The 72089-nt window shown below is 39.9% G+C and overlaps 1 protein-coding gene across 1 annotated transcript; it reads left to right on the top strand.

Moving 5' to 3' along the window:
* Positions 1 to 14308: 14308 nt before the first annotated feature.
* On the top strand, positions 14309 to 44298 carry LOC132823393 (prostate androgen-regulated mucin-like protein 1 homolog). The gene is made up of 4 exons (XM_060837170.1): positions 14309 to 14578; positions 15150 to 15815; positions 38397 to 38472; positions 40371 to 44298. The coding sequence occupies exons 1-4, from the start codon at positions 14527 to 14529 to the stop codon at positions 40453 to 40455; spliced, it is 879 nt and encodes a 292-aa protein (XP_060693153.1). The 5' UTR covers positions 14309 to 14526; the 3' UTR covers positions 40456 to 44298.
* Positions 44299 to 72089: the final 27791 nt, after the last annotated feature.

Below are 72089 nucleotides of genomic sequence, written 5' to 3'. Positions count from 1 at the left end.
TCCTAGCTTTGTATAGGAGTACTTCACTTTCTACCCCAATGAAAAGTTCAAATTTTCCAAAAGGACTTTTCACAACAAGATCATTAATAAATCTCTTCTCATTGCACAAACTAAATTCAGGAAAGTCTTTTCCCTAGTTCATTCCCCATTATATTGGTCTAAAAATCCTCTTTTCCACATTCCAGGAATTGCCCATGAGAAAATGGTGATGTTCTATTTAATATCTGCATTCCATCTGGTGTCAATACACCCACAATGCTGTTAGAATGGAAAGACCGGAATTTTGACCCAGTGACATTGGAGGAATGGCAAAGTGGTTCAAATTCAGGGCAATGTATCAATTAGAGGGGAACTTAAAGGTATAGGTGTTCACTTGCATTAATATGTGTTTCTAGTGGTGTATCTTATAGATAGTATACACTGCTGTAGCTGAAGCATATGCTTTATATAAGTTGATCAGATTTCTTTAAATAATATTAATAAAAGGTTCATCAGATCTATATGCAACTGAAGCAGCAATGCTATAATAGAGACTGCTGTTTATCTTAAAGGTAAGCTCAAAACCACACTGATCAGAATGTGGAACCAGGACGTGGAATCACCTTTCTCTTACCTGTGTTGCAATTCTACAGGCATCTGATAGATAAAAATAATTTTGCAACAGCTGTGATATAATGTAGCTTTGATAACTAAATACCACTTAACAACAATTCAAAGTTGAAATTGTTTGCTGAGCGGGTTTGCAAAGTAACCTTCTGCAGATATTTTCAAACAACTTGGCAAACAAATGGGATATGAATGCTGGAATCCCTTATTTATAGCTCTTCTGGAAAACATGTAAATGCTATTTTTAGCATGTCTGAACAGGAGAAACCTAAAGTGGTAACTGAAATATGATCAATCCACTTGTGCTATCAATCATGAACTTTGTTTTATTTTTAGATTGAACAGTGGAAGGATTTGACATATTTTCAGTATGCATTTATGAAGACCATTCTCTATTGAACTGGGGAAAAAGATTGAAAATTAATCTCAATTTTGGTATAACTGCACACCTAGGTCTGTGCATATTTGGATTTGGCTTTTAGCTGCATTTTGTTATTACTTAGGCTCAAGTTTAACTGATTTCCATGTACTAACTGATGTGCATTTGGCTCAGGCCCTTACTTTACACTCTACATGATCAGAAATGTGAACATAAGTCTATATTTTAAAAATCCTGATAAATTTTCTTCTTTTGGTTAAGTACCATTATTTTGTTTCTCCTCCTGTGCTTGATTATGCTGCTCAGCAACTGTTAAATTTGCTGTAATCTAAAACAATTACCTCAACAAAGGGGAAAAGGTATCACATGTAGTAGCTGCACCTAATTTCTTTTTAAGATAGCAACCATTTTGCAGCAATTCAACTGTCAAGAATTGGGAGGAATAATTGTCTTAAACATTCTGAAACTATCAACATAATGTGATTTGCACATTGTTAGCTAAATTATTAATTGTGCTTATTTGGAACAGAAATTAGCTTAGAAAAAACAGTGCTCTCTTGATAGGGTAGCCTGATAAGTAGAGACATTAAGGTTTTCTATTTTATGACTAGAAACAATCATTGCAGCAATGAAATACTGCACAGAAATTTCTCAGTCTGATTGTCAAACATAGATATTGGAATTAAAAACAAAATCTTCCATCCTCTGTAGAGAATGGAGAAGGAAAATAATTGAAATTCAATTGGCTGTTGATTGTCTTACTGGTCTTAGAGTAATAGGAATGTTATCTGAAAAAAGGCAGCAGTTCAGCAGCCACAATGACAATAGAAATAGTGTACAAAATGAGGGAAAAATGAAAACTGCTTAAATAATAGAAAAGACAAGAAAGATAACATGGAATAAAAGAAGTGTAGCAGAAGCATTGTATACTAATATTGAATATGTAGTGTTTACTTCTGTCAAATTATTTCCTCATTGTTCTGCTTCTGAGTCTGTTCAATTAACTATAGTGTTCCATAGCTTTGACATAATTGTGTTTGGTCTGAAGACTGAATAAGAATGAAAGGTGGCTTTGCAGTTAGTGTGAAAACATAGGAAACAGTCAGAATAAAACACAAAACAGCAGATACATTCTGAGGAAATACCTGAGGCCTATATGACCAAAACATGTTTTCTTTTTTCTCTTACAAAGGTTGTCATAAGATGACACACCTAAGCAACCTGACAGTTTGGTCTCCTCCTATATGTATTGAGGACGTGCAATTGATATATGCAGAATAAATACTATTTACATCAGTTTGCAACAGAGCAAACAGGTTTTCCTTGGGAAGCAAGGAATGAAATAATTTGTTTTTATACATCGCCATTCATGATATTTCAAAACATTTCACTGCCAATTAAAAGCTTTTGAATTATAATGTGGGGAAACATGCAACAAACATGCACACAAGGTCAAACAACCAGTAATTTACTCATACCTAGATGTTGATTGAAGAATTAATAATGGCTAAGGCACTTTTTTTTAATTGTACCATTGGACCTTTTGTATCCACATTAGAAGTCAGACAGGACTTTGAGTTAGCACCACCAACTGTGCAGTACTCTCTCATTTTAGTCTGAAGTATTGACAGAAGTTATATACTTATGTCGTTAGAGTAGAATTTGAACCCAAATCATTGAACTGCAAGATGAAAGGAGCCACCTGGGTTGATATACGAGCAAAACAAATTTCAGGTAATGAGGTGTGCATCAGTATTAAAGTTAGCTCCCCCTGAACATTGGCCGTTACATAGATTAGATTACTTACAGTGTGGAAACAGGCCCTTCGGTCCAATAAGTCCACACCGACCATCCGAAGCGTAACCCACCCAAACCCATTCTCCTACCTTTACCCCTTCACCTAACACTACGGGCAATTTAGCACGGCCAATTCACCTAACCTGCACATTTTTGGATTGTGGGAGGAAACCAGAGCACCCAGAGGAAACCCATGCAGACACGGGGAGAATGTGCAAACTCCACACAGAGAGTCGCCTGAGGAGGGAAATGAACCTGGGTCTCTTGGCGCTGCAAAGCAGCAGTGCTAACCACTGTGCCACCGTCCAGAATTTTAGAATATCGACAGTGAAATCTGAGAACATTCATTACTATCGTCACCCTGGTGTCAAGAAAGAAATGCAATCTGTTGAGGTCACAACATATAGTGATTAAATTTGATATTTATATGAATATTATATATAAAAAAGTATATATGAATACAATACTGAGATGATAAACTGTTCACATTGTATTGTAATAATATGATTATAACATCCACGTGCTTACCTTTTCTTTCTGGGTTGATTTTTCTACGGCAAATCAGCTAGCAGTGTCATTTCCATGTTTTTCGTTACAAGATTTGGTTATAAAATGATCAGATACTTCATTTCTTTTGACATTCTTTCCAGATTCTTGATTCTCTCAGGAATTTAGTAAGGAAGAATTTTAACATTTTGTGTTGTTAAAGACAATTCTTGCTTAGACTTTCAAAATATTTAAAAGGTTCCTATTGGGGATTATTGCCCCACACATACATCCCAACACAGAGTACGAAGCATACTCAGCTCACAAATGAAATGTCATAATGTGACAGATCTCTAATTGAACAGAGCTTAATCAACAGAGATTACCATTCAGAGTCCCCAAAAGTCAAATTTGTTAAGTAAATTCCTTCCTTTTACCCACACACATGATTCTTAAAAAGACTGGTATATTTGTGATTTCATCTCCTGTATTCTATCTACAACCTGGTGTCAAGAAAAAAATGCAATCTGTTGAGGTCACAGCATAGATTGCAGTAGATTATTTTTTAAAGAATAATAACTAATGCACCCAGGGATGAGAAAGCCACCTTTTAAAAGTTTACCATTTTGCCTACCCATTTATTTCCTTTACTGAAAATGTAACAGATGTTCTCGAATGGGCTACAGCAGAAGTGCACCTCTAGCTTAGGGTCTTGTTGGGGATAATCTGCTATCGGAGTACCTACATTGGGGCTAGGGAGCGGAGCACCACTATTAAAGCAGACACTGTCAGGTACCAGCTAAAACACAGCCATGTAAAGTAAACCCAGCCACTGCAGGCCACATTCCTTGGGGATTAGAACATGTCCGTCAGTTTCAGATCATCCTGTTACAATCTCATTGTTAATAAAGGAAACCGGTAACTATTGGATAGTGTAAATCGCACCGATACTACACTTGATTGATAAAGTACTTGCTAATGCCTCCGCTGACGTCAAACTCATTTGGGTCCTGTGTTAAATGATAATACCTGTATATTCAACTATGGAGAACTATTGTGAACGCCCAGACAGCCAGGCGCATAGCAATGAGGAAACCCTTCCAAACAATAAACTTTTAAATTACAAGATCGGAAACTGCTGAACCCAGGATGTCTACCCATTGTTCAGCACAGCAGGAGCTGGACAGGTATTTCGGGGCAGCCAATAGAGACATTAATCCCTTCACAGACAGGTGAACCGACCAATGAGAGAACCGAACGAGGGGAACCTGACCGGGAACTCGAGGAAGCGCGAAGTATAACTGCTCCAGGTCCGTAGAGGAAGACAGAACGCCTTCTCCAACGAATTGCATGCTCTTGAATTCGTTGTATAGCTTGCCAGTCTTGATTCTGTAATAAACGGTGTTTTTGCTCCAAACTCTAGCCGGTTTGATCTCTCCTTCCAAAGAACACGTGGAGACGAGACCCTACGGGTCCGTCCCAACAGTCTACGGGCAAACCTTTTTTTATTTAATGCAAATGTATTCATGATGAGATTGATTACTTTGATGTATATTGTCATTCCCAATTCTGAGTAATTCCATGATAATTTCATGGACAAGAGGGATAAGTGATTTTAATTATTTCATGGTGAGCCCTCTCTATCCACAGCAGAGTACTTTACAAATATAGGCTTTAATTCTTGTAGATCTGAGTCTAGTTACTCAATATCCAGTTAAGATTTTTGTAGTTGGCTGTTTTAGCAGAATTCCTATCAGAAGAATTTGGATACAAGTGGTGTGTTTGAAGGTGCATCAATATAATTCTTGTAAACTGGGAATTGATTTACTTTTTAGGAGAAAATACAGGATTCTTCCTGTAATCAAATTTCTAGAGAGGTCAAACGTAGAGACAGGTCTAATGTAAAAGAGCAGCCTCTGCAAAGATTTCAAGCTGCATATTTAAACCTATTGGAAACCAGCAGTTTTAGTCAGACGAATAGAATTTTTGATGACTTAACTCCATTAATGAGATAGTTTTGATATATTCAATCGATAAGCATTCTACACACTAGGAGATAACACTGGGGCCATCAGCATTATTTTGGACATAATGAGTTTTAACAGCCTCCCTTGGTTTGAAATTGTTCAGCTAAGTGTCTCGTTTGCTGAGTTTCTCTAGCCCTTTTGTTTTCATTTCAGATTATCTGCTTTTCTGTTGCTTTGGTTTAACTTGAATTTCTGAACGCTTTAAGAGCATGGAATTCCAGGAGGATGGACATTTCTGAAGTGCACATTTTCTTTTCTTTTGTGTATCAAAAGCTTTTGTGTAGTTTGGGCACAGAATAACATTTTTATTACAATATATACCACATATGTAGTTTCACACTGTAAAAACAAAGAACTGTGGACGCTGTAAATCTGAAATAAAGACAAAAGGTGCGGGAAATACCTGGTCTATATCTGTGGAGACAAACAGGGTAAACATTTCAGGTTAATGACCTTTTCATCAGAATAGATGGAAGGTCAACTTGACCTGAAATGTTAACTCTGTTTCTCTCCACAGACACTGCGTGACCTGTTGACTTGTAACAGTGTTTCTTGTTTTTATTTCAAATGGACTATGTTTATTACATGAAAGTTCCCATAAAAAAGGTGAGTTGTTGCTGTTGTGTATATTTCAATTAAAACTCATAAATAGAACTGGAGTTCTTGTTATTCCTGACACAAGATGTGGTACTTTAATATACTTTTCGATTTTAATGTTGTCATGCTGGTACAAACTAGTTTGCTTCCTTACATTAAGAGTTTATCATCTAGAGAACTATTACTCTTGACTGGAAGGGAAGTGACAAAGCAAACTTCATGTTAGGTCTTGAGAGAGAGTGCAGAACAATGCAGTTCTGCAAGTATCATCCCTGAGATATGGATTAAATTCTGGAGGAAGTTTATGACATTGCCCAACCTGCCACGGTGTAATTTACCTTTTGCTCTGTGTCATTCTGTGCATCAGATTTTACTGCAGCAAGCAATCATCCCCTCCACACTATTTTGAAGTCTCTCAATTGCTTCTCCTGCTATGATTACTGCAAACTGCAACTGCTGTCCTTTTCAGTACAATCAGTTTCAGGAGCTGTCATCAAAAGCAGACACTTGCTGCATTCTGCTTTCACTTATTATAAGACTTGAAAGATTTTCATTCTTCGACTGACTATTAAATATCACTTGACCACCACTTTCCTGCACATTACGACCTCTTCATTAAATACTTTAGTTGCTCTCTCAAGATGTCACAGACATATACACAACCCTTTTCTCTATCTAGACCCCCTTTACACTCCCCCCACTTTTTGGAGGACAACATGTTACCTAACTCAAGGGTCAGGACCATTGGAAGGTCATCTTCCCTTCAAGCCCTCTTCCCAATGACAAAAAACACTTGAATAATAGATCAGACATTACTAGATGTAAGGGAATGCAGAGACTGGATGTTTTTGTCTGAGTAACTGATTTTTTTTTCTGAAGTAGGAAATCCTACAAGGTGCTGCAAATCCTCTGACGACTTAACCTATCTGTATCTCTGCTTTCCAGCCTGTCCATTTCCTCTTTGCATTTGTTCCTCCTTTCTCGACACAGGTCTTCTGGGTCACACGGCCAGTAATGAGAAGATGCAGTAACTTTATCCCAATCAGTAATCAGGAGTCTTAGATTTAAGGTACTCGGTAGCAGTATTGGGAGGGAAGTTGAGAAATAATTTCTTCCAGAAGATGGTGGGATCGGAAATTCATTGCTTTTAATGGTTAACTAAGGAAGTTAAGGAAAGCATTAAACTCGAGAAAAAGAAGTGCAAATATGTTTGTGAGGTCAAATGATTGGACACAAAATAAAGGATACTGAAGCATGATTAAAAATTTAATCAGGAGAAAGAATTAGAGTATGAGGGGAAAATAGCTACAAATAAAAATACTGACACCAAAGGTTGCGACAGGTATTTATAAATTAAAATAGCAAGGGTTGTGTGGAGCCTCAGGAGATGGAGAAGATACAAAATGAGTATTTTGCATCAGTGTTTACTTAGGAAAAGGACATGGAAGATATAAAATGTAGGGAAATAGATGGTGGTGTCTTGAAAAATGTCCATATTACAGAGGAGCAAGTGCTGGATGTCTTGAAATGCATAAAAGTGGATAAATCCCCAGGACCTGATCAGATTTACCCTTGACCTCTGTGGGAAGCTAGGGAAGTGATTGCTGGGCCTCTTGCTGAGATATTTGTATCATCAATAGTCACAGAAGACTAGAAGTTGGCTAATGTGGTGCCACTATTTAAGAAAGGTGTTAAGGAAAAGCCAGGGAAGTACAGACCAGTGAGCCTGATGTCGGTAGTGGGCAAGTTGTTGGAGGGAATCCTGAGGGACTGGATTTACATGTATTTGGAAAGGCAAGGACTGATCATGGATAGTCAACATGGCTTTCTTCATGGGAAATCATGTCTCACAAACTTGATAGTGTTTTTTTTTAAGAAGTAACAAAGAGGATTGATGAGGGCAGAGCAGTAGATGTATTCGATATGGACTTCAATAAAACATTTGACAAGGCTCCCCATGGGAAACTGGCTAGCAAGGTTAGATGTCACAGAATACAGGGAGAACTAGCCATTTGGATATAGAAGTGGCTCGAAGGAAGAAGACAGAGGGTGGTGGTGGAGGGTTGTTTTTCAGACTGGAAGCCTGTGACCAGTGGAGTGCCACAAGGATTGGTGCAGGGTTCACTACGTTTCATCATTTATATAAATGATTTGGATGTGAGCATAAGAGGTATAGTTAGTAAGTTTGCAGAAGACCCCAAAATTGGAGGTGTAGTGGACAGCGAAGAAGATTACCTTGGATTACAATGGGCTCTTGATCAGATGGCCAATGGGCTGAGGAGTGGCAGATGGAGTTTAATTTCGATAAATGCAAAGTGCTACATTTTGAGAAAGCAAATCTTAGCAGGACTTATACACTTAATGGTAAGGTCCTAGGGAGTGTTGCTGAACAAAGAGTCCTTGGAGTCTAGGTTCAAAACTCCTTGAAAGTGGAGTCGCAGGTAGATAGGATAGTGAAGAAGGCATTTGGTATGCTTTCCTTTATCGGTCAGAGTATTGAGTACAGGAGTTGGGAGGTCATGTTGCAGCTGTACAGGACATTGGTTTGGCCACTACTGGAATATCATGTCCAATTCTGGTCTCCTTCCTAATGGAAGGATGCTAGGAGGCTTGAAAGGGTTCAGAATAGATTTCCAAGGATGTTGCCAGTGTTGGAGGATATGAGCTATAGGGGGAGGTTGAATAGGCTCAGGCTGTTTTCCCTTATCGGAGGCTGAGGGGTGACATTATAGAGGTTTACAAAATTATGAGGGGCATGGATAAGGTAAATAGATAAGATCTTTTCCCTGCGGTGGGGGAGTCCAGAACTACAAGACATAGGTTTAGGGTAACAGGGGAAAGATATAAAACAGACCTAAGGGGCAACTTGTTCACACAGAGGGTGGTGTGTGTGTGAAATGGGCTGCTAGAGAAAGTGGTGGAGACTAGTACAATTGCAACATTTAAAAGGCATCTGGATGGGTATATGAATAGGAAGGGTTGAGAGGGATATGGGCCGGATGCTGGCAGGTGGGTCTAGATTGGATTGGGAAATCTATTTGGCATGGACGAGTTGGACTGAAGGGTCTGTTTCGGTGCTGTACATCTCTATAACTCTATGAAAGGGAGTGTCTGAACTCTTACAGAGAGAAATGAAAATTTAATAGAAATTAAAAGAGATACAAATAAAAAATCAGTAATAGATATAAACCTGGAGCTTGAAGGAAGAGAGGAACTCAGTGAAATTACAATCGCTAGGGAAGTGGTACTGAGCAAACTGATGGTGATGAGGCCTGACAAGTTCCCTCATGCTGATGGCCTTCATCATAGAGTCTTTAAAGAAGTGGCTAATGTGGTAGCAGATGCGTTGGTATTAATTTTCCAAAACTGACTTGATTTTGGGCAGGTTCCATCAGACTAGAAAACAGGAAATAATAATTTCTGTATTCAAGAAGGGGAGACAGGCAGAAGACATAAACTGTGGGTCTGTTAGCTTGGGAAGAAGTTCAAATCAGTCACTAAAGAGGTTATACCTGGGTACTTACAAAAATTCAAGGTAATTAGAAAGAGTTAGCATGGTTTTATGAGAGACAAATAAGACTTAATTGATTTGTTGGAGCTCTTTGATGGTGAAAGGGGAGTCTATCAAGAGACTGTGCTTGGATTTCCGGAAGGCATTTTACTAGATGCCACAAAAAAAAGTTATTGTGCAATCTAGGAGCTCAAGGAGTAGGGTTACATATTAGCATGGATAGAAGATTGGCTACCTGCCACAAAATCAAAGAATATTCTTTTTTTTCTGATTCACAGAATGTAATGAGAGTAATCTTGCATTGTTTTGTACTGGCCCTCAGCTTTTTACAATTTATATCGATGACTCAGATGAGGGGAGTGAAGGCATGGTCGCTAAATATGCAAGTGACAGGTTGAAAAGTATATTCTTAAGAAGATATAAAGAGTATGCAGAACAATATACATAAGTCGAATGAGTGGGTAAAAAAAATCCAGCAGATAAAATACACTATGTGAAAATGTGAAGTTTTTCACTTTGGTGGGAAGAATAAAATAAAACTACTATTTAAACAGAGAATACAGAATTCTGAGGTGCACTGGAATCTAGGTATTCTAGTGCATACATCACAAAATGTTCTAGTGCATACATCACAAAATCACAGGTACAACAAATAATTAAGAAGAGTAATGGATACTCTCCTATATTATGACAGGAATTGATCACAAAAATAACAAAGTTATGTTTTAGCTATATAGGCCATTGTTGAAACCACATCCCAAATACTGTGTGCAGTTTTAGACTCCTTATTTAAGATGAAATGCATTGGATACAATTCAGAGAAAGTTAATTAGATTGATAATTGGAATGAGTGTGTTGTCTTAATATTAAAGTTGGGATGAACTGGGTTTGTTTTCACTGGAGGTTAGTAGGTGAGGGTTGACTGATTGAAGTCTGTAAGATCCTAAACAGTCTTAACAAACTGGATGTAAAAAGAATACGTTCTCTTGTGGATGTATCTAGAACTGGGGGCACCATTTTAGGAAAGAGATGTGGAAGAAATATTTTCTTAGAGGTTGAGTCATACTGTTTTTACAGAATGGACAAAGGTCCTTTGTCTCATCATGTCTGTGCCAGTCATCAATTATGATCCTATTTTCCATAGCCTCAAATGCAATAATATTTCAAGTGCTCATCTAAATACTCTTAAATGTCATGATGTTTGCTACCTCTCGGCAAATACCCATCACAGTTTGGATGAAAAAACGTTTTCCTTAAATTTCTTCTAATCTTCCTGCTCCTTACCTTAAAACTGGTCTCCCTAGTTATTGACCTATCTATGAAGGTTATCTATCCTATCCATGTTGCTCATAACTTTGCATACCTCAGTCAGATCCCCCTCAGCCTTCTCTGTTCTAAGGAAAACAATCCTTCTCCTGTGTAGTCTATTTCATAGTCTAGACACCATCCTGGTGAATCTCCTCTGCACCCTCTCTCAGACATCCTTCCAGTAGTGAGGCCACCCGAACTGCACACATTAATTCATCATAGCCTCCTTACTCTTGTATTCAATGTCTTGACTAATAAAAGCAAGTCTCCCAAATCACTTTTTAATCACTTGTCCAACATTGGAGCTCTCTCTGCCTCAGAAGACATTGAATATTTTTACGCTTGATGCAGAAATGCCATCCCGTATTCCCAATTCCTCCGCCGTATCTGCTCCCAGGAGGACCAATTCCACCACAGAACACACCAGATGGCCTCCTTCTTTAGAGACCGCAATTTCCCTTCCCACATGGTTAAAGATGTCCTCCAACGCATCTCGTCCACATCCCACACCTCTGCCCTCAGACCCCACCCCTCCAACCGTAACAAGGACACAATGATCCTGGTGCTCACCTTCCACCCTACCAACCTTCGCATAAACCAAATCGTCCGCCGACCTCCAGCTCAGCACTGGCCCCATGACTTGTCCTACCTGTCTATCTTCTTTTCCACCTATCCACTCCACCTCCGCCCCGACCTATCACCTTCACCCCCTCCCCCACTCACTTATTGTACTCTATGCTACTTTCTCCCCACCCCACCCTCCTCTCACTTATCTCTCCATACTTCAGGCTCCCTGCCTGTATTCCTGATGAAGGGCTTTTGCCCAAAACGTCGATTTTACTGCTCCTCGGATGCTGCCTGAACTGCTGTGCTCGTTCAGCACCACCAATCCAGAAACAGATTCTTGTGAGGCAAGCGTTTCAAAGATTATTCAGTGGTAAATGGCAATGTGCAATTCAAAACACAAACAGATCAGCCATGATATTATTGAATGCCAAATGCTCCTAATTCACATGTTTGTAAGAAGTAAAAACATTGCATCTAACTCACTACTTTTTTAGATCCATCTTCATCGCCACTTCTTCCCACTGCTTTCTCTTATTCTGCTCTCTCCTCTCATTCCAGCCCTCCCATTTCACCCTATTGTCCTATTTCCTGCCCTCGCTCTCTCCCCACTGCTGTATCCAGCAGCCTCCCCATCCCTCTCCTTTTCTGCTCGTATTGTCACTTTTCTGCCATTCCCTCATCACATTTTGCATTAAAATTACTTTTAATATTCAATCCTTGTGCACATTGCACAGGAGATCAACAAGTACCATTAAAAATATTTTGCTGTCATTCATTTTACTACATGTTTGTAACTGTTTATAATATGGCAACAATAATTTACTTATATTGCTAGATTGCTTTGTATGGTTATGGCAGATCGCTCAATAATAACATTGAATATTTTCCTAGTTATGCATGTTAATTAACAATTGCCATTCTAGCATGTTTTATGTTAAATTTGGACATTTCTCTGTTGGTTGAAATAGCTACGAATATGCAAGCTAAAAGGTCCATGGGGTCAAATCAACAGTACCCAAAGATATTAGGAGAAAGTGAGGACTGCAGATGCTGGAGATCAGAGTTGAAAATATGTTGCTGGAAAAGTGCAGCAGGTTAGGCAACATTCAAGGAGCAGGAGAGTTGACGTTTCAGGCATGAGCCCTTCTTCAGGAATGAGGAGAGTGTGCCAAGCAAGCTAAGATAAAAGGTAGGGAGGAGGGACTTGGGGGAGGGGCGTTGGGAATGCGATAGGTGGAAGTAGGTTAATGTGAGGGTGATAGGCCGGGGTGGGGGCAGAGAGGTCAGGAAGAAGATTGCAGGTTAGGAAGGTGGTGCTGAGTTCGTGGGTTGGGACTGAGACAAGGTGGGGGGAGGGGAAATGAGGAAACTAGAGAAATCTGAGTTCTTCCCTTGTGGATGGAGGGTTCCTAGGCAGAAGATGAGGCGCTTTTCCTCCAGCCGTCGTGTTGTTATGGTCTGGCGATGGAGGAGTCCAAGGACTTGCATGTCCTTTGTGGAGTGGGAGGGGGAGTTGAAGTGTTGAGCCACGGGGTGGTTGGGTTGGTTGGTCCGGGTGTCCCAGAGGTGTTCTCTGAAACGTTCCGCAAGTAGGCGCCTGTCTCCCCATTATAGAGGAGGCCACATCGGGTGCAGCGGATGCAGTAAATGATGTGTGTGGAGGTGCAGGTGAAATTCTGGCGGATATGGAAGGATATCAAGGAATATTATTTAGTTATCATAACTGAAAAAAAGTTATATTTACATGGTGTTTCTAGTAAAATATCCCAAAATGTTCCACAAATCATAAGGAATTACAAAGATGTCAAACCAAGGAAAGAGATATAAGGAACTGTAGTCTAAAGGTAAGTCAATGAGAGGAGTTTGAGGAAGGATGTTAAAGGAGGAGAGAATGAGGCCTAAAAGGCAAAAGTCATGACAATTAACTGGGGGATAGGGAGGGGCGAAATGCACAAGCGGTTGAAATCAGAATTATTATTGTTTTTTTCTGTGGGGTAGGGACGGGGAAAGAGTGGACAAGTGTGACGTTTAGAAGAGGATGTGTTAAAAAATGATGTCATCAGTGTATAAAGCACTGTGCTAATATAAAACTGTGCTGGAAATGAAGACTTGATGTAGATTGGGGAAGATATGAGATGTATGGGACAACATTATTTAAAAATGCATTGATGAGGAATTTTAATAGATGAGACATATGAGATTAAAATAATTTCCAAGTAAAGACGAAACTATCGGTCTCGAGTTGAAATAGTTTGAGCCGAATTAATGGCATGGACGGGTGGCGCGGGAGACGACTTTTCTGCTACTTTTGTAATGCCGTTTTTTAAAGAAAAGAGTATATCCTAGGATTAAATCTTCGATACAATTCTAAAGCACGATGAAAATTACAGCGCATTCAATGATAAACATCATAAATTACATTACTGGGCTCTAAACATTTAACACCCTTAAATAGAATGAGCAAATGATGAACATACACACCAAGCCAGGCAGCATCATAACGGACAGAGGTAGAAATTTAACCGTTCATTAGCAAGGGCAGACAGAGGGATGGGTGAGGGTGTTGAAGTTAAACCAAAAGCACTTTTGACATGAATTAAAGCCCGGGTTTGAGGGCAATTGCATGGCATATTGTTCACAGCCAGCGGCTAACAGCAGCCGGTTGTAACCCGTGCAGAGGCTGACCTGACCTCGGCTTGTACTTCCCCCATTGGTGCAAACGCTGTGGTGTACAGCAGACAGCTTTGTGCGGGAGTTTGGGACAGCAGCAAACAAATGTTGCAGCACTTCCGTAAGTAGATTGGAACACCTCCTGCAACAGGTTAATTACTAATAGATAACAAACTGTTGCATGATTTTTTTTCGCAATCCCCCTTTTTAACATTGGACTTAGAGCGTGTTAAGATGTCTCGCTTTTGCTCGATTTCCTCCTCTTGTGGTGGACCGATCAATGTCGGAGATTGTAGTGGGTTGGGTCTGCTGTCAATCTGACGCACCGTACCAGTTTATCCTGAGGTTAGTACAAACCTCGGTTGATTCCTTTCAGTTCCGGCAGCAGGCAGTTGCTGTTCAGATGGGTTACGTTGTTTGCCGCACTCTCTGTGCAGTTTCTGTTCTGGGAGAGATGATTGCAGATTCGAATGCTTGCATTTCAGATCTCACGACCTGGTCTTAAGTTTTTTCTTTTAACTGAACAACTGGATTGATTTTGTGAGCAAACCGAAAGGACCCGAATAATCTGAGAAACAATGTGGGCGAAGTTTGTGCTGATTTTATGCCAGCACTTTATTCTTTCCTTGGGTAAGTACAGCATGTTATTAAATTGTGATCTGCTATTATACTTAAGCCAAAGGGAAAGGCAGTTTAAATTTCATTACAATAAAACTATTTGTTGCAAATTGTCAATGATCAGTCTGACGTCCATATCCCAAATGTAGTTTTCTAATTGTTTGACAGCGAATGCATTTATATTAAACACAGAAGCCATCCTTTTACTGAAAGAACCTCAACTATATTAAGTAAATCAGGAAATAAATATTCACATGAAATGTTATGCCGATAGATTGCAGCCCGAGATGCAGTCATTTCATGGTGAACCTTACAGTACTGGACATTGACGACCAACCGTTCAGCCAAAGTCTTCTGCCAACTTTGCGAGATATTAAGGGTCTGAGTGCTTAACAAGCAGAAATAATGTCAGTTGAGTGGTGGAGGAAGTTCGAGAGGCGAATGAATTGACAGCATGAGGAAGTGCCTGTGGTTTAAACCAGCAATGTAGCAAATTAGATTCCGCATCCTTGAATTTCAGAGGTGAATGTTTTTTATCCCAATGAACTATGTCTCCAATAAACGTTCTCTTTTTCCCCCCTAGCAACTAATAGCTCGACTCCGCACGGAACTGCACAAACTGGTTTTACGACTACATTTACATCAGAAAATTCATCTACCAATTTTAGCTCACACACGCCTCTCACCACAACCTTACAAAACATAGCAGCAACAGATGTAGAAACATATCCTTCACCTCCTTCCTTCGCCCCAACTATCTTGACAAACACAAGTCACGCAACGAGTACTGTGTTATCATCTGCGTCATTAAACACCACTTCTCAACACCTCTCTCCGCATCTTAATGCTACAACCATGTTATCAACATCAGCTCCCAACATAACTTTGAATAGCTCAGTCGTGGTGACCAGTTATTCGCTCAATGTAACAAATAGCTCATCTCAGACTGATAATGCAACCAGTGTAAATAGTACAACATACAGTCCTATGACAAATAGCACGAGCCATACAACGTCACTTTATACTATTGACACCAACAATTCTTTCACAAGTGTGGAACCAACGTCCATTCCAAATAGCACACAGCACAAAGAGTTTACCACTGTAAAAGTCTTTACTACCACCTTTACAACACCAGAAGCTTTCACCACCATTCTATCATCCTCAAACCCAACATATTTGCCAAACACCAGTACAACGATGAACAATACAGAACATCAGGATAGGATTGCATCTCCAAGCAAAGCAGGTAAGAATGAGTGTGACTAGTTCAAAGATGCTTAGGATATGAGGAGTCTGTGCATCAGTACTTTCATAAAAAGTAAAATCATTGCAAAGATTTAAAGTGACCTCTGTCTATTTCCATTGGGTTCTGTGTATTTTTGTTGAAAAACTGAGAGATTATGTAATCAGTATTACTGGCAGAGAGATGGGCCAGTGGCCAGTGACTAAGGGCATTGAATTTTTAATTTCAGTTAAATGGATAACTCTTGGAAAGAATTTAATTCAATAACCATAAGACTGTAAAGTGCTAATGGATTTCTAGGCTTCATCTCAAGAGGTACAAAAGATAAAAGCTGATCATTATCTCTTGGCCTATATAAAATCTTAAAATGTCAGATTACTGTTTGCTGTATTGGTTTCACAATACAGGGCGGATGTTGAGGTTTAGGAGACAATATGACACTTTTATTATATTACTTCCTGTTTGGGTGAAATGCCAATATGGAAAAAGACTTGAGTTCAATTGGATAAATTGGGAAACACAGATCACAACTTTTGAATATTTGAGTTCAACTTTACATCATCTGAAGTTCCCATGAAAAACAAGCACCACCAGCCTTACCATTACGTTAACAGCAAATTATGTTGTGTTATTCCAGAAAATGTCCACAAGAATGTTCTAGATGTTCATTATCACAAAACCAAAATACTGCAGATAATGGAATCTGGAATAAATATAGAATACTCAGCAAGTTAGGCATCACCTGTGAAGTGAGAAACAGAGTTAGATTTCAGGTTGTTGATCCATTTATCAGAAACAATATATATGAAAATGAAAAGCTCCTGTTGAAACCATTTTATTTCTTCAGCATCCCAGATTTCTGCATTTGTATGTCTCTCTGTGACATTCCAACTGTCTGAAAGTCTGAGATTGTCTTCACATCATTCCGAAGAAGTCATCGGGCTCAAAACACTAACTCTGCTTGTCTTCATTGATACTGCCAGACCTGCCAAATTTCTCCAATACTTTCTGTTTTTATTTCCGATCTCTAGCATCTATGGTTTTTGCTTTTATTTAAGTAAATCACACATGTTGGATAGGACCATTTTCTGCAATTTTCCCCCTTCTATACTAAATGTCATTTGTTTCCTGTATCTATATCTCTCTAAATTAGAGTGGTGCTGAAAGAGCACAGCAGTTCAGGCAGCATCCGAGGAGCAGGAAAATCAACGTTTTGGGCAAAAGCCCTTCATCAAGAATAGAGACAGAGTGCCTGCAGGGTGCAGAGATAAATGAGAGGAGAGTGGGGGTGAGGAGAAAGTAGCATAGAGTACAGTAGGTGAGTGGGGGTGGGGATGGAGGTGATAGGTCAGGGAGGAGGGTGGGGGAAGGTAGCAAAGTACAATGGGTGAATGGGGGTGGGATGAAGGTGATAGGTCAGAGAGGAGGGTGGAGTGGATAGGTGGAAAGGAAGATAGGCAGGTAGGACAAGTCATGGGGGCAGTGCTGAGCTGGAAGTTTGGAACTGGGGTGAGGTGGGGGAAGGGGAAATGAGGAAACTGGTGAAGTCCACATTGATACCCTGGGGTTGAGGTGTTCTGAGGTGGAAGATGAGGCGTTCTTCCTCCAGGCGTCGGGTGGTGAGGGAGCAGTGGTGAAGGAGGCTCTCTCTAAGTACAGTGACTATGTTTTGACGTAATCTATCCAGGTATTTTTCTGCTTTCCTTGAATTGAGAGTGTTTCTACCTCTTTAGCTCTTTACTGAGCTAGATTGACTCAAGGGATAGAAATTTTCCACATGTCCTGAGATTCTCACATTCTTTAATTCTGACATTGGCCTGTTCTGACATTCCCTTCTCTGTATTTACTTTGTACCTAATTATGCATCCATATCATTATATGCTAAAATGTGAACAAATTGCTGAAAACTGAGCTTTTACTTCTCGGATTCTACAACTTCTTGCTCTGTGGTGTTCAGTCTATTCCCTGCTTTTTGTCCTCTCTTCTTTCCCTTTCTCCTCAAGCTACATTGCAATTCCCCTTAGCTTCACATTCTATCCCAACAGCCTTCATATTCAAAGGACCATCCTCCACCAGTTCCATCCTTCAACATGATGCTACTACTAAACACATCTTCCTCTCCCCTTCTCTGTCAATTGTCCTAAAAGAATTGCTGCCTTCATGACACCCTGGTCTATTCCATCAACACCGCCAAAGCTCATCATACTCCATCCCCTTGCTTTTATGCTGCACTTCATATTAATGTCAGCTATTAATACTTATTCTGGATATATGTTATCTGGTTATTATTCTGGATACCTCTCTGTAATCATTGCCACTCCTTTTACCTTTTGTACTTTGGTTTCTAATCTCCCTTGCTCTGCAATCTTTCCCTGACCTTCCTTTCTGTTCCACTTGCACCTCCCCACCAGTTTTTACATTATAAAATCCATCACTTTCCCATGTATCTTCCGTTCCAAAAAAAAAGTTCTTTCCCCATATGATGCCAAACCTACTGCATTTCTGCAGCATTTTCTGTTTTTATTTCTTCATTTCAGACTGTTTTGTTTCAGTGCTGTAATGTCTGTGATCCTCAATGGTCTACCTAAGTATTCATTTTGCTCACTGCTTGAGTGCTCTCATGTTCCTATAAAACACCTGGGGATGTTTACCTATTTAAAGATGGTATATAAGTGCAATTTATTGATGTTGGATAGAATCTGATCAACTGCACTCACCTCCATTATCAACAGCATGTAACCCCGCACTCCCGATATTAAGAGAGTAAGACTGTAAGACATAGGAGTGGAAGTAAGGCTATTCGGCCTATCGAGTCCACTCAGCCATTCCATCATGGCTGATAGGTATTTCATCGCAACTTACCCGCACTCTCCCAATTGCCTTTAATTCCTTGTGAGATCAAGAATTTATCAATCTCTGCCTTGAAGACATTTAACATCCCGGCTTCCACTGCGCTCCGTGGCAATGAATTCCACAGGCCCACCACTCTCTGGCTGAAGAAATGTCTCCTCATTTCCATTCTAAATAGACCTCCTCTTAATCAAAGGCTGTGCCCCAGCTCCCGTGTCTCCCCGCCTGACGGAAACAAATTCCCAGCATCTACCCTTTCTCGGCCATGCATTATCTTGTAAGGTTCTGCTAGATTTCCCCTCAACCTTCTCAACTCTAATGAATACAATCCCGGGATCCTTAGCCATTCATCATATGTTGGGCCTACCATTCCAGGAATTAGATTAGATTCCTTACAGTGTGGAAACAGGTCCTTTGGCCCAACCAGTCCACACCGACCCTCCGAAGAGTAATCCACCCAGACCCATTTCCCTCTAACTAATGCACCTAACACTATGGGCAATTTAGCATGGCCAATCCACCTGACCTGCACATCTTTGTGATTATGGGAGGAAACTGGAGCACCCAGAGGAAACCTATGCAGACACGGGGAGAATGTGCAAACTCCGCACAGATGGTCACCCAAGGCTGGAATCGAACCTGGGACCCTGGCGCTGTGAGGCAGCAATACTAACCACTGAGCCACCGTGCCGCCCCATGGATCATCAGTGTGAATCTCCACTGGACACACTCTAGTGCCAATATGTCCTTCCTGAAGTGTGTGTGGCCCAGAATTGGACACAGTATTCTAAATGAGGCCTAACCAGAGCTTTATAAAATCTCAGTAGATTTTACATTGCTGCTTTTACATTCCAACCCTCTTGAGATAAATGACATTACATCTGCTTTCTTAACCACAGACTCAACCTGCAAGTGAATCTTTAGAGAATCCTGGACTAGCACTCCCAGATCGCTTTGTACTTTGGCTTTATGAATTTTCTCACCGTTTAGAAAATAGTCCATGCCTGTATTCTTTTTCCCAAAGTGCAAGACCTTGCATTTGCTCACTTTGAATTTCATCAGCCATTTTTTGGACACTCTCCTAAACTGTCTAAATCTTTCTGCAGCCTCCCTACCTCCTCAGAACTACCTGCCTGTCCGCCTAACTTCATATCATCGCTGAACTTCGCCACAATGCCCCCAGTCCCCTCATCCAGATCATTAATCTATAAAGTGAACAACTGCGTGCCCAACACTGAACCCTATGGGACGCCACTTGTCACCAGCTGCCAATCTGAAAAAGAACCTTTTATCCCAACTCTCTGCCTTCTGTCAGACAGCCAATCCTCAATCCATGCCAGTAGCTCAACTCGAACACCATGGGCCCTCACCTTACTTAGCAGCCTGCCTTGAGGCACCTTATCAAAGGCCTTTTGGAAATCTAGGTAAATAACATCCATTGGTCTAACCTACTTGTTACTTCTTCAAAGAATTGTAACAGGTTTGTCAGGCATGACCTTCCCTTACTAAATTCATGCTGACTTGTTCTCATCCAATCCTGCACATCCAAGAATTTAGAAATCTCATCCTCAATGACGGATTCTAGAATTTTACCTACAACCAAGATTAAGCGGCCTACAATTTTCCTTCTTTTGTCTTAATGTATGACCCTTCAGCCAGATATCCACAGCACTGTGACTCCTGACTGTCATATCCAGAATGTTCTGAACACCAATTCAGAAGATTGAACAGAATTCAAAAACTTGCAAAGAATGACTTTTAAAAAATGATAGAGAAATTAAAGTAATTTAAAAAAACTAGAAATGTAAAATTAGGCGCTAACAGTTTTTGCAGGTACTCAAGAAGGCAAAGCGAATCATTGTAAAAGATACAGTTGAGACTCATGAAGAAACATAAACAAAAACTTTAAAGGGATGCAGTGTCTTACAACAATTACAATTACCAAAACAATGCTGAGATAACTATTGGAACAAAAGACTCAAGTCCCGGGAGCTGGTCGATTACCTCCTCTGATCTTGTAGAAAGAGGCCATGGAGATAGTAAATGCATTGGTCATAATTTTCCAGAACTTTCTAGATTTTGTAAAGGTCCTACCACATTGGAAACTAGTAAATGTGACTCTGCTCATGGAGTCATAGAGAGGTACAGCATGGAAACAGACCCTTTGGTCCAACTCATCCATGCTGACCAGATATCCTAAACTGATCAAGTCCTATTTGCCAGCATTTCGCTCATATTCCTCTAAACCCTTCCTATTCATATACCATCCGGATTCCTTTTAAGTGTTGTAATTGTACCAGTCTCCACCACTTCCTCTGGCAGCTCATTCCAAACGTGCACCACCCTCTGCATGAAAAGGTTGTCCCTTAGGTCCCTTTTATATCTATCCCCTCTCACCCTAAACCTATGCCTTTTATTTCTGGACTCCCGCACCTCAGGGAAAAGACCTTATCCTCTCCATGCCCCTCATGATTTTGTAAACCTCTATAAGGTCACCCCTTAGCCTCCGACGCTCCAGGGAAAACAGCCTCTACTTAAGAAAGGAGGGAGACAGAAACCAGGAAACTATAGGCCAGCTTAATGTCTCTCAAAAGGAAAATGTTAGAATTTATTATTAAGGTAGTTATAGCAGGGCACTTAGAAAAGCTTATTACAACCAGGCAGAATTAACATTCTTTTGGGAGATTGTATTTGACAATACCTAATCAATTTAGTTGTAGTGGAACCTGAAGATCCGGTGTACTTGGATTTCCAAAAGGTTTTTGATAAGGTGCTACATCAAAGGTCACTGCACAATATAAGAATTCATGGTGTAAGGAGTAATATATTAATCTAGATGAAGGATTTGTTAACTAACAAGACGTAGAAAGTAGTGATAAATTGGTAATTTTGGTGTTAGCAAGTTAGCGGAGTGCCTCAGAGATTAGCAATGGAGTCATAACTGATAACAATCCACACTAATGACTGTTTGGAAGGCACAGAATGTATGGTTTTTACATTTGCTGATTAACACAGTCAGATAGGTAGGAAAGTAAGAAAAAATTGTGAAAAGGACGTAAAAGAAAAATAGGTTAAATGAGTGGGCAGTAATTTGGCAGATGGAGTATAATGTCAGAAAGTATGAACTTTGGTAGAAGAGTAGAAGAACAGGATATTACTTAAACGAGGTGAGATTGCAGAATTCTACAGTACAAAGGGATCCAGGTACTTGAATCATAAAGTCCATATGCAGGTTTGGCAAGTGATTATGAAAGTAAATGGAATGTTGTTATTAACTACAAGAGGAGTAGAAATTAAAGGTAAGGACATTTTCTGACATTGTGGGTGGCACGGTGGCACAGTGGTTAGCACTGCTGCCTCACAGCGCTACAAACCCGGGTTCAATTCCCGCCTCAGGCAACTCTCTGTGTGGAGTTTGCACATTCTCCCCATGTCTGCGTGAGTTTCCTTCCACAATCCAAAAATGTGCAGGTTAGGTGAATTGGCCATGCTAATTTGCCCGTAGTATTAGGTGAATGGGGTAAATGTAGGAGAATGGGTCTTTGTGGGTTACGCTTCGGCAGGTCGGTGTGGACTTGTTGGGCTAAAGGGCCTGTTTCCACACTGTAAGCAATCTAATCTAATCTCACAGGGTTTTGGTGAGACCACATCTGGAGTACTTTGTGCAGTTTTAGCCTCCTTACTTGGGAAAAGATACAATTATATTAGAAGCAGTTCAGAAAAGTTAACTAATTCCTAGGATAACAAATTTTCTTAGGAGAAATGGTGGGACATTGGAATCCATTGGAATTTAGTAGACTGCGAAACAATCTTATTGAAATGTATAAGATCCTGAAAAGTCTCGACAGGGTCAATGATGAGAAGGTGTTTCCTCTTGTAGTCTAGAACTAGCAGACAGAATTTAAACATAAGGGGTCTCATATTTAAGACATATATAAAGAGAAATTGTATCTATGTGGGTTGTTAGTCTGTGGAATTCTCTTCCCTAGTGAGAAGTGGAGGAAAGGTTATTGAATCTGTTTAAGACTGAGTTAGATTCTTAATTGTCAAGGGATGACATAAAAATGCTCCTCCATAAGGAAGACCTGCCAGTTATGACCACTTATTTTTCCTGTTTCTCACACAATCAGAGTATCCCTTCATCTTGAAATGCTCACTGCCTCCTACACCACTCATATCTGGCAGGGGACAAGCTGGTGACTGCCCGGAGCCTCAGGCACACCTATTCCTCCTCCTACCGACAGAGACAGACTGCTATCCTTAATTAATCAGGGCCTCCTGCCTGTAGTGTTCAGGAAAATCAATCATCAAGGTGAACTCAAATGCCATTGGGATTGGGATCTGCATAGTGTCTTCATGCCTGAAAATCTTCTAAATTGTGATGTTTCTGTTGTATATGAGTTCAGCATTAGTATGAGACAAAACTGGGGATGTGCTTGAGCAGCAGTAAAGGAAGCTCTTTGAAGTTAATCACAGGTTGTATTTGTCACTCACTATAATTTCAATGCCTCAATTTATTCCATGAGAAAGGAAATGCAATCCTTGAATACTTGCACGAGATTCTATCTCTGTGTGAAACTCGTATCCAACCCTGTGTCCATTTGATGATAATGTGACTGAATACCTAAAATTAATCAATCATTAGCAAAGTTTTAGTGGCCACTAATTGGAGGAATGTATTAATGAACTATTTGCTAAAGGTTATTAAATAGTTTAAACAAAATATTAAATAACAATCAAACTGAAATAGCAATTATAAATTCCATTTAGAGATTAGGACAAAGGTGGAATAAGAAATAATGTTGGTCTCTGTTTTTCACTTTATCCTTCTTTTATTGCTTTTAAGTTGTTGGAATTCAAACTTTCAGGTATAAAAGTCACTGATTGCCACTATTGAGATGTAAAATTTAAATAGTTAAGTAATGGGTATGATAGTGGAAAGGTAAAAAGTGCAACAATTTTCTCCTAGTAGCAGCCAATATTGCCAGCAGAGAGCAAAATCCAGGCCCAGAAGGAACGCACTGATGGTGATATTCTACTTTCAATTGTATTGAACTTTGTCACTATATAGAAACACAGGTTTACATTAGATAAAAGCTTTGGCAGCATTTTGTAGAATAACATGCATTGAGTATATAATTAACCAGTTCTAGAATTTATTGAGAGATTTAGTAGTTATCCAACTTACCTAACAAAATAAAGATTTTGATTCACATTACAAGGAATAGCAGGGGTCGAGGGGTTTAATTTTTATTGTATGCAACAGTGTAAAATAAATGGTGATAGTGAATTAGTAGTTCCTGTTTTATATTTCTATTGACTTCAGCAGTTCAAATAAAATCCTAATTTCAAAAGGTGACATTTAAGAAATGTGAAAGTAAGTTTAAGAAAAGCCCTTTTGATTTCAATTGGTATATTTTGGAGAAACCATAGCTGGCATTTTCAGGAATATATTACTTATGAACATAAATACTTTTGACTTTGTTTCAACACAACGATATCTGGTCAGACAGCCAAACCACACTGAGATCCAAATGGAAAATCCCTCTTTAAAAAGAAGGAAGTTGATGTTGGAAGTTGTAATTTGGTGTGATGTTTGGGAGTAACTTTGTAATATTTGGATTCCATATAACATACCAAACGAACCTCTAAGTCACAAGAGAGTGCTTAGAAATGTTAGCTGCCAAGTATAAGTGATGTATTTGAACAGAACTTTCCAACAGTAGAGATGTACAATGCAAATGAATTTAAGAGGATATTTAAGATAGTTAGTGTTTGTGTGTGGCTGTACATTCAAATATAAAAAAGGAAATGCTAGTATATAATTTGCTTGAATATATGTGTAAGTTCCAATCATACTTATCAGATTCTAAAGAAATATTTAGTTATTTACTGAAGGAATTAAGTTAGATGGTGCAGGGTTAAAAAACAATTTTAGAGTGAGGAATTGTGTCTGCAGTACCATCATTTTTAAATGAGATAACCTGATTAAACAATTTCATTGCTGACCCATATTTATCTCATAATTTTGTTTTTTGTTTCTGAAAAGTGAGACAAGTTTCTGATGCTTTTCATCTTGCACTTATCATTGCCAAATCTCAAATGTTCACAAGAATTCATACTGCAGAAGAGGAGGGCACTGATTGGTTGCTAAGCAGACTCTGGTTGGCTGAGATGTTGCTGTGGAGAAAGCAATGGGACTGTAGGTTTAATTCAGAAAGGCACAAGGCTTGCTTGTATATCTTTTGTTTGTAGAGAACAGGTCTGTTCATATGAATGTATGTCACATCTGGCAAGCACTAAATGAACCACACTGTGGGCTTGATTGATTATCTTAAATTGTTTGTTAGTGTAGTGTGATTGGTGTTGTGTGATTTTTAACTTTGTTAGTGTAGTTATTAACACACTCAGGATTACTGAGCATGTTGGTTCTCAAAAATGTCTAAAAATGTGAACATGTTAAGCAAGTTGTTTCACAATGCTATTAGGCAGTGGCTACACATATGATATTTTCCCTTAACAGAATGCTGCTGTCGTTCCACAAAGACTTGCTGTCTATCACACAACTTATCAGTGGAATATTTGAATTTCAGTACCAGTGCAATGCCAGATGTGTACATCATACATCCCAACGATTGGTTGATTGAAGCAAACAGTGCTTTCCTTTGGCTTTTTAAAGTACAGACTACACTCAACAATCTCGCATTTACAAAATACAAAACAAAATATCTATCTTTAGATTTGATTCCGCAATTGGGCAGCATTGCTGAACAATTCTGAGTGTGCTAACAATTACAGTGACAACCAATTTCAGATAATCAGATGAACTTTTAACATGGCTCATTTACACTTCTTAGAAGTGACATACATTTGCATTCCCTGTTGCTTTCTCTGTGTCAATGTCTCAGCCAATCAGAGTTGTCTTGTCAACTAATTAGTACTAGAATCATAGAGATCTGTAGTACAAAAAATAGCCCTCCAACCCACCAAATCTGCACTGTTCAAATACAACCACCTAACTATTCTAATCCGATTTTCCAAAATTTGGTCCACAGCCTTTTATGCCTTTTGGCATCATGTGTACATTTAAATACTTACTACAAACACTTTTCTTCTATAGTACAACTTATCCTGATCATTTGAGTCTTGGCATTCTTATGTTTATCCTGATGAATGCGAGATGAAAATCTGAAGAAACATGTCTTTTCAGTCTCTTTTCAGTAATGTTTAAGTTCAGCACCAACAAACATTTGCTTGTCCATTTACCAGCATATTGTTGAGTCATGCTACATTGCCTCATTTTTATAGCATGTTATAATGAATGAGAAATGCGGGATAAATTGAATGAATTATGTATATGTACAAGGGGAGCAGATCTTGACAGTAAGTGTGTTTTATCAATATGAGATCAAACTTGGATGCAATAATATTTTATAAAGTACAATTCAGATGGGAAGAGAGACAAAAGGAAGTTTAATTTTCACATTACATCTTTTTATGAACATGAGATTGAGCATGATGCAAATATGACTTTTAAGTGTAAATCTTCTCTTCCTCTTTTTCTAATGCTGTTCATCAACTATTGTTGAAGGAAAATGTTCCCAGGCATATGGCATGATATCTCTGAAAGGGGTCATTAGAAATGCATACTAGATTCTGTTGTTGTTGTATAGCATATATGTGCCTCAGTTAAGCCTCCATAGATCATACTTTATTATTTAATTGTTGCCCACTGTCCATTTAATGATTGGTCTTAGAAATCTTGTGTTTGAGAGCAAGGTTTGACTCGATCATGGTGTAATGGTCATTCTGTGGCATAATATACAGTCTTGGAAATGTTTACTGTGTATTCATTGAAGAAAGATGTTCTAAAGGGTATGGATGGCACTGGCAAGATTGCAATTAATTCCCATTTTAGTTGCCTATAAAGACAGTATTGTTCCTTAAGTTCAAACCACTGTTGTCTTTGTAGTATTGTGCTAGTATTTAAAAGTAATTACTATTTTTAATTATCCTAAATATAGTCTTTATTAAGTGTAGGAAAAGAACCCTTTTTGATTCAGTAAACAGTTGCAGTGAGATGAAATGTATTCAAGACTGCGTTAAGCATCTTGTCTTAACAAGTGACAACACATTAGTTTGGATTTCAATCCTTTGCTCCGCCTCTTCAAAAATGCAGATACATTTGTAAAGAAAACTATTATTGTTTCCTGTGGAAAATAGTAGGCAAATAATGCCAGCCTCAAATTGACACACATGTTAAAGATGGAAACTGATTAAAAAAACCCATAAAAATTCCCTTTGCGAAACAAATCACAAGTAGAAGGGATGTAAGTTTTCATCCTAATTTAAATAAATTGACTTGAAATCTACAGGTGTTTCCTGTGGCTGCCGAAACAACAATCTGAAATTTGCTAGAAAGTGGGCAACAATTTGGTGTATGACAACTCATTTTCCAACTGCACCTCTGCAAAACTTATCTATTCAGTTGCAAAATTGACATGCCTTAGTTAAATGACAGTTAGGATATATTTTGCTGGGATTGCCAAACTCAAGAATAACCAGTGAACAGGAACCCCTTTAGAAAATGCATAATAATATCCAGGATACGGAACTCAACGTTTTTGTTGTCTTTTTTCCACTTTTTTAAAATAGTTACAGTCCCAAAAAAAAGTGCTAATAATGCATTCCTTTCCATCTACTGATGGCAAAAATAAGGTGCATAACTGCTTAGTTAATGGATTTGCTGAGAAAGATTCCAGTTCCAGTCTAACGTGATTTTAGAGTTACTATGCAAAGAAAGGTGTGTCAGGACAATCAACAACAACAACTTGCATTTATAGAGTACTTTTCCACAGTAATTTGTTGCAAACTGCTTCACAGGTGCATTATCAGACATGTTTTGCAAATGGTGTGGAAAGAACTATTAGAACAGTTTAGTCAAAGAGTTACATTTTAAAGAGAGACTAAAGTATGAAGGTAGAAAGATTTAGAAATGGAGAGGGAAGGATTTGTGGAGGGACTTCCAGACCCTGGGGTAGTTGAAGGTATAGTGGCAAATGATATAGCAGACAAAATTGGGGTTGTGTAACAATTCAGAGTTAAGCTTTACACCTTGATAAGGGTCACCGTCCATATCTGTATGCTATGCATCTCCTTTCTGGCAGTGGTCAGGGAGTGCTGTCTTCACAAGTACTGGGGGTGTCAATTTTTTTAAGTTAATTCACAGGATATGGGTGTGATGTTGCCAATTCCTATTTCCTTCACATGTGATCAAGGTTCATAATAAGTTCAGGTGCCTGTTGACTCTCTCCAGAGAGTATCATAATTCTTGTCACTCAGATTTTTTGAAAAAGTCCCCTTTTTAATGTTTTACTCACATAGAACTTTCAACTCTGGCCACATTTGCACTTCTTGAAAATATCAAAATCAGACTTGGGCATCTTGCCATAATTTTGCTAATGAATTGCCTTTGCAAGATAGTGTTGGAAAGATACACTAGCATTCAACTTGGTGGGAATGATAGGTCATGAATTTGTTGATGGGGTTCCACCTATTTTTGTGAAAGAGCCACAGAAACCTTAAAAGAAAACTGTGTAAGTACTGCATTTTAAACATTTCCAAGGCACTGCAGCTACATAATTTGCACTGCTTCTCTGGCTTTATAATCATTTGCTTGGAAACTGAATTTACATTGGCTGATTTTGGCTCACAAGTATTCCTTATATCAATACATTACAAGAAAAGTCATGAATGTTGGCAGCTTTATAATGCAGCATGAGTCCTTTACAACATTGATGTTATTATTTCAGCATTATGTACATTGCAGTTTGTCTTTAATCAGAAAGAACAACATGAGTTCCCAATAGTATATTTTACCCAGAGCCTTCTGGCAAGTAGAAAGTGCTTTGTTTTTGATGTTGCTACTCAGAGATATAAGCAAACTGGTTTAACTAGTAAATGAATTTAGAAATGCTAATTTGTTGGCTGGGAAATTTTATTCTTTAACAATATATTTCCTCATCCTTCTAAGTCAATAACTCATCACATGCATGGCATAGAAAACTAAATCCTAGGGAAACTACTCTTTCTTGAGGATTATATGCTTACGAGGCTGTATGCAGGGGCAGAATGGTATTATTTTACCACTGTGGATTCTGGGTAAGGTATTTCCCAATTCTATAGAATATTTTGAAATTTACATAATACAGGGTATGACTATTTGGAAAATGTGGACACCTGCAAAACGAGAGAATGATACAGGTGTCAAATGTACTTACACATTACACTGGTGCACAGGTAGAAATAATATTCCCTTTCCAGTGAACTATCCAACATGAAATGCTTGGGAGAAAGACTTTGGGATAAGTTTGACCAAAAATCAGCTAAGGTCCTTGCATTGCTCACCAGTAAAGTCTATGTGTTCAGACAGACAAGATCCACACACCTTGGGCATGGCACAGTCATTTTTCGATCCTTTGCACGTTTGTGGTTTGGTTGAAGATGAAAGGCCACACAGGTTGCATGTCACAGAGTGAGTCATAAGCTCAGTCTGTCAATCTAGGTGATCCCCAAAGCTTGATGTTCTCCACTGCGTTCCCTGTTGATCCCATCAATTCTGAGAATCCTCCAAATCTTATGTTTTAAGATTTCATCTCCCCACTTTACCTTCTCAACCCCAGGCCTTTGACTTAGTAATGGCAAATGTTGTGATGCACTGTCCCACCCATTAAAGGTTTGTGATGGCCGTTGGTAACTCATGCCCTTTAATGGTCTATCATCTAGGGTGTAGGTTTGCTCACTGAGCTGTAGGTTTGATACCCAGACGTTTCATTACCTGGCTAGGTAACATCATCAGTGGCGATCTCCAAGTGAAGGGAAACTGTTGTCTCCTGCTTTCTATTTATATGTTTGTCCTGGATGGGGTTCCTGGGGTTTGTGGTGATGTCATTTCCTGTTCGTTTTCTGATGGGTTGATAGATGGTATCTAGATCTATGTGTTTGTTTGTGGTTGGAGTGCCAGGCCTCTAGGAATTCTCTGGCAGGTCTTTGCTTAGCCTGTCTCAGGGTAGATGTGTTGTCCCAGTCGAAATGGTGGGGTTTTTTTCATCTCCAACTCTTATATATTGTGTTGCACCTACTGACAATTCTTGTTCCTTCTGTATTCCACCATGTTGCATTCAATCCCTCCACTCTTCAATTTGCCCACCACAGCCTTGATTTACAGCAAACAGACCCCTGGACTAACCATGACCAATACCTGAAAGATTTGGAAAGACAACCATAACTGATGGGTGACTAGATTCCTGACTGATCTCTGTGCAGCTCCCCAACAGACATACAGCTAATCCCTGAACTAGCTGCACTGGACTTGCAGAATTGATATCGCCCACTCCCCAAACTAATAATGTAGAACCTCTGACCCTGAATGTGCCACATGGCCGATTGACCTTAGATTATGATTGGACAATGTCCTTGATGACTGGTGGTATCCTTTGACCTGATTAAGAACTACTTCCTTTAGACTTTGACACAGTCATTTGGTACCTTCAGCGTCTTTGCTGCACAAGCTGCTGGCACATGTTGTAGGTGTGACAGAGCACTGTGCCACAGAAGTATGTCCACTCCCTTGACTGATGGCAACTATGACTAGCTACCTTTATGTCTGCACTATGAGATAAGGTAAAACAGACATACTATGAGGTTCTCAAGTTCTTAATGATACAGCATGTGCTAAAAAATAGTATGACAAAAAAGCACAAAGTGAGTGAGTGCTTAGAAGGCAAGCTAAGAGCCCTTATGCACCCAGTAAGGTGCATGCTTCTCCTTGAATGCAAAGTGGCCTGGCAGCAGGATTGCAGTGAGAGGTGTCGATGAGTTGCATAGCGCAGAATTGAAATGGTGAAGTGTATTATAAATGAGTCAGAGATGTGCCATGATGGTGGCAGGAGGCTGTAGTGTGCTGTGAAATGCTGGGGAATGTTAACCAACTTGGACACCCAGCGGAGCAGGTGGCAAACTGGACCTGCCAGGTAACCAGTCAGACTTTCATGTTACAAATTGGAGCCATCTAGTTTCTCTCTGTGGCACGGGAGAATAGGAGATTGTATATAAATAATGAGATGCTAATACTTGTTAGTAGGTACCGACCTCTCAACATTGAAACTTTGAGTGAGTGTTTTTTTCCACAACATCGAGAATCTGATTTCATCATAATTTCCCAACCGACTCACCATTGACAATGTCATTGAAGGTTGGGAAAATTACGCCCTATATGTGCGGTATACAAACTGTGCAACTGTGCAAAGAAGGTCAAGGCTGTATTTCCCTCATTTGCAAAATAATTTATGTGCGTCTGTGCTTACAATGCATTCATGGTATTAAATCCTGGAACATGTTGGATAGGTTTCACTTCTTGCTGAGGGTTCCATGTATGTACATGGGGTCTCCCAGTGATTCTTCTTGTGCCTAATGTAGATGATATAAGGATTTGCTTTGATATATCTGTGTCAGTTTGCATGCCATACTTTGTTGGGATGTTTGAAGGTGAAAGTAACAAAATTTATCTAAAAATTGGAATAGACTGTGGGAATGAGCACTACTGGTGTGTTGGGAATTTCACTGAATTTCTAAAATACTGAAGTTGGTATTAGATATAGGAAGAAAAGTTGTTGGGGAATGACCAGTTTTAATTTTGATTTAGATTTAGATTCCCTACAGTATGGAACCAGGCCCCTTCGGCCCAACAAGTCCACACTGACCCACCGAAGAGTAACCCACCCAGACCCAACCCCCTAACCTGTATTTACCCCTGACTAATGCACCTAACACCATGGGCAATTTAGCAGGGACAATATTTCTATTAATGTTTTTTTGTAATGCAGGGGTCCCAGATTCTGCAGACCTCTGCTCTTGTACTTTCAGCATACATTTTAAAATGTACTCATCTTTGAAGATGTGAACAACTTGTTAATTTCAGTCAATGATACATTCCAATTTACTGCATGGCCAGGCACAAATCCACCTTAAAGGGTCAATGCTCCCAACTATATGTGGAAAAAGACAAAGTACAATATCTTAATTACCATTCATATTAAATTCAGTGAATATACTCACCTTGTGCTATATGGAAAAATAGTAAATCAATTGCTGATCTTGTGCATCAAATTCAAAACTACTATATCCAGCTCGCACATTATGATAACACTCCCTTAGGGTGGCAGAAGCCAGCAGTACTGACCTTGCTAGAGTTTTGTGTCTTGACAAATATGAATAAACTCACATCTCTTTGAAGGTTCAGGTAACTTTACTGGCCTTTACATCAGCTGACAGACCCAAACGGCAGCTCAGAGTGGCTCACAATGGTCAGAACTTCATTCACATGTAGTCCGAGTGAGACATTAGTCTGAGTGAGACATTGCAGTAGAAATTCCAGTAGCTCCACATCCTTAGTAACATTTGTGTTGTGAAGGCCACATAGCACAATTGTCCATTAGTTCAGGCACCTTGCTAGGTTCCCTCAGAATTATTTCAGATGTTTGATGGCCAAAGTTTCTTGACCATCATCATCAAGAAATAACCTAATTTTAGGTTGTGGAACCACTAATCCATATAAAAAAAACTGTTGGGAGACTATTCCTACCTTGTTTCAATGGCAGATTGCTAAGGAAAAGTGGATAGAACAGAGCACAAAGGAAGATGGTTGTGATTGTTGGAGGTCAATCATCCCAGCTACAAGACATCACTCAGGGTATATGTTTTCTAATCAAGCTGCTCAGCAATGTTTTGACACAGGTCTTTAAGAGGTAGGACTTGAACCCTGGCCTCCTGCTTCAAAGGCAGGGATACTATCCACAAGCATCAACTCCCTCCACTACTGATGCTCAGTAGCAGCATTGTGTACTATCTGAAAAATGCACTACAGAAATTCACCAAAGATCCTTAGACAGCATCTTCCAACCCATGACCACTCCCATCTAGAAGGACAAGGGCAGTAGATACATAAACACCACTATCTGCAAATTCCCCTTCAAGCTACTCACCATCCTAAACTGGAAATATATCATCAATCCTTCACTCTCGCTGAGTCAAATTCCTGGAATTCCCTCCCTAATAGCATTGTGGATCAAGACACAGCACATGGACTGCAGAGTTTCAATAGGCAGCTTACCATCACCTTCTCGAGATCAATCATGGACAAGCAATAAATGTTGGCCAGCTAGCAAAGCCCATGTCTTGGGAGTGAATAAAAAGAAAACACTACCGCACAAGACTCCATGCTGAAGGAACACTGCAAACGCACCAATGAAATGTGTTCCTCAGTGTAGATATCGTCTAATCAACCTGTTCAGAGATGTTATTACTGCTGGCCTTGAAGGAGAGGCACTAAAATTGCACCAAGTATACCACATGAAACTTCAGGTGTTCAAAATAGATTTTGGCCTAAATAGCAACTCCCACATCTTGCGAATGGAACATGGCAGGGAATAAATCCTGTTTCATTTTACTGATTTGTAATACTAACGACAGGAGAGAAATGTAAAGAAATACTTTTGTGGACAGGATGATGTTTAGCTCTGTGGTTCTGTAGTATAGTGTTACACCTGTTTAATTAGGCATCTTTAGTTTTATTTATTCATGGGATGAGGGCATCCCTGGCTAGTCCAGCATTTATTGCCCATTTCAAATTGCACAGAGGACATTTAAGAGTCAACCACATTGCAGTGGGTCTGGAGTCACAGATAGGCCTAACCAGGTAAGGATAACAATTTCCTTCCCTAAAGGACATTAGTGAAACAGATTGTTGATTGTCAGAAAAAAAACCATGTTTCATGATCATCAGTACATTCTTAATTCCAGATTTTTAAAAACTGAATACAAATTTCAGCATCTGACATGGTGGGATTTGAGCCAGAACCTTACATGGGTCTTTAGATTAACAGTATAGTGAAAATAACACTAGGCCATCACCCTCCCTTAAATGTTTTTCCAAATGTTTTCTTAGAGTTTCATAATTGTGCTTTAACAGTATTGTTACTTTTGCAAGATTAGATTGGAAGCTAATACAAAAGCGACAGGTTGTATTAGGTATTCAATGTTTACATTGGAGAATTACAGCGCGGCTTTAAACATCCTTATATGTCCTTGTATTTAAGGTGCTTGTAGAAAGTTTTCTGCCATGCTGATTCGAGGTTAGTGATGTCATTCTGGAGCACAGCCCTCCAGCTGGCACCATTTCAAGCGCAGCAGCAGCAAAACCCCCTCAGCACAAGTCAAAGGGATCATCAACAACTTCGAACTCTGTTACTGATGGATTTATTCCTGCCTGTTGTTATGATTGTATAAATGTTTGGTGCTTTTTACAGTTGTTTCAAGTTATGTAAAATCCACAGGGAGTGATGTAGCAGGTGGTAAAGTACTTCGCGCTGATTCCAAGGCTTCGACACAAAACAGTCACTCTAAGACATGAGTGCGCAAATAGACATTCCCCTTGGAATAAAGCACAACTAATGCACATGATCCATGCAGAGTGGGATGTGTTGCTGGAAAAGGAAGAAGGTGAAAAACTCTCAGTTGGAGGCTATATCTACTTAGGATGTTCAGAGAGAAATGGATTGAAATTTAGGGACCCCCCCCCCCAGGAGAGTGGGAATAGGCAAAGTATAACATGAGTTGCATTGCCGTGGGTGGTGTTGCCAATATTTGCTTTCCTGACTCCATCTCACTGCAATTTTACCCATAGTGAGGGAGTTGTCAAGAGGCCTGTTTGTCTTGACCCAATAGAAGCCCTTAAGTGATTAATTAAATTACATTTAAGAGGTTTTTTTTATCTCTATCGCTGGAATTATCTGCTCTGGCTTGTGATGGACAAGGGAGAACTTTCCCTTTAGATGTCCCGTAGGCCTATCAGAAGCCTCCCCATCTGAGTCTTTCCTGCCCTGTTTCCCTTACCACCCTCAAGATTAGGACCTGTAAGTCTCCACTTCACTTCACACCCATTTCCAGTGCTGATGTGTGGTTAAGGTCCCAGCAATGATCACTGCTCCCAGTGGCACTGCTTGGACTGGAAAGCTGCCAACCATTTGACTGGGCTCATGTGAAGTGCTGGCCAGTTTGTACAATATCACCATTTCTATAAGGATGTCTTTTCTGAACTGTGTCACTTGCTCTGACCATATGTTCTCTATCAGTCCAAAGACAGGATTTCATTGCTCATGGACAATGAACTTTCATGCACCTAGCTCCTCCAGGCTGGAGCTGGAGTTATTTGTAATATTTTGTTGTTCACTTGTATAAGAGAGTTTGCTGACGTTTTCCATCTTTTAGAGTTAGATACATTTTGTTCTCGCTTGCAAGAGAGAAGCAGATATGTTAACAAGTCAGCTGGTATGGCTGACGTTTCCATGTTTCAGGATGCCCTTAACTGCATGAAAGTCATTTTAAAGGCAGAACATTCAACTCTGTCCTATGCCTGACATCTAGCTGATGTGTAGTGCTCGGCAGAAAATCAAGTAAGTCAATGCCAGTATTCTAGTAGTCAGAATGAATCCATTCTGCAGTTCACTGTTCTAGCTGCATTTGAGTCATCAGAACAAATTAAAGGATGGATACTGAATGGCAAGCGCTAACTATCCACACACTTACAGCATTGAAACAATGTAAACTCTACTTTCTCACAAAATGTGATAGAGCAAACCCCCCAGTAGCATGATAAAACACTGTCTCCACTTTTTCTACTGAACTGCAGGAGCCTTGCCACACTTGGCAAAGTGGGTATCAAAATTCCTCACAATCTATGGCTTATTCTACACTTTACCATAATACTTTCCACTAGCTCCTGAGAAACAGGACCTTGAGAAGGAGATGGAGAGAGGCAAAGAGGAGGGAAGGATACAACATAATCAGCAACTGCCAGTGGCTCAGAGTGGCACGGTTGCTCAGTGGTTAGCGCTGCTGCTTCACAGCACCAGGGACCTGAGTTCAATTCCCACCCTCGGTTGACTGTGTGGAGTTTGCACATCCTATGTGTCTGCATGTGTTTCCTCACGATCACATAGATGTGTAAGTTAGGTGGATTAGCCATTATACTGCAGGGTTACAGGGATAAGGTTGGGGGCTGGGGTTGATGTTGTTCAGTATGGTCTTGATGGTCAAATAGCTTGTTTCCACATTGTAGGGATTCTGTGAACTTTCCGTGTAGAAAGCATGAAATCAGTCTCAAGAACCCCAATACATCTTGCACAGCATCCCTCCCTTTCTTACTGATTGTCACAGTATCGGTTTGGCTGCAACGCAAAAAAAGTAAACATTGTAAATTAGCAGTTTAATTTAATCAATATATATTGCATACAAATTTCAACTGATTATTCCTGCATTTCCGTAGTGACATCTTTTATGCCTATTCAACTGTCTCTGCACAGTACTCCCCCAGTAGGCACTGCATTGATGGCAGAAAGTTGTTGTCTTTCAGTGGAGGAGACGGCTTAATTATGGCATAGGTCTGCGCTGGCTGGATGACAGGCAACAGAAGGGTCCGAGTGAAATGGCAGGGAGTGAGGATGGTCGTTGTGATCCTTGGATAGTGAAAAGGTTTTGTGCTCTGTAGAGCCACCACCAGAGAGCTGCACCTTAGTAATCTTATTAATGTGCTGGAGGGTAGATGCTGACTGCTGTATCATTCTGTAAGTCCCTGCAATCCACAGCCATGAAAGCAGCAGCAGCAACAGCAGAACCTATTCATGGAGTGAAAACAACAGATGCTGGAGATCACAGCAGGTCAGTCTGACCCAATGTGATCTCCAGCATTTGTCATTTTCAGTACAGATTCTAGCATCTGCAGCAATTTGTTCCTATTCATGGGGTCTCTATTAGTTGAATTTGTATCTACAATATCCTTATCCTTGCTATGATTGTAGCCAATGTGTGCATATTGTTTCAGTATACATAAAATCCCCCTCTACTCTGCAAGATAAATGCATTGTTAGCAAAGAACTGATGCTGACGAGTGCAAAATCAAGTGATGGTGCCATATCTTCACTAACTGTCATCTTAGCATTCCTCCATTGATTGATCAGGTTGTATCTTTTATTTACCTAAAAAGGAAAGGACACAAGGATAAGGCTAACAGTGGAAGTAACGTGGTGTTGTGCTCTCAAAGTGACACTGACAGGCAGCATGGAAAAGGGCAGTGGCTAACAGCTCCTGGAGGTGGTCTGAGGCCTGGTGGATGAACAGTTTCTGTTGCAGACTTCAGGAGGTGATATATTATACCAGAAGCCACAACTTGGAACGCTGATTATTGGGTGTGGGCTAAAATCTGACAGTTGGAACTGTTGAACCAAAATGCCACCAATTGAGTAAGGTACTTTTCCAGAGTAAACAGTGTTAAAATGAATCTCATGATGCTGAATGAGATTTTCAGTCACAATAACTTATCAATGTCAACAATCAGCAGAACAATAAATGGGGAGAAATTAAACACAGACTCCTTGTATTCTTATAACATTGTCTTGAGGTATGTACACTAACTCAATTTTGCCATTCTGACTTTTCTTTTTTGTGATATGGCAGTTTAACTGAATTAGTGGTGCGATTGTATGAAATCCATTAAATAGCCAGCCAATATTGCAACTGGTTCAGTTCCTTATTTTATGCCCAGGTAACTATAGTTAATGCTGATTTCAGAATTGGGCTGCCTGTCTCCCAAAGTTCTTCCACATTTTCATTTTGGTACAATTTGTATTTTATTGAAAAAATTAAAGTTGACCTTAAATAAAACAAAATTCAATTATGAATGCATTCAATTATATTTCCTGCACTCATAATTCTGCAAATTTGAGACTTGAAAATATTCTTCATTTGCATATATTGATGGTGAAGAAGGCTTTGGTATGCTTTCCTTTATTGGTCAGAGTATTGGATACAGGAGTTGGGACGTCATGTTGCGGCTGTACAGGACATTGGTTAGGCCACTGTTGGAATATTGCGTGCAATTCTGGCCTCCTTACTATCGGAAAGATGTTGTGAAACTTGGAAGGATTCAGAAAAGATTTCCAAGGATGTTGCCAGGGTTGGAGGATCTGAGCTACAGGGAGAGGCTGAACAGACTGGGGCTGTTTTCCCAGGCTAAGCGTCGGAGGCTGAGGGGTGACCTTATAGAGGTTTACAAAATTATGAGGGGCATGGTTAAGATAAATAGACAAAGTCTTTTCCCTGGGGTGGGGGAGTCCAGAACTAGAGGGCATAGGTTTAGGGTGAGGGGGGGAAAGAAATAAAAGAGACCAAAGGGGCAACTTTTTCACACAGAGGGTGGTACGTGTATGGAATGAGCTGCCAGAGGAAGTGGTGGAGGCTGGTACAATTATAGAATTTAGAAAGATATCTGGATGGGTATATGAATAGGAAGGGTTTGGAGGGATATGGGCCGGGTGCTGACAGGTGGGACTAGATTGGGTTGGGATATCTGGTCAGCATGGACGGGTTGGACTGAAGGGTCTGTTTCCATGCTGTACATCTCTATGGCTCTATGCAGCTGAAGCAGAAAAAACATGTCAGTAATACTAGGCTAGTTAACTTGCTAAATAATCCCACAATCAAAGAAAAAAGTAATTGAGGTTTAGCAATATTATAGGTAAATACGGTTATTATTTTAAATTTTTTTGCAAGATGACTAGCTGTTCATTGATGAAATAATGTGTATTTAAGTTATTAATATTTTTGTATTTTTATTAACAGGAACAGCTTTAACTGTCATAGCATGTTTGCTTGTTGTCATCGCAATAATTGGGTTGGTGATATACTTAAAGAAACGGTAGGTTCATGCAATTTAATGAGGTCAGTGGAATAGTACTAACCAGAATCCATTAAAAGAATGCCAACATGTCTCTTCCATAGAGACTCTATGCTATTAAAGTAGGGAATGTCAATGCTTAGAGATCACCTTTCAGTACCATGGGTCTGTACCAATCCTCCTGGGCCATGTTCTCTCCACACTGTCCAATGGGGCAAACCCTAAAATAGGCAGTTATTAAACATCTGTAATGATGAATAAACATCTTTCTACTCTGTCCCAACAAATTGCTTTAATCCCAGCCTCAAAATACTTCCAATAATATGACAGCACATTTTCATATTTCCTATACCAACCATTTTTACTTCCTAAATGAGCAAAATTGACTATAACAAATTTAACCAGTTTTGGTCCTGTAGTCTTTTAAATGCTGGGTATTACAGAATCATAGAATACACAAGACGCCCTTCGGCACATACAGTCAACACAGACGGAAATGGCTATAAATGTAAGCTGGTTCTACCATTCAGCACTTTGCACATAGCCTGAAATATTATGGACATTTCAAGTTGTCATTCCAAGTACTTTTACAAATTGAGTAGAATTCTCACAGATTCCACTGAAAAGTATTTTCATGTAATTCTGGGTTACAGCCAAACCTGGTTCCCAAAAATAAAAAAATAGTGATAATAGTTTTTCCCACTGTAACCATATTGAATGATGGTCAGAAATTGATTACCAGAAAAAACGTTAGGTGTATATAATGTAATGGCAATACACATCTTACAGATGTTACTAGAAATTTATTGTTTTAATTAATTGACTTTGTCTCAGCATGAAATGCAAAGCTTAAATCTATGTTGCTATGAATTTATAAATGTACAACTCAAGTCAATAGTACTAACAGATCTTGTGTTCCTTCGGCCCACAATTTTCAAACTGCAAACCAATAAATAAAAAATCTAACACTAATTAAGGATGGTATTTCCTAATTTTCAAGCACTGAACTGCCATGGTGCCAGGATTGCAAGTCTTCATGTGATTTACAAGCTACAGTTCAGATATCCCAGTTCTAGGCCATCTTAAGTATAAAAATAATGACTGGGCTAAAGTTTGTCCTCGGTGGTGAGGGTTTTCATGGTGTAATTCAACGAAAATTTGTGTAACTCTTCAAACAATAGCAGATTTTTAAGTGCAAATAATACTCAACACAAACTGAGTTTCCACAGGCTCTCGAGTAGCCTGCAAAGATTCAACTTTTTTTTCATGCAAGTACTCCAAAAGGCACATTTTAAAAGATGTCAAAAGTTATTTAAAACAAAGATGTATCAGGAAACTGATTACTTCAATATAACTGGTATAATGTAACTAGAACAAAAAAAAAATGCCAACTCCTAATAAGATGACAGTGGTGTTTTGGCATTGACATGCCTGTCATTAAAATTTGCCTTTAAAACAACTGTCTTTAAAACATCTTGGTACAGATGAATTTCAATTGTTCTTGCCTGGAATACTTTGTTGTGACAGGAGTATGCTTTCTGTGTATTGAGATTTCACTTAGCTTCCCTTTGACTGAAAATCCAGACAATAAAACATTTCCAATTCCTTCCTCCATCAATCAATTCTATCTTAAATAACATTAAACAATACATGTGACCCAACTAAATGGAAGTTGCAACCTTTGGATTTTTGTCTAAGACATTTGAAACCAAAAACTAGGACTGGCCAAAAAATTTAGAAAATCCGTTTGAATTTATTTTCAAGAGTGTGCTGATGTATTAATGAATGTACATTGATTTATCTTGGATAGATTTGAGAATTCTGAGCTGAAGGTGATTTGCTGTTGCCAGTGATATATGAAAATATGCAATCGTATTCCCTTGACAAAAATATTAAAAATCCTTCTTGCCTTATTGTAGGAGAGTGTTCTATAGCCGCCTGGAGGAAGACTATACAACTGGATCTTGGAGCAATTACAACAACCCTGTGTTTGAAGATTTATGACAACAATTTTTTAAGTTATTTCTTTTATGTACAAGAGGCATTAAGCAACAAATGTACATATCAAGCATTTTCTTGAAAACAATGTTAAATTCTGAATGCTTTTTCATTTTGTTGGAAGCTGGAAAACCAGGTGAAATTAGTCTTAGGTGCTGGCAAAAATTGGTAATTGTAATTCAGCAGCCAATGCACTGTATTTACCTCGTTGGCTGCTTTGAGTTACCCCCCAGTCCAATTTAGTGCTGTCGTACCTTAGTACTCAATAGCTTTATTTTCACTCATGGAATCTATTTAAGGCTTTTAACTTGACAACATCAACAGTAGTTGATCAAGCTATCAAATTACAATGGCAGATCCTGGTATATAGCAACTGCAACCTGAGCTGGTGTTTTATATGTCAACCTTGCAGACTTGTTTTTGAAAATCTCAGCTTCATTTTCTTTAAACTTGCTGAAGAAAGAAGTTGGTTGCATGGTTAAAATGTACTTTATTTTCTGCTGATATAAATAATGTTAATATTCAAGCTTGACTATAATAACTAGCCCATGTAGTTATTGTTACATACATACAGCAAATTTGACTGACTACAGACTAGCATGTAGAAAAGTAGTTTCTGTTACTGACAGGAATGTTTTGTGTTTTAGTGGTCAACTGATATCATCAAAGATGCAGCTGAAAAGCTAAACACTTTGTCGCCAATCTTGGATGCACAGTATTTACTATAACGTTTATTTAAATAGAGGGACCTTGATTTTATGTTGACTTGACTTATTACTGATGCATGATTTAACATTGGTCAAGTTACCTTAGATTAGTTAAAAGTATATTTCAAACTACTGCAAAAGCTATCTTTGAATACAGCTAAAGTTCTTAAAAAATGAGAATACCTCAACCAAAACAGATTATTAAACTGTAAAGATAGTCAGGAATCAAGAGGTAGACATTTTGATTATATATTTATGCAGAAAAAGGAATCATGATAATGCTTCCTGTCAAACATGCTGGATAATCATAACCTGTCCTTTTTTAGATTGCCTGTATAATATGAAGGAGGAATACAGGTGGTGTTTTTACTGTGCAGAATGCCAAATATGACATTGTATCTATGGTGTCATGATTGGGCTCAATGCTTGCTTCAGAATTTTAAGGAATATCTAGCCTAGATACAAGTTAGAATGTAGTATAAAATAAAACACATGGTAAATGGTGGTTTCAAGGCTTTTATTCAATATTCAATTCATGTAATGATATTTATATGTAATCTATGAATTTGGATGTGGTCACATTATTATCCATTTTCCTGAGCGTTATTGCTGATAGAATGGATATGATGAGGAACACCATTTGTGACAATAAAATACATTTTAAATGACTATTTTGGAACAATTTTGGCACAGGTTCGGATTTTTTTTTATCTCCTACACGTATCAGCAAAGCATGGAAGAAAAGCAGTCTTCCTTTTTGCTCAAGAATCCAAATTCCTGCCTGTTCTTAGTTGACCATTGGTGCTTAACATGAACTGGTGAGACAAGAGATCATCAGACAAATTTATTTATTCCTCTACAGCTGATGAAAAAAATTAGAACAGAATAAATTTGGCACCCCCAATATATAAAAAAAGAAATTTGCTCATTGTTTATATATAATCATTTTACATAAAGACTTAGCCTAGCCACCTACAGGCATTTAGACCAAGCCATTTTCCAAGAAGAATATGATTTTAGTTTTGAAAAATGAGAAAAATAGTTACATATGGGTCTTTGTGAGTAAAATTACGAATCTAATAATTATAAGGAAATGACTAAACAATATTGCTCATTATTCAATAATGAGAATATAAATTTTTATTTACTAAAAGATAGTTGTTTATTAAAAATATTAATGTAATTTTTCAAATAACAGCCTAAAATTCCAAATTTTCTCCAATTTATGGCCTCCAAATGAGACTTGTGTTTGGTGAAGGTTTTGATTGACTTTGAAAAGAAATAAAGTGGGTGTCCCTAAGACCATAAGACATAGGAGTGGAAGTAAGGCCATTCAGCCCATTGAGTCTACTTCATCATTCAATCATGGCTGATGGGCATTTCAACGCTTCATACCGCACTCTCCCCACATCCCTTAATTCCTTGTGAATTCGTTCCCACTAATCTATCTCCCATATTCCAGTGATGGGCAAGGAATCAAGCAGCATGCTTTTCCTTACATCCATGAGGCCCTGAAATGGCCAATTGAAAGCCATTTAATGGATTATTCCACTTCTTCAGCTATTTTATCTGTGGCAAAAAAAAAGGTGAGCAAGGCAGGTAGCCTGACAGATTTTACTATGTGGGTTGCTTTCAGGACGCAAGGAAGGGGAACCTTTTTGGGGAGGGTTCCCTGTGCTAATCGCAGGAACACCCCATTTGAAAGTTGTACCATATTTTAACCCTCCTTGCCAGTTTGTCAAACTTGGTACCACAACTCTCTTTTCTCCACCTCACTGCTGTTTGCCAGGTGTCTCTACCCAACATCACAAATTTACCTTTCTCCATGTTTGGACTCCTTCATTACATCTCCTTGGGAACTGCCTGTTTTCCCATCAGTGACTGCCAAATCATTCTGGCACTGCTGGGACTACAGAAAAGCTGGCTAATCTGGCTGGCACAATGATGGCACTTCCTCCAAAATGGAACTAGAAGACCACTTTGAAACAACTAAGGCTGCTTCCAATGTAATATTGCTTCAGATCAACGGGGTTTCAGGTGATAAGGCTGACAACTAACTTTGCATTTGGTTGGGGGATGAATTTGGAAATGTGGCACATCAAAATATCCAGTGTTAGAAAGGAGCCAAACATGTGAATGATAATCCATCTTCCAACTAATTGTCACTACTGTGTGATTATATATCTATTTTTAAGAATGATATATTCTTCTCTAGAGGTGGACAGCGAATCCTGCAAAGTGAGTCTTGGACATCATAGGTTCGTCCCTGTTGATTCACTATGCCCAAGGTGGCAGACAGGCTGACATGTCATCTCAGCATGAACCACAACTGGAAAATTTAGAATTCAGTTAAACCCTTGGACAACACATTAGATCCTTCTAATGGTCTGTGAATTCAAAGCCTCTGGAAAAAACACACTGGAAGGACACGATAGGTAATCCCAGCATAACTGACAGTGATTCAAGGTGAACAGAGCAAATATTTTGTTTTATTTTTGATAAGAGCATTGTGAGACATTACTTTCTCAAATCTCCAAGAACAACTTGAAGAGATGTCATCAGAGACGGAATTTTCAATGGAGAGACAGAGAAAAACAATTCAGTTGAAAGGCTGGTATACTTAACTATGTTACCAAGGACCACAATCTGCAGTGACACAAAAGCAAAATAAAGGACCCTCTAAGAGCATTCCTTCTAATTTTCTTACTGGTTGGATGGACCTCCCGGGCCTATGTATGGCAGCAACTTTCCGAATCAGAAGTCAATGCCACTTTCAGAACATTGGAGCAGCTACAGTGCATATAGCCATACAGCTTAGAGAAAAGATTGCTTTCCACTTTCTCTCAATACCTGTGCTGTTCAGTTCACCTGAGGGAGAAACATTCAACTATTCATTTGCAAAAGCTATAACAGCTGCTGAATGTAGTTTTTAACATCTTCACCTCAGAAAGCGACATCTTCAAGCAAGCAACAGACATGCAAAGACAGCCGAATGATCCTACTTTCATCCTCATAAGTAGCTTTTTTTTCTCCCGACCTGCTTTTAATCTTTGTATCCCTATATTTTAGCTAAAAATTGTCACTTTTTTTGAATTTGACTTTCAGCAATAGTTGCATAATAAATAACTTGTAACTTGTTTAATACTGAAGTTTTCTCTAATTGTTTTTAAGTTAGAACACTCAAAACTAAAAGGGGGCTAAATGAGCTACACAAATTTGTAGTTCATGGACCAGTCTGCAAACATGGAGTTGTGATTTAAGGATGAATTAATTGAAATGTTTTCCTCTCTGGGACTATTACTCTGACCTGTACGCTCGGTTAGTGCTGTAGTTCGGAGAACTGAACTGATCAATTAGGTTTCGCTAAGCTCATTTGAATACTTTGACTCAAACTGTGAATGGCCAAAGTCAGCTAAGGCCTGCTGGGTGATTGTCGAGCACCTGTAATACTTTCTGCTGTTGGGATAGAAACAGCACGGGACAGGAGGCACAGAGGTATGTTGACAGGGGACCTGGGTCCTTCAACTTCTTTAAAAAAATTGAGGTCTTCTTTCACTAGCTCTGTTGCAAATGACCACTATGCAACTAGTGCAGGAATGCTTGAAATAAATACGTGAAGGCAAAATGTTTAAGGCTACGGGAGTAGGACTGATTAGATTGGTCTTGGATATGGTATAGGATCAATGGGCTAAGTAGCCTTCTGTACTGCATTTTCTGAAAATACTTTCTTCCAGTCCGGGAACTCTGACTGATGATACATGTACCTTACTTTCTCCTGCTATTGGAACACATTGTCATATCTTCATCATCTTAGAGATCAATTTTACTTTAGAAGGCAGCCTGCTATATGAACTAATGGTTTGTTACATACAGTCAATCGGGAAGTAACATCAATAATGCTAATAAATACTGCAGGGGACAAGATTTCAATTGTTGTCTCTGGGCCAGGAAAATTTTAGATGCAGAGTCTTTCACTAATGGATTTATTACAGAAAATGATATTCACAAGCAACACATGACAATGCACAGGCTGTGGGAGACTTCCCATTGCTTTTGTTGAACTTAATCAAGGGTAATTAGCTTTTGGTTCATCCCAAAATTGTAATAATTTTGCTTTTAATTTTCAGTTGAAAAGCCATTAGATTATATTGTGTGTTTTGTGAACTTTACACTTAGATTAGTTTAGCCATTATGAACTCATAATTTCCCTGATTTGTCATCAGTGGGTGAAAGTTCTATAAGGGGCTCAGGACAAATTAAAAGCTGTCATTCCTCCCTTGCATGCATAGAAAAGATAAACATGTTGGCCTTATTCTTTGGTCAGCCATGAAGGAATGCTGCTTGCCATTCACCTTGTTGACAGCTGCCCATAAGGTTTTCTCAGACTTTTGAACAGAGACTTGCATTACTCTAGCACCTGTTCCAGAATGACATCCTCTGCAGGGGATTTGTGGAATGTGGAGCAGGGCATGCAATGGTGAGGCTTTTCAACCAATGAGATTGAGTAATTATTATGAAGATACATAGACAGAATTCTCACTGACCTGACCTGCAGACAGTAGGTTAATCAGAAAATCAGAGAAGACGTAGCATAGGGATACAAAGTTAAAAATCACAACACCAGGTTATAGTCCAACAGGTCTAATTGGAAGCACACTAGCTTTCGGAGCGAAGGTCCTTCATCAGGTGATTGTGGAGGGCTCGATAGCAAAATTTGAGCCCTCCACAATCATCTGATGAAGGAGCGTCGCTCTGAAAGCTAATGTGCTTCCAATTAAACCTGTTGGACTATAACCTGGTGTTGTGTGATTTTTAATTTTGTACACCGCAGTCCAAAACCGGCATCTCCAAATCATAGCATAGGGATATGTCTCGTGATATTGAGGTTAAATTCCACAGTGTGTTAGTCATGTCAGTGATCAGTTCCCTGCCCAAAGGCCCAACTAGATTAACAAACAAGCCTGCATCTCCTAGGGGCAAATATGTATGTTTTGCAGACAAAGAGAGACATCAAATAGAGTCAATCAGGCTGAACATAATACTCAGAGTAAAGGAACACATTGTGATTACAATATCTGGTTGAGTCAGCCCTTCTGAAACAATGGAGTATCGGCAACACCTCAAAAAATAGCATTCTTGTTATGATTAGTATACTCCATGTTAATCTTTGCCAGCTATATTCCTTACAGATTAGAAGTCCTTGTACGTATTCGTGTTAGGTCATATTGGTTTTTTTAAACCAAAAAGCATATGATAAAAATGCATGCTCATAGATTCTATACACTCATGTAAACATATGATTACATAAATCATTGTCATCACAGCAAGTGATGCAGTATGGAACATGATGCAGCAGCCATCATAATCTGCACACAGTGTTAGATAAAGTAATGGTAAGAAAAGGCCTCCATTAAAGGTCGTGTTCTACCTCTACATCTGCCTTCAGTCTTATCAGTCTCTAAAAGAGATAACAAACAAGGAGGTTTGATTACAGGTATGGCAATTAGGTAAAGTACAATTGAGGGAGGATGTGGGCGATCAATAACTGCAATCAGTATGGGCCAACAAGTGCGGCAAGCTGTTGATCACAACAATATTTTCATGAGAGGGAAAAGGCTGTGGGTAGGGAAGTATCTGAAGGCCTTAATGGGTGCTTTAAGGAGGGGCTTCCAGGGTGATTTGATGCCAGGGTGGTTAAGTGGAGGAAATGAGATCTTTGGGGGGGGAGAATTGTTGGGGCTAGGATTAATGAATCTTCATCACACTGCTGGATCTGGGGGTAAACATGAAAGCACTTAACTTCTTTATCCTGCCTATCTTCCTCACTTTGAGGAAGCGTCTGTGGCTTCGGAAACCTGGCCACAGTAGTGAAAATCCAAAATCTGCATGACAATACTGCCATTGTGCGAAAAAGTTACACAAGTGCACTTAAAATGAATTTTCACTGTTGTTCCAGCACTGTCATACTAAAAGGAGACTTATCACCCTACTTTAGGTGACAGGCCATTTTAATTTGTGAGAAAGACCTGTGCAGACCTGGTTACAAATCTGACAGAAACCTGCATGGAACAAGTGCTGCATGGGCTGGGGTCAGTTTTACCAGTTTACAAAATAACAGGTGCAAAAATGTTCACTAAAAACTTATTTCTGTGGAAGTCCAAGAGCAGGAATACTGTTTTGACCATCACAAGATAATGGTGATGGCTTGCCCTTTTCTCCATTCACATACGAGCACTATATTAAGCTGTTCCCTTCACTTCCTCCCATTTGACAATGTTGGCCTGTAGATTGCCTGATAATGAGATAATGTGTTGCTGGAAAAGCGCAGCAGGTCAGGCAGCATCCAAGGAGTAGGAGAGTCGATGTTTCGGGCATGAGCCCTTCTTCAGGAAGAAGGGATCATGCCCGAAACGTCGACTCTCCTGCTCCTTAGATACTGCCTGACCTGCTGCGCTTTTCCAGCAACACATTTTCAGCTTTGATCTCCAGCATCTGCAGTCCTCACTTTCACCTGATAACGAGACAATCCAGAGTTGGTAAAGTGAATGTGACTAGGAGAAAGTGAGGACTGAAGATGTTGGAGATCAGAGTCAAGTGTGTGGTGCTGGAAAATCACAGCTGGTCAGGCAGCATCTGAGAAGCAGGAGAATCGATGTATCAGGCATAAGCCCTTCATCAGGAATGAGGCTTGTGAGCCTTGTGGGTGGAGAGATAAATGGGAGGGGGGTGGGGATTAGGGAAGAGGTAGCTGAGAGTGCAATAGGTAGATGAAGGTGAGGGTTATAGTGATAGTTTGGAGATGATGGTGAAGCAGATAGTTGGGAAAGAAGATGGACAGGTCATGAGGGTCGTGCCAAATTGGAAGTTTGGATCTGGGATAAAGTGGGGTGAGGGGAAATGAGGAAACTCGTGAAATCCACTTTGATGCCATGAGGTTGGAGGGTCCCAAGGTGGAAGATGAGGTGTCAGATCGTTAGGGTGTAGTGATGGAGGAGGTACAGGACCTGCATGTCCTTGGCACAGTACGAGGGGGAGTTGAAGATTTTTGGCCACAGGGTGGTGGGGATGGTTGGTGCAGAAACACTCCCCCTCCCATTCTGCCAAGGACATGCAGATCCTGGGCCTCCTCCATCACCACACCCTAACCACCTGACACCAGGAGGAAGAACGCCACAACATAACGGCCCGATACCTGGAGGAAGAACCCTTCATCTTCCTCCTTGGGACCCTCCAGCCACATCAATGTGGATTTCACCAGTTTCCTCATTTCCCCTCCCCCACCTTATCCCAGATCCAACCTTCCAGCTCGGCACCGCCCTCATGACCTGTTGTAACTGTCCATCTTCCTTCTCACCTATCCACTCCACCCTTTCCCCCCCCCCCCCCCCCCAACCTATCACTCTTACCCCCATCTTCATTTACCTATCCCACTCTCATCTACCTGCCCATTTACCTCACCACCCCCTTGGCTCAGAAGCCTCATTCCTGATGAAGGGCTTGTGCCTGAAATGTCAATTCTCCTGCTCTTTGGATGCTGCCTGACCTACTGTGCATTTCCAGCACCACACACTCGAAACAATGTGACACCTATTTAGTGCTCCTTCAGGCGTTAAAATGACAAATGGGGAGTAAGTCTGCATCTTTTGTTTTGTCCAGTGTCTACTACATTCAAAGTGCTAATTTCTGCAATTGTACTAATCATAGAGACATGGAGCTGTACAGAACAGAAGCAGACCCTTCAGTCCAACTTGTCTATGCTGACCAGATATCCTAAATTAATCTAGTCCCATTTGCCAACACTTGTCCCATATCTCTCTAAGGAGGAGAAAGTGAGATCTGCAGATGCTGGAGATCAGAGCTGAAAATGTGTTGCTGGAAAAGCGCAGCAGGTCAGGCAGCATCCAAGGAACAGGAGATTCGATATTTCGGGCATAAGCCCTTCTTCAGGAATCATTCCTGAAGAAGGGCTTATGCCCGAAACGTCGAATCTCCTGTTCCTTGGATGCTGCCTGACCTGCTGCGCTTTTCCAGCAACACATTTTCAGCCCATATCTCTCTAAACCATTCCTATTCATATAATCATCCAGATGCCTTTTAAATGCTGTAATTGAACCAGCCCCAGCAATTCCTCTGACAGCTCATTCCATAAATGCACCACCCTTTGTGTAAAACCGTTGCACCTTAGGTCCCTTTTAAATTTTTCCACTCTCACTGTAAATCTATGCCCTCTAGTTCTGGGAGCCCCCACCCCAGGGAAAAGACCCAGTCTATTTACGCTATCCATGCCCCAAAAACTCAATCAAATTAGTGAGACATGATTTCCCATGTACAAAGCGATGTTGACTATTCCTAATCAGTCCTTGCTATCTAAATAAATCCTGTCCCTCAGCTTTCCTTCCAACAGCTTGTCCACCAGCGATGTCAGGCTCACCGGTCTATAGTTCCCTGACTTTTCCTTACCACCTTTCATAAATAATGGCACCACGTTAGCCAACCTCCAGTTTTCTGGCACTTTATCTGTGACTACCAATGATCGAAATCATGAGGAGATTTAACTATGAGGAAATTTCCCTGTGTTCATTTCATGGAATAGAATAAGACTTTGTCTAAATTCTACAATGGAAGTAGTATTCAATATAAAACTTGCTGTGCAGCAGATTAACTTTACAAAGGTCATGCCAAATATTATCAGAATTATGACAGTATGTATTTGTAGACATATTCCTCTTACACCCTCATTGCCCAGCTTCTGCTTTTCACATGAAATATTCATGACGTCAAACTGTTTAAATCAGCCGAGCATTCCATAAAATCTCCTGCATAGGTTCCCACAGAGCTATAAGATTTTTAAAAAGTGGGCATATTTATGCATTCTTATATTTTTTCATAATATTTAATTTCCTTAGAATCTGGTTATGATAGTAATAAACACTGAAATAAAATCAAAATTTATGTTTTGACAAATGATAAGAAGGAAAGTCAGTGTGCTGCCTGGGGAAAGTAGTGTCATTCTTTTGACAACATGTTTTTCTCCCCTCTTGTCAAACCCTGCATCCTGCAAAAACTCCATCAGTTTTCCCAATCTTCTTTTCCATTGTATCTGTTCTGACGAGATGTCCACCTATTTTAAACAATGCATTTTTCCCACTTTTGTCAAACCCACTTTACTGCTCTTAACCCCTTCACCTCCAAACATAATAAAGATTGGGTCCCCCTTGGCTTCACTTTCCACCCCATTAGTCTCAGCATCCAACGCATCATCCTCAAATACTCCTGCCAACTTCAGTTACACCCCACCAACCAGATCATCATCTCCTCCCTGCCTTCCACAAGAACTGTTCCCTTTGTCACTCCTTGGTTCCACCAATCCCCCAGTACCTTCCTCTGCAATCGTAAAAGATGCAAAACCTGCCAGCACACCACCTCCCTCACCTCCACCCAGAGCCCCAAACAATCTTTCCAAGTGAGACAGAGGGTCATCTGCCTCTCTCCAACCTCGTTTTCTGTATCCTGTGCTCCTGATGTAGTTTTCTCTACATTGGTGAAACTAAACATAAAGTTACGAGAATGTTTTGGCAAACATATCAGCCGGGTTTGTAAGGGACAGCCTGGCCACCCAGTCACTGCCCATTTCAATTTCCCTTCCCACTCCTTCTCCAACATGTCCATCCTCAGCTTCCTCCATTGCCACACTGAATCAAATTGTAAATTGGAGGAGCAATACCTCATCTTCCTCCTGGGCATCTGTAGTTCAGAGGACTCAACATTGAGTTCTCCAATTTCAAATAACCCTTCCACCCATCCCCCAACTCCCTTTCCAGCCCCATTTCCTTCCTTTCCAGCCTCACTTCCTCCCTTTTATTCCACCTACTGAGCTTTGCTTCCAGCTACCAACCAGATTCACCCCTCCCATTGACCTATGAACATTGACACCCATGTTCACCTCTGTCTCACCACTCTGCCCCTCTCCCCATCCAAAACCCTTCCCTCTTCCCTCCAATCCTATCTCCATTCCTGAAGAAGGGTTATACCCAACTCTTCTCCACTTCCTGATGCTGCCTGGCTTGCCGTGTTCTTCAAGCCTCCTGCTATCCACTTATTCTTTCGACAGTCATGAGTGTTATACAAAGGACAGGACAAAAACAATGATATTTAGAAGGAATACATTACAAGAAACTAGAACAAAGATTGAAGTGGATGACAACACACTGGAACAAATAGATAAATTTGTTTATTTTGGATAAGTGATAACAGAAGACAGATGTGAGGTAGAAGTTAAGATAGGGATAACCAGAAGTCCTTTTGTGACAATAAAGGAAGTGTTAACATCATGAAAATTCAAACTTGTAACAAGGAGAAAAACCATAAAATGCTTATTCTATGAAATTTCTTGGAGGCCTCAGGAGCCTAACTATTAAGTTAAGATTATGGAAGAAAATTGAGATTATGAAATGTGGATGCTAAGATATACATTTAAAATTGAATTATACACTAAGACAATGAAAAGGTGCTTGAAATATAGCAAGAGCAAAAACAAACTTTAAAAAAATGCCAAGAAAAGAATTTGGAAGTATTTTGGATATATATGAAAAACTACAGATAGCTCCTGATAAGAAGCAGCAGGAGGGAGAGGGCAGAAATTTCCTGCAGGTTTTAGGACCTCAATGTCAGGAGTAAAGAAGGGTTTGAGCCTGCATTTGCTAAGAACTAGGAAGAACCAGGGAGTTCTATTTTCCCACAGACAGTCTTCTGTTGGCCATGTCTGAGTCTGTAGTTCAATTCAGGATATGGAACAGGTGCAGAACACTACTCACCCTCTCACAGAACCAGTAAATCCAGAATCTTAACAGGCTCACAAAGTGAGTTGGGTGTTGGTTTGAAGAACATGGAGGTGTCTAGATATAAAAGCAATTCAATATTTCATAGGGACCAAGCATAAATGCCCCTGTGATCAGGTAGGCTATTCCTCCAGCAGCAGGGTTGCGGGGTGGTGAGGGCAGCAATATATTTGAGGGATGGAAATTCTATTGAGGTTTCAGGAAGGGCACACTCCATTGCTGGGAAATTATCAGTGAGCACTTCAAATGGTTTGTAATTGCTGCTTTAAATGTATAGATATGCTGGCCGGCTCTGTTTCTGCCTTCCAGTGGCAGGAGTACATTGGGGACCCATCCCAACATGGCTGCTGGCAATTTTCTCAAGCTGAAAATGTGTTGCTGGTTAAAGCACAGCAGGTCAGGCAGCATCCAAGGAACAGGAAATTTGACGTTTCGGGCCAGAGCCCTTCATCAGGCAATTTTCTCAAACCAACCACCATGTGTATGCCCTCCCCCACTGCCTCCCCCACTTTCCAGCTGCCATGTACCCTAGAACTGTGAAAAGACATTTATAAGGCTTGTGCCTTCAAAACTGAAACGATCATGAAAAGATTTCAACATATTAGAGTTATGTAGCACTGTAAATAAAATATTCCATCATTGACTTTGTGTTAACGACTTCTTTCATTGTCATGGTTCTCCTGGTGCAAATGCTACAATGTTAAAATCATCCGTACTGTGGTCAGAATATAATAGCGAACTGAAACATGAAGGTCTGTGAATTTTATTGACCTGCCTGTAGTTTGGAAAGGATTTCCTTATTAGGTAAACTATATCATGCTCAATTTTCAGAACAGGAAATACATTTGTGGCTTCATTAAGAGCTTTTCATTTTTTTGATGAAAATATCTGACTCTTTGACCCACTCTCTAGTACTGTTTTTTATGTACCATGGGAATCCGAACTACACCACATACTGTACTCCAGAGGAGGATGAGCTAATCTGCACAAGACTAGGCTGTGGGAAACCACATCCTTCCCACAACTTTCCCATAAGTTCTATTGCTGCACATTATATGGACAGATTAGGGATGATTAGCGGCAACTATCTGATATCTATTAGCACAGTATGCCTATGCCAGACAGAAGAACAATATGCTAAATATTTAATTCTAAAAATACATGATTTAATAGTGGATTTGGAAACAAAGCACCTCCAAATGCTGCCCATTAGTGTAACTGCATTAATGCCAGGCTCAAATCATTAAACAATAAACATTTTAAATCATAATTTTATATTATCAAATGCATGAACTACACCATCTAAGTAATCTACTACTAATGATATATAATAGCTTCATGTAAGTTAACTATATTTATGTCTTAATATTTTTATTGAAACTACATTTATCATAATGATAACAACCTTCCTATGGCATTGCTCAAAAGAATTTAGAGGATATACATTTCTACAATGTAAGCAGTGTCATGCCTCTCCCTGCAAAAGTATCTAATTTTCAGTGTCATTTATTTAAGTTTAATTAGATTAGATTACTTAGATTTAATTAGATTACTTACAGTGTGGAAACAGGCCCTTCGGCCCAACAAGTCCACACCGACCCGCCGAAGCGCAACCCACCCATGCCCCTACATATACCCCTTACCTAACACTACGGGCAATTTAGCATGGCCAATTCACCTGACCCGCCCATCTTTGGACTGTGGGAGGAAACCGGAGCACTCGGAGGAAACCCACGCAGACACGGGGAGAACGTGCAAACTCCACACAGTCAGTCGCCTGAAGCGGGAATTGAACCCAGGTCCCTGGTGCTGTGAGGCAGCAGTGCTAACCACTGTGCCACCGTGCCGCCCTTAAAGTTATAGAGTCATGAAGTCATACGGATGGAAACAGACCCTTCAGTCCAACTAGTCCACACCAATCACGTTCCCAAATTAAACTGATCCCATCTGTCTGCATTTGGTCTATAAACCTTTCCTATTCATGTACTTATCCAAATGTCTTTCAAACATAGTAACTGTACCTGTACCCATCACTTCCTCTGGCAATTCATTCCACTCTCTGTCTTTTTAAAACTTTTCTCCTCTCACCCTGAAAATATGCCCCCTAGTTTTGAACTCCCCCAACCTAGGGAAACAACCTTTGCTATTCGCCTTTTCTATGCCTCTCATGATTTTACAAACTTCTACAAAATCACCCTCAACCTCCTATACTCCAGTGAAAAAGTCTCAGCCTATCTATTCTATTTTCACAACTCAATATTACCAGCAATATTCTAGTAAATCTTTTCTGAACCCTCTCCAGTTTAGTAATAAATTGACTGGGATTTTCTGTTTCTCAGATCGGTTTGGACCTCTGCATTCCATACAGATTCAGATTATATGACCATAACGGTTAGGAACAAGAGTAGGCCCTTTGACCCCTCGAGCCTGCTCCACCATTTAATAGAATCATGGCTGATCTAGCATTCCTCATATCCACTTTCCTGCCTTTTCCCCACAACCATTGATTCCCCTACTGATCAGCAATCTGTCTGTCTCAACCTTGCCAAAGAGAAATGTGGGGGCAGAGTCCTTGTGTTGGACACTGAACTGCAAACAAATTCAAATCACAGCTTTTATATATTCTAATGGTTGACAATGCCAATGAGACACGCACCTTACCCTCCAAAAAAAAAGGGTGAAAAATTTGGCAGTTACTTTGGAATCTGCTGCAGGGTGGGACTTAAACCGATACCCAAATCATTAATCTTGGTTCCTGGGTTACTCGTCCTATCATTAACCAGCCATAAGCAATATCTTGAAGACTGCACTCAATGATAAATGCATTAAAATCTGCACCTCTGTTGAATTAGAAGTGAACAATGAGGTATAATGATTATAAATTTGCTGATTGATGAGATTTCAACATCAGTTTATTGTGGTTTAAACACTAGTAGAACAGAAATCAATTGTGGTTTTTGGGAATGGTCTGATAAAGGTTTGTTATAAGGAAATCTATTGTAAATGCATCAAACAACACATACTGACAAGAAGTAAATTAGAAATGAGACCATTGGGATCAGAGTAGATTCATCTTGCAAGAGAAACTAGCATATCTCTACCTCATAACTATTCACTGCAAATCTAGTGAAGCAACATGTGTTTTTCAAAATTTATGAAGACTGATTGGTACTGGTCATACAGGAAAGCTGTACAGCATAGAAACAGACCCTTTGGTTCAATCCTTCCATGCCCATCAGCTATCTGAAATATTCTAGTCCCGTTTGCCAGCAGTTGGCCCATATCCCATATATCCTTCTTGTTCATATAGCCATCCAGATGCATTTTAAATGTTGTAATTGTATTAGCCTCCACCATGTCCTCTGGCAGCTCATTCCAGACACACATCATCCTCTGCGTGAAAAGGTTGCTCCTTAGGTCCCTTTTAAATCCTTCCCCTCTCACCTTAAACCTAAACCCTCTAGTTCTGGACTCCCCCATGCGGGAGAAAACACCTAGTCTACTCACCAGTGTTACAGCACTGTTTTACTCATCTCTTTATGGAACTGAAATCTACTGATTATTTCTAAAGTTTCCAGACATCTGCATTCGCCGTATTGAAAATAACCTTTTCTTACTTCTGATATTGTCTTTGCTTCTTTCAAACGATCACTGCTTATTGCTCTCATTGGCTCAACTGTTTCTTCAAAGATCAATGCATCTATATTTTTCTGTAGGAACAATCCTCTGGCCTCTGTTCAGCGTACACCGGGGAAGGCTTGCCCCTATTCAGTGAAGCTGCTCAGTTTTATGTTTACTTCGCTGAAGTGTGTTTTTTGGTCAATTTTATCTTGACACTTCAAGACTCGATAGAAGCTTTGTTCCAAACATAGATTAAGATGAGAATTTTAATTATATTTACAAGAACAATAAATAAATTTGGCATTCCATGACTTGTATCTAAAATTTCAGTCAAGTCACTGCTGGAGCAAAATATAATGCATTTCTGTAGGTCATCAAATCACTGATTACTTTTCTTTAAAAATGTGATCCCTTCTTAAATTTGGAGCATTCTGAAATACTGTGCAAAATCATAATTGAAATAATTTGATTAGACTATGCTCTTCAATCAGATTAATTAATAATTAATACCTTGGTACAAAGGCTGTTAATTATCCCATTATCTGGCACATGTTCATGTTTATTGCTTCAATACAGATAGGAGTATTTCAAATTGTTTTAATCAGTATCTGCCCTGTGTCAATGTCATTCTAAATTGGAGTTAAGCTGCACCTTATCAAAATTAACAAGGCCCATGCTATCTTTACACTGTTCTGGATTTTGATGTCACTGTCTTGTGTTGGAAAACTCTTCTTCTGCAGAATGTTTAAAAAAAAATCAGACACCTCACACTCATAGCCCTGTATAACCCTAATGCATCTTACTTAACTAATGGGCATGTGAGCATAATATGGTGATTTATAGTCTGCAGCTGATTATCACAATAACTGCCGTCTGACTGTTTTTTTCTAAACTCTGCTGCTTATGATAGAAGCTCACATATATACAATTAACTCAAGAGTTGTGGAAAAATGATTATTAGATCATGTATTATGCCATGAAAACCTGCTGTTAGGATTCCCAGTACAAATTTTCAGAAGCTATACCCGTTGTCACACACAAATGGCCCGTCAGGTCTGTGCAACACTCAAGTTGGCCAAAACGCTTCCTCTCTTCTTCTCTCCCCCATTCCCAACCCTCCCCATTTCTGTCCTCTCACAGCCATGTAATCTTTTGGGAAAGTCATGATAGTGGGATCAATGGAAGGGGTAATTGTGAAATGACATTAGAAGCTGATATAAGAAACTGCTATAATACATGCTGGATTAGGAGTTAATACCCAACTTATTTACTGGAATCATTCAGAGAAGGAAATCTGCCACCCCAACAATGATTGGGCTACATGTGATTTTAGACCTATGCTGCATGTCTTGATATTTAATACTTTGGTGGCAACTAGGGAAATGATCATAGCCCAGGATAAACTAACCAATCTCACTCCCATAACACTTTTGCCATACCTTGTAATGTTAATCCTCAGCTTTCACTTAGAACAAGCACTGAACCATCAGAAAGAAAGATATGTTTAAGGGGGTTGAAGTATAGAACAAGGAAGTCAGAAAGGGTTGACATGAAACTACACCTAGGGCTGGTCTGCCTTACCCTACTTGAGAAGTTACTCTGCAGCCGTCATCTGGTCATTGAGCTGTTAACTAGTCCAAAGCTGTTGATTATTTCTGGAAAATAAGTCTTACCTCCAAGAGCTGTTGACCGATCAAACAGCAATCCCTTAGAAAGAGATTCCATACACCTCAGAATTTAATCCCTTCACTTGTATATAGGAAGAATCTTATTTAATTGGAGAGGGTTCGGAAAAGATTTACCAGGATGTTGCCAGGAATAGACGGTTTGGGTTATAAGAAGAGGCTGGATAGGCTGGGACCTTTTTCACTGTAACTTAGGAGGTTGAGGGGGTGACCTTATTGAGGTTTATAAAATCATAAGAGGCACAGCTAAGGTGAGTAGCAAGGGGGTTTTCCCTAGAGTGGGTGAGTTCAAAACTAGGGGGCATATTTTAAGGAGAGAGGAGAAAGTTTTAAAAACGGTCATGAAAGGTAACATTTCTGCACACAGAGTGATTCATGTGTGGAATGAACTGTCAGAGGAAGTGGTGGATACAGGTACAGTTACAACATTTAAAAGCCATTTAGGTAAGTACACGAATAGGAAAGGTTTGGAGGGATATGGGCCAAATGCAGGCAAATGGGTCTAGTTTAGTCTGGGAACATGTTTGGCATGGGCTAGTTGGACCAATTGGCCAGTTTCCATACTGTATGACTCTATGACTCTATTTTGCCTCAGTGATAACAGTTGCTTTTGTTATTTCATTATCTCACATTTCTAACCAACATAAATAGACATAAAGCATGACAACTTCTTATAATACATTCGCTGAGACCATTATACAAAAAAGAATTCCTCCAACCTAGATTTAAGACTGTGGTTTAACTGGGACGAGGTTAGCAAGTCCTGGTGAGAGGTTGGGGAATTGTAAGAACTTGGGAGGTGGGAACTACCTTGATGGGGTCCTCTATTGAGCACTGAATCTTTTATTATAAAGGATCATTCTCTTCAGTTCACAAAAAGGCTGCATGATGAAGGCTTTCCCTTATCCCACCATGGATAAATCCTAGTGGAGATGGGTGGATATCCTTAAGTACCCATTAATTGGCTCATGGGTGAGCTGGTTGTCCAATGTCTCTCCCATTGCAGGTAAAATTGAAACAGAAGTGAGTAGATGACAGGCCCAGCACTTCAACAATGGTTCCTATTGTTATCTGTAACCCTCTGCCCCTTCCTCTTCTCTCCCCACCAACATACAGACATATCCCCAAAGTTGTAGTTTGGCATATATTAACTTTGCAGTTTGTTGTTTAAAAATTGAATGTTTAGATTGTAACTTTGCTCGCTGAGTTGGCAGATTTGTTTTCAGACCTTTCATCATCATGCCAGGTAACATCATCAGTGAGCCTCTGGTGAAGCGCTGGTGTTGTGTCCTGCTTTCTATTTGTGTGCGTTGGTCTGTTACAGTGGGGAATATCATTTCCGGTTCTTTTTCACAGTGTTTGGTAAATGGGGTCCTGATCGATGTGTTTATTGAAGAAGTTCCAGTTTGAATGCCAGGCTTCTAGGAATTCCCGTGTGTGTCTCTGTTTAGCCTGCCTTAGAATTAGAATGTTGCCCCAATTGAAGTGGTGTCCTTCTTCATCTATTTGTATGGATACTAGTGATAGTGGGTCATGTCTTTTGGTGGCTATTTGGTTTTCATGTATCATGGTGGTTAGTTTTCTGCCTGTCTATCACTATCTGTCTGACCAACTACCACTAGTATCCTTACAAACAGATGAAGGAGGACACTTCTTCAACTAGGACAAGGCTAAACAGAGACACACATGGGAATTCCTAGAGGCCTGACATTCAAACTGGAACTTTATCAATAAACACATCGATTTGGACCCTATTTACCAACCACTGAGAAGAAGAATTGGAAATTATATAACCCACCGTAACAGACCAAGACACAAATTGCAAGTGGGACAAAACACCAGCGCTTCACTGGAGGCTCACTGATGAAGTTACCTAACATAGTGATGAAATGTCTGAAAACAAACCTGCCAGCTCAGTGAGCAAACTTACAACCTGAACCTCAAACTGAGCAACAAATCTTCTCAAGAATCACAATAAAATGGTAACTGATGTTGTACTCTATTAGTCACGTAGGTTAAGGTCATACAGGAAAAGGATGTGTTTAAAAATGAGAAGGCAAAATCGGATATAATGGTGTTACAGTTAAATAAAGGTAATTATGAAGGCATGGGAGAGGAATTGACAAAAATAGACTGGAAGCAGAGCCTAGCGGGGAAGACAGTAGAGCAAAAATGGCAGGAGTTTATGGGTATAATTGAGGACACTGTACAGAGGTTCATCCCCAAGAAAAGAAAGATTATCCGGGGAGGGATTAGACAGCCATGGCTGACAAAGGAAGTCAGGAAATGTATTAAAGAAAAAGAGAGATCCTATAAAGTGGCCAAGAGCAGTGGGAAATCAGAAGATTGGGAAGGCTACAAAAACAAACAGAGGATAACAAAGAGAGTAATAAGAAAGGAGAGGATCAAATATGAAGGTAGGCTAGCCAGTAATATTAGCTGAAAATGTGTTGCTGATTAAAGCGCAGCAGGTCAGGCAGCATCCAAGGAACAGGAAATTCGATGTTTCGAAGGGCTTGTGCCCGAAACGTCGAATTTCCTGTTCCTTGGATGCTGCCTGACCTGCTGCGCTTTAACCAGCAACACATTTTCAGCTCTGATCTCCAGCATCTGCAGACCTCACTTTTTACTAGCCAGTAATATTAGAAATGATAGTAAAAGTTTCTTTCAATACATAAGAAACAAATGACAGGCAAAAGTAGACATTGGGCCACTTCAAACTGATGCTGGAAGCCTAGTGATGGGAGATAAGGAAATAGCAGGAGAACTTAACAAGTACTTTGCGTCAGTTTTCACAGTGAAAGACATGAGTAATATCCCAACAATTAAAGGGAGTCTGGGAGCTGAGTTGAGTATGGTTGCCGTTATAAAAGAGAAAGTGCTAGAAAAGCTAAAAGTCTTAAAATTGATAAATGTCCTGGCCCCGATGGGATACATCCTAGAGTTCTGAGAGGGGTGGCTGAGGAAATTGCAGAGGCATTGGTTGACATCTTTCAAGAGTCACTGGAGTCAGGGAAAGTCCCGGATGATTGAAAGATCGCTGTTGTAAGCCCCTTGGTCAAGAAAGGATCAAGACGAAAGATGGAAAATGACAGGCCAATTAGCCTAACCTCAGTTGTTGGTAAAATTCTAGAATCCATCATTAAGGGTGAGGTTTCTAAATTCTTGGAAGAGTGGAGTCTGATTAGAACAAGTCAACATGGATTTAGTAAGGGGAGGTCATGCCTGACAAACCTGTTGGAATTCTTTGAAGAGGTGACAAGGAGGTTAGATCAGGGAAACCCAGTGGATGTGATCTATCTAGACTTCCAAAAGGCCTTTGATAAAGTGCCACACGGGAGGCTGCTGAGCAAGGTGAGGGCCCATGGTGTTCGAGGTGAGCTACTGGTATGGATTGAGGATTGGCTGTCTGACAGAAGGCAGAGAGTTGGGATAAAAGGTTCTTTTTCAGAATGGCAGCCGGTGACAAGCGGTGTCCCGCAGGGTTCAATGTTGGGGCTGCAGCTGTTCACATTATATATTAATGATCTGGATGAAGGGACTGGGGGCATTCTAGTGAAGTTTGCCAATGATATAAAGTTAGGTGGACAGGCAGGTATTACTGAGGAAGTGGGGAGGCTACAGAAGGATCTAGACAGTTTGGGAGAGTGATCCAGCAAATGGCTGATGGAATTCAACGTGAGCAAATGCGAGGTCTTGCACTTTGGCAAAAAGAATAAAAGCACAGACTATTTTCTAAACAGTGAGAACATTCGTAAAGCCAAAGTACAAAGGGATTTGGGAGTGCTAGTCAAGGATTCTTTAAAGGTAAACATGCAGGTTGAGTCCGTGATTAAGAAAGCAAATGCAATATTGTCACTTATCTCAAGAGGGTTGGAATATAAAAGCACCGTTGTGCTACTTAGACTTTATAAAGCTCTGGTTAGGCCCCATTTGGAGTACTGTGTCCAGTTTTGGTCCCCACACCTCAGGAAAGACATACTGGCACTGGAACGTGTCCAGCGGAGATTCACACGGATGATCCCTGAAATGGTTGGTCTAACATACGAGGAACGGCTGAGGATCCTGGGATTGTATTCGTTGGAGTTTAGAAGATTGAGGGGAGACGTAATAGAAACTTACAAGATAACACATGGCTTGGAAAGGGTGGACGCTAGGAAATGTTTTTCGTTAGATGAGGACACTAGGACCCGTGGACACAGCCTTAAAATTAGAGGGGGTCAATTCAGAACAGAAATGCGGAGACATTTCTTCAGCCAGAGAGTAGTGGGCCTGTGGAATTCATGGCCGCAGAGTGCAGTGGAGGCCGGGACGCTAAATGTCTTCAAGGCAGAGATTGATAGATTCTTGATGTCACGAGGAATTAAGGGCTACGGGGAGAATGTGGGTAAGTGGAGTTGAAATGCCCATCAGCCATGATTGAATGGCGGAGTGGACTCAATGAGCCGAATGGCCTTACTTCCACTCCAATGTCTTATGGTCTTAAATCATGCAGATACAAACAGATTATTATTGACTTTGTCATTCAGAATCAAAGAGTTCGGCGTGTTGTCATTTTCTAGGATGGGTACTGGATTGGAACTGCCTGTTTTGAAGTCGAGGAAGAAATAATTAAGATAATCAAGACCAAGACATTCTATTAAACAATGAGGAGCCTTAGTAATCAGCTGTGCTCTGATGCCCTTTATAGTAGTCATTAAGGAGTCCTGTGTGATGGTCATAATGATGCACGATGCTCTTTTCCGGCTATTTTCACACAAACTGCTGGGGCTTCTTCTGAGGATGTTCCAGTAAATGCTTCTTTGAATAGAAAAACGGTACATGATAATGAACCACTATACAATGCTGGTATTGATTTGAAAATATGCTTTTGGCTTCCTGGATAGCTAAAGTCTGGTGATGCTGATTTATTAGTGAGTTGTACACCCACTTAAGCAGTTGTTTTAAAATTAATGTAAAGCTCTCTGTGCCTTTTGCACTCAATGCTGCAGTGTCAATGCTGTGTGCTCTCCTAACATTATTCTAGGACAGGTGTAGACACGTCATAATAAAATGACATTCTATTCTGCAAGTTGAAAGTAGAAAATGAAAGTGAAGGTGGGATCATCCATGACTATATGGACAGATATAAATTTGGCAATGGCTTTGGCTGAAGTCATGGGCACTTTTATCAAAGCCCTAATGGTCTTTGACTAAGAGATGTCCAAAATTAGTCTTCAAGTCACATGCAACAAGAAGAAAATGCAATTGCTGGGAATATAATGGAATTCCAGCTGCCTTCATAATATATGACAATCCGTCAAAGACAGCGGAATCAGTGACACAATTATTTACTTAGACAGCACTACTTTTTTCTTCTTCATCTACAGGATGTGGTGGTCAAGGTTTCCTGTCCTTAATTGCTTTTAGGAAGGTTGCAGGGCCCTGCTTCCTGTAATTGCTGCAATCTGTATGATGAATGTATTCCCATGTTGTTCTGAGAATTCCAAGATTTTCACACAGTGGCAATTAGGATTGTTTTTCTGAATACCACAGGTACAGTGTATTCACAAGCTTTACAAACTCTCCATTAGGGCCCTTTTGTGGCACAGCGGGAGGTCATTTTGCTTGGACTAAGAGATCTGGATTCAAGAACCATTTGCACCATTTCATGTCCAATCAGGTTGATTAGGAAAAAAAAAGGTTAAATAAAAAGCAAATGAATCCCCACCCCATTTTTGAAGATTAGACGTAAAACAGAACCTCAATGCTAAGCTCCACAACTCATTTTATGACTAAATTAAAATATGACTCAAATACCAGTAATTATCAAATTAACAAATTGGCAAATTTATAAATGTCATTTTATATTGTTTCAAACACTGCTAAAGGCCTGGTGACAAAAACTTAAAGGAGACTATGCATAATCTGACTAACCATTCTGACCTGATCGGTTGATTGTCAACGATTCTTCTGCCACGGACACTTTGAGGAACCCAAACTAAGCATCATTGAACAGGTTACTGCAGAGTAAGTGCTGCTTGACAGCAATATCAATGATACCTCACTTTGCTGATAATTGAGAATAGACTGATGGAGCGATAATTAGCTGGATTAAAGTTCTATTATTTATTGTGGATAACACGTACCCAGTCAATTTTCTACATCATTGGGTGGATGTAATTCTTGCAGCAGTGCCAGACAGATTGCAAAACTCATGTGGCACATTGGTCTAGTGATAGGGACAACATCAGTATATCTGGGTACAAGTCCCACCTGCCCCAGAGATGTGCATTAACCTTTCTGAACAGACTAATGAAAAATAATTTGGAAGGATCTTGTGGTAGTGTCTCTGCTGCAGGACTGCAAACTCTGTTTTCAAGTACTAACAGCACAGGAACTGTGTCACAACATGCCTGAACGTTTGATTCACAAAACTTAGTATACTACCTGCTTCACGGATGTTGTAGCATACCTGAACAGGTATGCTACAACAGATCATTTTGAAACAGAATTGAAGTCATCAGCATTGTAAGTAGAATATTGTCAGCCTTTGTGGAAGTTATTAATCATGGGGCCAGAGCCCATAAATTAACTCATCATCCACAAATTAGTTGTTAAGATAATTTTCTTCCTTGAAAAGATCGTGGAAAGGGGACTTTGGAAGGAAAAACACATCTTGACAGCTTCTTGGAAATTTCAATTTGATATACAAGATCTTAAAAATGCCATCAATATTGGGCAAACACTTTGCAAGTGTTCCGTAGTCTTGGTTTCAGGTCACCTCGCCTTGCTTGGAGTTGCCTGGAGGTAGAAATTATGAAAAAGTCAACATCAATTTTTTTTCAGTAAATTCTTTAGTAAATGCTTGAAAAAAATTTCACGTATGCTAGACTTCAATTAAGACCTGCTAGAGGAACAGAAACATGAAGGTTAAATACTTTAGTTGTAATTTCACAAGGAACAGTCAGAATTATATCAGAGCCAGCCTGTGAAACATTTGGAAACCAAATTAGTTTCTAGTCATGTGATATTAGACAGTAATGTATTTGCTATTGCACAACTTATTCACAGGGTCATGTGGCCTCTTTCTTTTCTCAGGGAAGAAAGGAGAATGACATCATGAACCAAAATTAGCACCTACAAATTTGTGCCCAGATTCCTGAAACTGAGCCTATAGTTTATGTATCCAAAATATTTTGTCCATTGTTATCAAACATTTGGATATCCTAAAGAAGGATATTTCCTATTATTTTTCTTTTGAATGAAAAATTTAGATGAAGGGTTAAGCCAAAAACAAAAAAAAACTATTTGCTATTCTCTACCTGTTTTGGATGGGCAGCTGGCTGACTGAGAGCAGGTTAAATATGTAGATGCTATATGAGTTGCAATCTATTTGGTGGAGAAGATCTAAGGCAGTAGAATTGGCAATTCTGAGAAACCAGAAGCAACCTTTTGATTTTGTTTAGAAGGTGTCCCTCCTTTGCTACCAGGTATTACTGAACAGACTGCCCAAGGCCCACTCAGTCAGTTGGAACCTCTGGCACCTAATAAAAGGGACCAACTAAGAAGGTAGTGTATAGGAATTGAGCAAGATCAAGATGGGAAATCAATGCACAGGTATTTTAATTGTCCAATGGTGCCATTCCCAGAATGGGTTCACACTATGCCCTATCCCATAATAATGCTTGATGTGTGTACACATATGTGAAGTTCTTGGCAACAAAATGTAGTGTATACCATTAAATTGAAAGGAATAATGAGGATATAAATGAATCAATTTCATAAATTCACCTGAGGTTTCAATTAGATTAAAACAAGCCAATGATAACATAAATTTCACATTCCAGAGAACAAAGTGCTATGTTTCTATTTGCAAATCCTTAAAGGGTTCAAATGCAAGTTTGAAGTACTCTACTGCACACCTCACAACCTGTTGTGGAAAATTTAAAAATTTAACTGCAGCAGACTGTAAAATGCTCAGTACTCAGGGATTACCCACTGGGAATGGGATTAAATTTGGAAAAGTCAATTTTGTGACATTATTTATTGACACTAAAAAAGAATTTTAGGAACTTTTAAGGTGTCTTGGCTAGAGTTAGTGCAGGAGCTACTGAACAATGTACGACGGCACCTTCATATAGAAGAAATTTAATTTCTTGTAATTCATCACAAAGTAAATGAACACAATTCCCCAGAATCAGTGTTTGGTGTACAGCAGAACCCCAAGTGGAATGGAGGGAATGTAGGAAGTGTAGAGGAGAAGCACTGATGAGTGAGGAGAGCGAGTAGAAGTGGGAAAGTAATAGGAGGGAGTTGGAAAGAACATAATGGGAGGAAAAGAAGAAAGAGGGGAGAGAGGGAAGGATTTTGGGTCAGGGATATGAGGATGGGATGGAGGGGCAAGAGCAGGAAGGGAGGAGCGGGGGAACAGGAAAGAGTGAAATCAGCAAAGAGGGAAGCAGGGATAGGATGGGAAGAGAAGAGCAGGGTAGATGTGAATGGTCTAGAAGAGGGTGGGGAAGAAGGGATGAGGCAAGGAGGGAGGAAGGAGAGGAGGTGGAGGAATATGGAGGGACAAGTAGAAGAGGGAAAGTGGGGGATGCAAAAAATGGAAGAGTGGTGTTGTGTGGGATTTGAGTGACATGCACAATGGCAAGATATTTGTGACAACACAGCAAAAATGGAAGAATGAGATTCTCCATACCAGGATAATAAAGTCTGATTTTCTCTTTATGATTTTAATGGTTAAATAAGAATTTCACTAGTGATGAGTGAGGACCCTATTTTCATATTATTGATTAATCTTGTCTCACTCCTATGCAGTGTGTGATTCCTCAGCTGGAAGGCCCCAGTTCCTGAGTTGAACATTTGAGCTGTTATCTGGTGGCTGCAGCTCACTGGTGTGTTCTCTGGAGCATCCAGAGGAAGGAGAACAGCAGACTTCTGAGGAGGAAGATGAGGACATTGACCAGGAAGGACATCATTTTCACCATGATAAACTGATTCGGCATCAGATAAGACAAGCCAAACAAGAATTAATTAACTGAGAGAAAATGAGCACTGCAGATGCTAGAGACCAGAGTGTGGTGCTGGAAAAACACAGCTGGTCAGGCAGTATCCGAGGAGCAGGAGAATCAATGTTTTGAACATAAGCTCTTCATCAATCCAAGTTAGGTGAGTACATCAGTAAATATAGATTTATTTTCATTAGAAATGTAAGCAACCCCTTTATAACGAACAAAAGCAAATGTACGTACTTTGTTTGTCCTTTCTTAAAGTCATAGAAACATAGAGTTGTACAGCATGGAAACAGACCCTTCGGTCCAACCCGCCCATGCCGACCAGATATCCCAATCTAATCTAATCCCATTTGCCAGCACCCAGCCCATATCCCTCCAAACCCTTCCTATTCATATACCCATCCAAATGCCTCTTCAATATTGCAATTGTACCAGCCTCCACCACTTCCTCTGATAGCTCATTCCACATATAAACCACCCTCTGTCTGAAAATGTTTCCCCTTAGGTCTCTCTTATATCTTTTCCCTCTCACCCTAAACCTATGCCCTCTAGTTCTGGACTCCCCAACCCCAGGGAAAAGACTTTGTCTATTTACCCTATCCATGTCCCTCATAATTTTGTAAACCACTGTAAGTTCACCCCTCAGCCTTCAACGCTTCAGGGAAAACAGCCCCAGCCTGTACAGCCTCTCCCTGTAGCTCAAATCCTCCAAACCTTGCAACATCCTTGTAAATCTTTTTTGAACCCTTTCAAGTTTCACAACATCTTTCTGATAGGAAGGAGACCAGAATTGCATGCAATATTCCAACAGTGGCCTAACCAATGTCCTGTATAGCCGCAACATAAGCATAAAGGATAGCCTTCTTCACTATCCTCTCTACCTGCGACGACACTTTCAAGGAGCTATGAACCTGCACTCCATAGTCACTTTGTTCAGCAACACTCCCAACGAACTTACCATTAAGTGTATAAGTTCTGCTAAGATTTGCTTTCCCAAAATGCAGCACCTCGCATTTATCAAAATTAAATTCCTCCTGCCACTCCTCTGCCCATTGGCCCACCTGGTCCAGATTCTGTTGTAATCTGAGGTAACCCTCTTCGCTGTCCACTATACCTCCAATTTTGGTGTCATCTGCAAACTTATTAACTGTACCTCTCATGCTCACATCCAAATCATTTATGTAAATGACAAAAGGGGACCCAGCACCGATCCTTGTGGCACTCCACTGGTCACAGGCCTCCAGACTGAAAAACAACTCTCCCCCACCATCCTCTGTCTTCTATCTTTGAGCCAGTTCTGTATCCAAATGGCTAGGTCTCCCTGTATTCCATGAGACCAAACCTTGCTAATCAGTCTCCCATGGGAAACCTTGTCAAACGCCTTACTGAAGTCCATATAGACCACATCTACCACTCTGCCCTCATCAATCCTTTTTGTTACTTCTTCAAAAAAATTCAATCAAGTTTGTGAGACATGATTTCCCAAGCACAAAGCCATGTTGACTATCCCTAATCAATCCTTGCCTTTCCAAATACAAGTACATCCTGTCCCTCAGAATTCCCTCCAACAACTTGCCCACCACCGACGTCAGGCTCACTGGTCTATAGTTCCCTGGCTTGTCCTTACCAACCTTCTTAAACACTGGCACCACGTTAGCCAACCTCCAGTCTTCCGGCACCTCACCTGTGACTGTCGATGATACAAATATCTCAGCAAGAGGCCCAGCAATCACTCCTCTAGCTTCCCACAGAGTTCTAAGGTACACCTGATCAGGTCCTGGGGATTTATCCACCTTTACGCATTTCAAGACACCCAACACTTCCTCCCCTATAATATGGACATTTTGCAAGATGCCACCATCTATTTCCCTACAGTCTATATCTTTCCATATCCTATTCCACAGTAAATACTGATGCAAAATTCTCGCTTAGTATCTCCACCATTTTCTGCAGCTCCACACAAAGGCTGCCTTGCTGATCTTTGAGGGGCGCTATTATCTCCCTAGTTACCCTTTTATCCTTAATGTATTTACGAAAACTCTTTGGATTCTCCTTAATTCTTTTTGCCAAAACTATCTTGTGTCCGTTTTTGCCCTCCTGATTTCCCTGTTAAGTATACTCCTACTTCTTTTATACTGTTCTAAGGATTCACTCGATCTTTCCTGTCTATACCTGACATATGCTTCCTTCTTTTTCTTAACCAAACCCTCAATTTCTTTAGTCATCCAGCATTCCTTATACCTAACAGCCTTTCCTTTCACCCTAACAGGAATATACTTTCTCTGGATTCTCGTTATCTCATTTCTGAAGGCTTCCCATTTTCCAGCCGGCCCTTTACCTGCGAACATCTGCCCCCAACGTTTGAAAGTTCTTGCCATATACCGTCAAAATTGGCCTTTCTCCAATTTAGAACTTCAACTTTTAGATCTGGTCTATCCTTTTCCATCACTATTTTAAATCTAATAGAACTATAGTCGCTAGCCCCAAAGTGCTCCCCCACTGACACCTCAGTAACCTGCCCTGCCTTATTTCCTAAGAGTAGCTCAAGTTTTGCACACTCCCTAGTAGGTACATCCACGGACTGAATCAGAAAATTTTCTTGTACACACTTAACAATTCCTCCCCATCTAAATCCTTAACACTATGGCAGTCCTAGTCTATGTTTGGAAAGTTAAAATCCCCTTCCAAAACCACCCTATTATTCTTACAGATAGCTGAGATCTCCTTACAAACCTGTTTCTCAGTTTCCCTCTGACTATTAGGGGATCTATAATACATTCGCAATAAGGTGATCATCCCTTTCTTATTTCTCAGTTCCACCCAAATAACTTCCCTAGATGTAGTTCTGGAAGATCCTCCCTCAGCACAGCTGTAATGCTATCCCTGATCAAAAATGCCACTCCCCCTCTTCTCTTTCTATCCTTCCTGTAGCATTTGTATCCTGGAACATTAAGCTGCTAGTCCTGCCCATCCCTGAGCCATGTTTCTGTAATTGCTATGATATTCCAATCGCATGTTCCTAACCATGCCCTGAGTTAATCTGCCTTCCCTGTTAGGCCCCTTGCATTGAAATAAATGTAGTTTAATTTATTAGTCCTACCTTGTCCCTGCCTGCCTTGAATGTTTGACCGTTTCTGTTCTCGACTGTACCAGTCTCAGATTGATCTCTTTCCTCACCATCTCCCTGGGTCCCACTCTCCCCAACTTAATAGTTTAAATCCTCCTGTGCAGCTCTAGCAAATTCCCTGCCAGTATATTAGACCCCTTCCAATTTAGGTGCAAAGTGTCCTTCTTGTACAGGTCACTTCTACTCTAAAAGAGATTCCAATGATCCAAAAATGTGAATGCTTCTCCTAAACACCAGCTCCTCAGCCTTCTTCGTCTTTCCTGTTATGTAATAAATGTTACTATTGTTAGCAGTTTGAAGTGTTTACAGAATCTGTTGCTCCCACATTCAAGAAATCATAACACTATCTGTTTTAATGGGTTTGAGGCAAAGAGTAACAATCAGCCAGACAGAGTTCCACATCATTTGGTGCAGAGGAAAGTTAGCTTCTGAGATATCCTTCATGATCTAGAGTCTGGGACCTGTGTACTCAATTCTGCCATGGCCATTATCCATCTGAGAAGCATCGTGACATTAACCCGACAGTGCCTATGGCCATACTAGTCTGCAAGTGTCTAATGTAGTCTGACCTTGCAAGCTAAGTTGATGCAGGTCTGGTTGATGCTTGTGCAGTGCAGTGTAGTGCAGTGGAAGGAAGCTCTTGTGATAGTGGTAGTGTCCCTACCTTTGAACTAGAAGGCCAGGGTTCAGGTCCTAAATGCTCCAGAGATTTGATAGCATCTCTGAACAGGTTCAATATAAAAACAAACTTCTCCAAACCATCAGCATCAATATCTGTGACTTTACGCAGACACGGAGGTAGAAATGAACTTTTGCAACCCAGAGAAGTGTGCTGCCATGAATGGTCACTTACTCACATTCCCAAAGCGCTCAGAAGCATGGAATGAATTGAAGCAAGGATCTAGCACAAGGCATTTTCATTGTATTTGCATCAATAATCTCCTCACCAAAGTGTTAAGTCTTGGCTGCAGTCATGAACGTAAGTGTGGAATCTGTAGCTATCCAGGATATTTCTCAGAAGCAATACCTTGTCATTATAACTTTTACCCTAATTTATTAAGAGGCTGCTTAGCTCTGACATAGTATCCAATTAACCCACACTACAACTAAGATAATAGTCAAAATGATAGGTGAGGATTAAAAGTGCATCTATTTATAGATATAAGACACATAAACTTGAACATAACCATAAGCTCACCTGCCTGTGTCCTAACTTGCACTGAGTCCTATTCCCCTTCAAACTCTATGCTCAGTGACCTGTTTAGCTCCTGGTGTGGATTTTGAAATTCTCTTCCTTGACTCCAAACATTCCATTGAGAAAAAACAGGAAATTGGCAGAAAAGATGCTCATTTGGCACAGACATGATAGGCAAAATGATCTCCTTCTGCACTCTAACATTTTTGTTCTTTGATTCTGTCATATTAGCAAAATAATTAGTAATATATTGTCTTAGTGTTGGTTAGAACTAGTGAGACACATTGCTGAAAATCTTATTGGAGTAGTCAGAGATGAAAAATGAAATTTTTGACAAGAAATGGAAAAGCTTTTCTATTGAAATTATGTCAGGATGTCATGTTTCCTCTTTGTAAATTTTCGTAAAATATCAATGTACGTCCATCCACGTGGTCAAAATTATTTTGGAGGAAACAATAAATCCATTTTTAAAATGTAACTACAGCAAATACAGCCTAAAGTCTGTACAGAGCTATTTTATTGTAATGAATCAGTGATTGCAAAGTTGTCATGTAAACAAAGGGATAGGAAGACTTCTGTAACCACGTGTAAATAGAGCATCTTATTACAACTCCATTCTCTCTGAAATAGCAAACATACAAATTACAACAGCACAAAAGGAAGGTTCTTAGATGCCAGAAATCTGAAATAAAATCAGAAAATGCAGGAAATACTCAGTGACATGGTCAACATCTGTGGAGAAAGAAACAGGTATTTTGAGACCATCACTATTTTTCTTTTACCTTTCTCATTTTTGGTTCATAACTGAGGGTTCCTGAGAGGGTGGCACAATGGCTCAGTGGTTACCTGCCTCACAGCATCAGGGACTCAGGTTCGATTCCAGCCACAGGTGACTGTGTGAAATTTGCATATTCTCTCCATATCTGCGTGGGATTTGTCCAGGTGCTCCAGTTTCCTCCCACAATCCTAAAACATGCAGGTTAGGGGAATTGACCATGCTAAACTGCCAATAGTGTTCAGGGAAGTGTAGGTTAGGTGCACTAATGAGGGGTACAAGTAGACTAATATGGTAGGGGAATAGGTCTGGACATGTTACTCTTCAGAGGGTCAGTGTGGACTTGTTGGGCTGAATGGCCTATTTCCAAACTATAGAGATTGTAAGTTCTAAATTGCAATGTAGAATTGAACTTTTGAACAGCTGCTTCTTTTAAAAAGAGAGAACAAAAGACAGATGTTGTTGTTGGGAACTGGACTGGAAAGACAATGCAGGTTAATTACTACGCTAAGGACATTGTAGACATTTCAGCACAAAGTTATTGCTGAGCTCAGGGACTGGTAGCTGAATGTTGAATTGGACAATCAAGGGATGGACCAGTGCTGACCAGCCAACCACAGTCAATGTTGCGAAAAAAGAAATCAGAGTGACCTGGTACTGACAGGGTTTTGGGCAGGAGGCAGTTTTGTT

The sequence above is a fragment of the Hemiscyllium ocellatum genome, chromosome 16 (assembly GCF_020745735.1).
Source record: "Hemiscyllium ocellatum isolate sHemOce1 chromosome 16, sHemOce1.pat.X.cur, whole genome shotgun sequence".
Classification (NCBI taxonomy): domain Eukaryota; kingdom Metazoa; phylum Chordata; class Chondrichthyes; order Orectolobiformes; family Hemiscylliidae; genus Hemiscyllium; species Hemiscyllium ocellatum.
This window is presented reverse-complemented; position numbering and strand designations above follow the sequence as displayed.

Bases quoted from the DNA above. Each gene is read 5' to 3' on its own strand.
- LOC132823393 (XM_060837170.1), top strand. From the start codon at position 14,527: ATGTGGGCGAAGTTTGTGCTGATTTTATGCCAGCACTTTATTCTTTCC. The intron at 14,579-15,149 runs GTAAGTACAGCA...TTTCCCCCCTAG, and splicing joins GCACTTTATTCTTTCCTTGG to CAACTAATAGCTCGACTCCG. The intron at 38,473-40,370 runs GTAGGTTCATGC...GCCTTATTGTAG, and splicing joins GTGATATACTTAAAGAAACG to GAGAGTGTTCTATAGCCGCC.